This window comes from Oncorhynchus kisutch, linkage group LG9 (assembly GCF_002021735.2).
Source record: "Oncorhynchus kisutch isolate 150728-3 linkage group LG9, Okis_V2, whole genome shotgun sequence".
In the NCBI taxonomy this organism is placed as follows: Eukaryota; Metazoa; Chordata; class Actinopteri; order Salmoniformes; family Salmonidae; genus Oncorhynchus; species Oncorhynchus kisutch.
Genome location: NC_034182.2, coordinates 36,588,694 through 36,639,401, shown reverse-complemented (window position 1 = coordinate 36,639,401; position 50,708 = coordinate 36,588,694). Strand labels below are relative to the sequence as shown.

Here is a 50,708-nt window from a genome sequence, read left to right as displayed (position 1 = left end):
TTGCAATACAGTGGAGCCATCAGACAGACAAGACTAGACATAATGCAGGCTTATACCAGGCAGACACAGTGGGGGAGAACTAGCAGTGGAGCTGTGTGCTCCACACTTCACCAAGCCCACTATCCACCTAAACCTTCTCAGACCGCTCTATTGTTGACAGTGCCACTCCACTAGACAACCTGGATTTACCCTAGAAAGGTAGTGGCTTAGAGGAATGGAAGATACAGTGCCAAAGCACTTCAACCCCAGAGAAGAGTTCACTCTGTCACCGTTGCTTTCATTTGTTGAATACTTAGCATTTCTGTTCGGGGACCCCCTGGAGGAGGAGAGTTAGACAGAGTCCTGAGTTGAAGGGGATAAGTGGGCTGCCTCATCCTCTGAGTGAGAACGAGCTGCCATGCCAACCCCTCACTTCTCCCCTCTCTTTTCCCTCGTTCCCGCTGTTAAGAACGAGAGGAAAATTATCTGAAATGACTTGTCGGTGCAGGAGGCTTTGATCCAACAGAGCGCCTCCTCCTCCCTCACTGCGCTCTCTCTCTCTCTCTCTCTCTCTCTCTCTCTGTCTTTCTCTCTCTCTCTCTCTCTCTGTCTCTCTGTCTCTCCCTTCATCTCTCTCTCTCTCTCTCTCTCTCTCTCTCTCTCTCTCTTTCTCTGTCTCTCTCCTCTCTCTCTCTCTCCTCCCTCTCTCTCTGTCACACACTCTCTTTCTCTTCTCTCTCTCCCTTCATCTCTCTCCTCTCTCTCTCTCTTTCACACACTCTCTTCTCTTCTCTCTCTCTCTCTCTTTTCACACACTCTCTTTCTCTTCTTCTCTCTCCCTTCATCTCTCTCTCCCTTCATCTCTCTCTCTCTCTCTCTCTCTCTCTCTCTCTCTCTCTCTTCTCTCTCTCTCTCTCCCTCTCTCTCCCTCTCTTCCCCTCTCTCTCGCCCTCTCTCCCTCTCTCCCTCTATCTCTCTCTCTCTCTCTCTCTGTCTCTCTCTCTCTCCCTTCATCTCTCTCTCCCTCTCTCTCTCTCCCTCTCCTCTCTCTCTCTCTCTCTCTCTCTCCCTCTCCCTCTCTCCCTCTCTCCCTCTCTCTCTCTCTCTCTCTCTCTCTCTCTCTCTCTCTCAGGTAACTTGGGTTCCCAGCTGGTGGAGTATAAAGAAGAGATGTACATCACCTCTGACTGTGGGAAGACCTGGAGACAGGTAAGTCTCAGTCTCTCTCTATCCCCCTCTTTTCTCCACTCTTTCTGAAAGGAGAGATGGGATAATTTTTTGCAGTCATCATCTTACTAACTTTCCACTTCCTGTCTCTTTCATTATTTCCTGCAATTCTCCTTTCTGTTTTCAGGTGTTTGAGGAGGAGCATCACATCCTGTACCTGGACCATGGAGGGGTCATCGTTGCCATCAAAGACACCTCCATCCCTCTCAAAATACTCAAGTAAGCTCCTCTAACTGTCAACAAAATACTCAAGTAAACACCTGTAACCATCAACAAAATACTCAAGTAGGCTCATCAAACTGTAAACAAAATACTAAAGTAGGCACCTCTAACCATCAACAAAATACTCACGTAAGCACCTCTAACCATCAACAAAATACTCAAGTAGTCTCCTCTGTCAACAAAATACTCACGTAAGCACCTCTAACCATCAACAAAATACTCAAGTAGTCTCCTCTGTCAACAAAATACTCAAGTAGGCTCCCCTGTCAACAAAATACTCAAGTAGGCTCCTCTAACTGTTAACAAAATAGTCAGGTAGGCTCCTCTGTCAACAAAATAGTCAAGTAGCCTCCTCTGTCAACAAAATAGTCAAGTAGGCTCATCTGTCAACAAAATACTAAAGTTGGCTCCTCTAACTGTCAACAGTATAGTCAAGTAGGATTCTCTGTCAACAATATACTCAAGTAGGCTACTCTGTCAACAAACTACTCAAGTAGGCTCCTCTGTCAACAAACTACTCAAGTAGGCTCCTCTGTCAACAAACTACTCAAGTAGGCTCCTCTGTCAACAAACTACTCAAGTAGGCTCCTCTAACTGTCAACAAAATAATCCTTAACTCCAATACTCTTAATTTACAAAAATGGGAGCCACCAATGATATGACCTTCAAAACAGACACCTGAACAAGACTAGGTCTTTCCTGTGGGTCATATCTCTTCCTAGAGATTGTATCTCAACGAAGCCATGATCTTGATAAATGAAGGTTCAATTATAAAGATAGCATCATAAAGGTTATGTCCCCAGCTTTTTGACTTTATTCCCACTTCACTTCCTAAACCCTAAGCACTGCCTTTGGACTAGGCTGTAGTAGATATCTTCAGGCAAGAGTGAGAGAGCTTTTCATAAAGCTTTGGTGTTTAGGAGGCACCTGCCACAATCGGCGTCTGTGCTCTGTGTGACCAGCATTTAAGGGTAAACTATCTCCTCATGAGAGAGAGAGAGGGGGAGAGAGAGAGAGAGAGAGAGAGAGAGAGAGGGGAGAGAGAGAGAGAGAGGGGAGAGAGAGAGAGAGAGAGAGAGAGAGAGGTTTTCTTCTCCCCTTCTCAGAAGTGCACATACATGTATGTAGATCACAGAGATTCACTTTCATTTAGGGGCCCCCTGGAAAGCAAAAGGACCCAACTCAAGGCTGCCCCGTGCCAATATTCTGACTTCCCTTCACACACGCTTGTTATCTAATTCCTGGCTCTGGTTCACTCTAACACAAATAGCAGCGGGTTGCTTTGGGTTGCTCATGTATTATCCCACTGCTGCCATGTTGCTTTTAATAATGTATAAACATAACATTCTCAGAGGTGAGATGCCAAAATAAAACATGAAGGCTTATACATAATAATGTGTACATTCAGAAGTAAATCTGTACATATTCTAATGCAGCCACGTTTTGGTTATTCAGGGTACGTATGAAATATGGATTACATGCAGATTGGTGTTAGAGAATGCTGTGGTTCATTCATCACAAATACAAATACAAATACTCGTGTATTATTAAAAGATTAGATTGCAGCAAAGGACTCCACTGTGTCCTCACGGTAAAGTTCATCTTTGAACATGTTCTTAGAGTGTCATGGAGGAAGAAAGAACGAGGGAATGAGAAAAAGAAAGAGAGAGAGAGAGAGAGAGAGAGAGAGAGAGAGAGAGAGAGAGAGAGAGAGAGAGAGAGAGAGAAAGTGAGACAGACAACAACAAACCATTCCCTCTGGCTGATTCTCTCTGTGTACAGTAATGGAATGTCTGTCTCTCTCATACTCTGTGTATATTATCTAATCTGTCTCTCTAGTGTGTTTCTCTAGTTATTCTCAAGGCTTGTAAGCACATGATTAATTGCATAGCCTGCAGACATGGGTCTGCTTCTCAATCCCACGTTGATTCCTTTCCAATACACACCAATACTTATGCAACCCTGTTGAATCCGCGAGCCATAACCACAGGAGGTTCATTCGAGCTAGCGCTTAGCTTTGTGTACTTTATCCTCTAATTTTAAAGTCCTTGCTTTGGTAAACATTAGCGTGTGCGTCTGGTGGCGTGTTTGAAGACAAGCCCACGCCGAAACAGCCTGGTGACTTGTGGTCCAGTTCCAGGTCACAGTTCAGTCGTGGTTGAGGATAATCTGACCTCTCACTGCATGTATGACCGCATACAACATTCTAGACAGGAGCCTTACTCATATTACGAAGGGTCTTTTGAGCCTCTTTCCAAGATGGCCGTTCTATTAAAACCTATAGAGCCGTAAGTCATGTATGACCACAAACAACCCAGCAGGGCACCCTACCAAGATGGCCTTTCTATTAAAACCTATAGAGCCGTAAGTCATGTATGACCGCAAACAACCCAGCAGGGCACCCTACCAAGATGGAGACTCACTTTTTCCAAGATTCTTTAGAAAGAACTTAAGGTCAGTAGACATCTAGTTATGTAGTTAAATCTATAGTTATGATAGTTATCGATGCATAATTGTTTTGTGTGACGGCATTACATCCTGCTAGTCAGGAACCGTACTAATATATAATGAGAAACACACTAGAGAGACAGATTAGATAATATACACAGAGTATGAGAGAGACTGTATGAGAAATACTGTTCATTTCTACCTCATCCAAGATGGCCACTTGTTGAGAAGAGCCTATATACTTCCATAGAGTGGATGTGATTGTGTTGGTGTCTTTTCTCCTCAGGTTCAGTATTGATGAGGGACGCACCTGGACCATCCACAACTTCACAAGCACCTCAGTGTTCGTGGACGGACTTTTGAGTGAGCCGGGAGATGAGACGTTGGTCATGACGTGAGTGTGCCCTGGAATCTTCCATAATCGTAGATGGAGCTATATACAGTCATTTGGAAAGGGAATTATGAGATTTGCAGTCTGAGAATAGGCCCCATTTCAAGGACACCTCTTTTCCAAAGCTCTGCCATTGGTTTAATGCAACTCTCTCAACTAGTAACAAAGTAATTGATTGGTTTCTTAACACTATCACTTCAACATTGCGGTGTCTGATTGGCTTGAGCCTATTCTTCAAATGAAATGGCCAGGCGATGATTCACCCAGGAGATATTGAGAATTGATCCTGCAGTCTCAGTGACACCTCCTGCTGCTTAGCTCACATTCCTAGCCTGCTCACCCTGCCTAAGTCCTGGCTCCTCTGCTTGCAAATAAGGGGCTTAGGGAAGGAATATGGATCAGCTGACTCTCCAGGACTCATATTTTGCACCAGCAGGGTTTTCTCATCTCCAAAAGTCTCCATTAGGTGGAGTGGAGCGCCCAATCTTCCGGTTTTTATGACACGGTCGTTTCTTCCATGATTTTGAGGAAGATGATGGTACATGTGGAGAGAACGGTTCTTCTTTCACTTTTTCTCTGTTTTCTTCTGTTTTTAAAGATGTTCTGTTGCCCTCTTTTCTCTCTCTCTCTCTCTCTCTCTCTCTCTCTCTCTCTCTCTCTCTCTATCCATCCATCTATCCATCCATCAATCAATCTCTCTCTCTCTCTCTCTCTCTCTCTCCATCCATCCATCCATCAATCTCTCTCTCTCTCTCTCTCTCTCTCTCTCTCTCTCTCTCTCTCTCACTCTCTCTCTCTGGTGGTGGGAGGAGTAACAGAGATGGTGGTGGTGGAGGGGGGTGTAACAGAGATGCTGGAGGGGGGTGTAACAGAGATGGTGATGGTGGAGGGGGGTGTAAACAGAGATGCTGGTGGTGGAGGGGGGTGTAAACAGAGATGGTGATGGTGGAGGGGGGTGTAACATAGATGGTGGTGGTGGAGGGGGGTGTAAACAGAGATGGTGGAGGGGGGTGTAACAGAGATGGTGGAGGGGGGAGTAAACAGAGATGCTGGTGTTGGAGGGGGGTGTAACAGATATGGTGGAGGGGGGTGTAAACAGAGATGGTGGTGTTGGAGGGGGGTGTAACAGAGATGGTGGAGGTGGGTGTAACAGAGATGGTGGTGGTGGAGGGGGGTGTAACAGAGATGGTGATGGTGGTGGTGGAGGGGGTGTAACAGAGATGGTGATGGTGGTGGTGGAGGGGGGTGTAACAGAGATGGTGGTGGTGGTGGTGGAGGGGGTGTAACATAGATGGTGATGGTGGAGGGGGTGTAACAGAGATGGTGATGGTGGAGGGGGGTGTAACAGAGATGATGGTGGTGGAGGGGGGTGTAAACAGAGATGGTGGAGGGGGGTGTAACAGAGATGGTGATGGTGGAGGGGGGTGTAACAGAGATGGTGGAGGGGGGTGTAACATAGTGGTGTTGGAGGGTGGTGTAACAGAGATGGTGGAGGGGGTGTAAACAGAGATGGTGGAGGGGGGTGTAACAGAGATGGTGGAGGGGGGTGTAACAGAGATGGTGGTGGTGGAGGGGGGTGTAACAGAGATGGTGGAGGTGGAGGGGGGTGTAACAGAGATGGTGGAGGTGGAGGGGGGTGTAACAGAGATGGTGGTGGTGGAGGGGGGTGTAACAGAGATGGTGGTGGTGGAGGGGGGTGTAACAGAGATGGTGGAGGTGGAGGGGGGTGTAACAGAGATGGTGGTGGTGGAGGGGGTGTAACAGAGATGGTGGTGGTGGAGGGGGGTGTAACATAGATGGTGGTGGTGGAGGGGGGTGTAACAGAGATGGTGATGGTGGAGGTGGAGGGGGGTGTAGCAGAGATGGTGGTGGTGGTGGTGGAGGGGGGTGTAACAGAGATGGTGGAGGGGGTATAACAGAGATGGTGGAGGGGGGTGTAACAGAGATGGTGGTGGTGGAGGGGGGTGTAACAGAGATAGTGGAGGGGGGTGTAACATAGATGGTGGTGGTGGAGGGGGGTGTAACAGAGATGGTGATGGTGGAGGGGGGTGTAACAGAGATGGTGGAGGTGGAGGGGGGTGTAACAGAGATGGTGGTGGTGGTGGTGGAGGGGGGGTGTAACAGATGGGCTATGTACAGCTGCAGCAATCGGCTAGCTGCTCAGATAGCTGATGTTTAAAGATAGTGAGGGAAATGTAAGTCTCCAGCTTCAGTGATTTTTGCAATTCGTTCCAGGCATTGGCAGCAGAGAACTGGAAGGAAAGGCGGCCAAAAGAGGTGTTGGCTTTGGGGATGACCAGTGAGATATACCTGCTGGAGCACGTGCTACGGGTGGGTGTTATCGTGACCAGTGAGCTGAGATAAGGTGCAGGATTACCTAGCATAGACTTATAGATGACCTGGAGCCAGTGGGTCTGGCGACGAATATGTAGCGAGGGCCAGCCGACTAGAGCATACAGGTCGCAGTGGTGGGTGGTATAAGTTGATTTGGTAACAAAACGGATGGCACTGTGATAGACTACATCAAATTTGCTAAGTAGAGTATTGGAAGCTATTTTGTAGATGACATCGCCGAAGTCGAGGTTCGGTAGGATAGTCAGTTTTACTAGTGTAAGTTTGGCAGCTTGCGTGAAGGAGGCTAGAAAGCCGATTCTAGATTCGATTTTGGATTGGAGATGTTTGATATGAGTCTGGAAGAAGAGTTTACAGTCTAACCAGACACCCGGGTTACATTGTCGCATACATAACACAACTGATGCCATGTTTTCACATCAATTTGTTCCTTAAAGAACATGCGGACTTGGAATTGTTCCATTTTAAATAAACAAGTACATTTTTGTATTTCCTCCTTTTTTACTTAATGGTATATCGCCACCTAGTGGATATACATTGTACAACTCAATTTGATCTTCTATCATTCAATGCTTTTATGAATGCCTTTGAGTTTATAAAAACACATTAACGCCAAGCCAATCTTATGTGCAGAGCAGTCAATGGCTTTGGAGGCCCTCATAATTTCCTGGAGCATCTGTGTGTTTAATATGCAAAGTATGGACTATAGAAAGGTATCATTTCCAGGAGCCCTTAAGTGGATCGCTACTCATTAGTGCTGATGAAAAGAGTCAGGCTGGAGCGCTGTCATGTCACAATGCTACTTTCAGACTGCCTTGTTCCCTAAAGAGGGGGTTGGTTGAGACCGTGGACAGTGGATATGGTACAGGAGTCACGTCTCGAGTCTTTATGAAGAAATATCTACAGTTTTCTAAGACAGTAGACAGTAAACAGACATCAAAGTGATGATAATATGATCATATTAGATCTGTATTTCTCCTGTGTGTCTCTCCCTCCAGGGTGTTCGGTCACATCAGCTATCGGTCAGACTGGGAGCTGGTCAAGGTGGACTTCAGACAGTCATTCCCCAGACAATGTACAGAGGGAGACTACGACTCCTGGAAACTCACAGATCTGCAGGTACTCAACACACATACACTCACACACACACACACACACACACACACACACACACACACACACACACACACACACACACACACACACACACACACACACACACACACACACACACACACACACACATACACTCACACTCTCACACACACACATACACACACACACACACACACTCACACGCACACACACACGCACACGCACACACACACACACACACACACACACACACACACACACACACACACACACACACACACACACACACACACACACACACACACATACACACACACACTCACACGCACACACACACACACACACACACACACACTCCTGTCTTTGTAAAAATGTTGTGTGTATCCTGTACCTTTACAGTTAGAAAATTTATACTTTTGGCCCTCCTCAGGGAGAGAAGTGCATCATGGGTCAGGAGAGGAGTTTCAGGAAGAGGAAGGACACTGCGTTCTGTATCAAGGGGAGGAGCTACACCTCCGCCCTGACTACCAAGCCCTGCCAGTGCTCCGAGAAAGACTTCAACTGGTGAGACACCACACCAGAGCCAACACACTCTAGTGCAATAGACTATACTTAAGGTACAGACTTGAGATAAACAAATATGATATGCGTCACAGTCAGGGTTAGGCTTCGATTCCTTTTCTGTTTAGGAGATGAATTGAAAATCCAATAGAAGTATTTTCAATGAGGATCATCTTTCATTTCCAACTCTGTTCCTGAATGAGAATAACACTGTAATTCACTATAAACAATCAATCGATGCTGTATGTAGACTAGATAATTGATATTGATCCTGTTGGCGTGTGTGATGTTGGTGTCTATCGATCATTGAGCTCATGAACTGTATTTGACCTTTGCCCTTTCTCTGCAAACTGGAAGGAACTTACCCTTATCTACTGTTCTAGGACCAGTTTACCCTTATATACTGTTCTAGGACCAGTTTACCCCTATCTACTGTTCTAGGACCAGTTTACCCTTATCTACTGTTCTAGAACCAGTTTACCCTTATCTACTGTTCTAGGACCAGTTTACCCTTATCTACTGTTCTAGGACTAACTTACCCTTATCTACTGTTCTAGAACCAGTTTACCCCTATCTACTGTTCTCGGACCAGTTTACCCTTATCTACTGTTCTAGGACCAGTTTACCCTTATCTACTGTTCTAGAACCAGTTTACCCTTATCTACTGATCTAGGACTAACTTACCCTTATCTACTGTTCTAGAACCAGTTTACCCCTATCTACTGTTCTAGAACCAGTTTACCCTTATCTACTGTTCTAGAACCAGTTTACCCTTATCTACTGTTCTAGAACCAGTTTACCATCCTCCAATCCTAACCTCAACCATCAGGGGGAGCAACACTAACTAGCCTTAGGTCAGTGTCTGGGGGTAACGTTCTCCTCTTCCTCTGTGTGTTCAGTGACTATGGGTTTGAACGTGCCCAGAGCCTCAAAACAGAGGGAGATAGATGCTTCGCTGACTTCTGGCACGACCCAGACTCACCCCCTCACGACTGTCACCAGGGACACAACTTTGAGTCCAGTACTGGGTGAGGAATAGTAGTAGGACTTGCACACACACACACACACACACACACACACACACACACACACACAAACACACAATCTTGTGCAGCTAACCTTGTGGGGACATACAATTCAGTCCCATTCAAATTCCTATTTTCCCTAACCCCTAACCCAAAACCTAACCCTAACACATACACATTGCTTTCACCACTCTCCCTACCGTATCTCAATAAAGGAAAGTCCATAATGATTGTTTTAGTACACCCGTCTCTACCTCCCTATACGACACCACAAGTCTCCCTGTTTTCTGGCGTTGGTACGGCTGTGTTGCAGGTACAGGAAGGTTGTGTCCAACTTGTGTGAAGGGGGAGTGAACAAGCAGCAGAGCGCCAAGCAGCACACCTGTCCTCTGCTGCCGCCCAGAGGCCTCCAGCTGGGCATCAAAGGACAGATGCTGGCTGTGGCGCCTGGTGATGACATCACCTTCATTGTCCACCAGGAGCAGGTACTGTTTACTTATGTCAGAATTGAGAGCAAATCCTGGGGGTGGGGTAGTTGTGTGTGGCTGTGTGGAGTAAATGTATGTGTTTTTGTGACTTTGTCTGTGTGATTGTAACAATAGCCAGTTAGTAATAGCCATAGCCAGGTGAGTCTCTGAACCACCTCTACGCAGACGACACCATTCTGTATACTTCTGGCCCTTGTTTGGACACTGTGTTAACAACTCTCCAGACGAGCTTCAATGCCATACAACTCTCCTTCCGTGGCCTCCAACTGCTCTTAAATACAAGTCAAACGAAATGCATGCTCTTCAACCGATCGCTGCCTGCAGCTGCACGCCCGTCCAGCATCACTACTCTGGACGGCTCTGACTTAGAATATGTGGTCAACTACAAATACCTAGGTGTCTGGTTAGACTGTAAACTCTCCTTCCAGATTCACGTCAAATCCAAAGTTAAATGTAGAATTGGCTTCCTATTTCGCAACAAAGCATCCTTCACTCATGCTGCCAAACATAAACTGACCATCCTACCTATCCTGGACTTCGGGCCATGTCATTTACAAAATAGCCTCCAATACCCTACTCAATAAATTGGATGCAGTCTATCACAGTGCCATCCGTTTTGTCACCAAAGCCCCATATACTACCCACCACTGCGACCTGTATGCTCTCGTTGGCTGGCCCTCGCTTCATACTCGTCGCCAAACCCACTGGCTCCAGGTCATCTACAAGACCGTGCTAGGTAAAGTCCCCCCTTATCTCAGCTCGCTGGTCACCCTAGCAGCACCCACCTGTAGCACACGCTCCAGCAGGTATATCTCTCTGGTCACCCCCAAAACCAATTCATCCTTTGGCCGCCTCTCCTTCCAGTTCTCTGCTGCCAATGACTGGAACGAACTACAAAAATCTCTGAAACTGGAAACACTTATCTCCCTCAGTAGCTTTAAGCACCAGCTGTAAGAGCAGCTCACAGATTACTGCACCTGTACATAGCCCACCTATAATTTAGCCCAAACAACTACCTCTTCCCCTACTGTATTTATTTATTTTGCTCCTTTGCACCCCATTATTTCTATCTCTACTTTGCACATTCTTCCACTGCAAATCTACCATTCCAGTGTTTTACTTGCTATATTGTATTTACTTCGCCACCATGGCCTTTTTTTGCCTTACCTCCCTTATCTCACCTCACTTGCTCACATTGTATATAGACTTATTTTTCTAATGTATTATTGACTGTATGTTTGTTTTACTCCATGTGTAACTCTGTGTTGTTGTATGTGTCGAACTGCTCTGCTTTATCTTGGCCAGGTCGCAGTTGTAAATGAGAACTTGTTCTCAACTTGCCTACCTGGTTAAATAAAGGTGAAATAAAATAAATAAATAAATAAAAATGAGATTTCCCCCCTGTTTTCCGAATGCAAGTTTATGATGACTCACACGCGACTCCTTATAACTGCAACTAGATGAAATAGAGCATTAGTTTATCCCAGTTCTCAGTTCAGTGACGTTCTCTTCCTGTACCTCCTCCCTCACCCAGGGTGACACCAGCAGCACTAAGTACCAGGTGGATCTGGGGGACGGGATGAGGGCCATCTACCAGAACCTGACGGTGACAGACGAACCCATCCAGCACCGCTACGAACAGCAGGGAGTCTACCGCGTCACCGTCAAGGCTGAGAACGTTGCCGGACACGACCAGGCCACCATATATATCCAGGTCACAGCCCCTCTACAGGAAGTTCACCTAGAAGTAGTTCCCATCGCCGGGATTAACCAGGAAGTCAACCTGACAGCTGTGGTACTTCCCTTTGAGGCCAACCTGACTGTCTTCTACTGGTGGATAGGAGACAACCTGCAGGTAATGTATACTGACACACACCTCACACACACACACACACACACACACACACACACACACACACACACACACACACACACACACACACACACACACACACACACACACACACACACACACACACACACACACACACAACCTACAGGTAATGTATACTGACACACACCTCACACACACACCTCACACACACACACACACACACACACACACACACACACACACACACACACACACACACACACACACACACACACACACACACACACACACACACACACACACACACACACACACACACACACACACACACAACCTACAGGTAATGTATACTAACACACACCTTACACACACACAACCTACAGGTAATGTATACTAACACACACCTTACACACACATAACCTAAAGGTAATGTATACTAACACACACCTTACACACACAGACAACCTACAGGTAATCTATACTAACACACACCTTACACACACACAACCTACAGGTAATGTATACTAACACACACCTTACACACACATAACCTACATGTAATGTATACTAACACACACCTTACACACACAGACAACCTAAAGGTAATGTATACCAACACACACCTTACACACACAACCTACAGGTAATGTATTCTAACACACACCACACCACACCACACACGTTCACCGCACTGGTGAACGAATCAATGTATTTTAATGTGTCCCATTCAGCCCAAGATGTCCCTGGGGAACAGTCTGATAACGAGGTTCCCTGAGGAAGGAGAGGTGTCTGTCACCGTCCAGGCCTCTAACGGACGCTCCATGGTGCAGGACACCAAGAACGTCCACGTCTACGGTAAGAGAGAGGAAACATTACAGTGCTAATTATTTATGATATATACCAGAATTTTTGTATCTTTCAAGGATTTGATATAGATTTTTGCAGGTGTCTGTAATTATCTCTGGCCATAGGTGTAGCCTTATCACATGTAAAATATGTCACATAAATAATTACAATTTCAAATAAAAAATGTAATGACAAAGCTGTGAAACCTTAAATATAAACCATCAACTTAGTGAATACCAATGGTGTTTAATATGAGGGTTTCAGAATGAAATATCCTTTATATATATATATATATATATATATATACTTTTATTTTACTATGTCAATATGTATTTGTTGTCAATATTTTGCCATCAAACTGGTGGCAGTTGTGGAAAAAACTCATTAGCTGGATGAGTTGCAGAATTGCAGAATTGTTGATGAGATGCTACTTTCATTAATTAGGCTATTTTCTCTACTAGAAACTCATGGACAATGTGGACACAGATATAAATGAATACATTTTTTACAAGTTATTCAAGTATAAATGACCGAAGTTACGATAGATTACCATAGATTACTGATGATTCCGGTAACTTTGGTAAAGTACCAGTAGCTTTGCAAACCTAGACGTACATCAACTATTTATGACGTTATATGTATATTTGGTTGAAGCTCAATGTTAAATTCAATATGCCAATAATAAAAATCTATGAAAATTCACAAACCAACATGAAATGAGGTACACAGTACACTCCCGCCTCTCGTCATGATCCGTCTGGCCGTTGCCGAGAACTACTATACTGTATTTTAGATGGCTCATAAAAGCATTGTTGAGTGGCAATGGACAGGGTGTGATTGCAGCCTACAATTCACCCTCCAATTGTGTGACACTTTTGAAATTCTGCATTTCCCCTGATTGTCTATGGGTCAAAAGAAAAAAGGGAAATAAAAGTATTATCTGAGTTTTTTAGGAGCGAAGGACACTGTCTACCGTTGTCCTATCCAGGCTGTTTGATATCCTAAGCAACCTCCATACACATTGTGTGAATCACGATAGACCAACATACTGTAGCTACTGTAGTAGGTCAAAGCTGTGAACAGGGAAACCTCGGTAGAGCATCGGGGGAGTGTGTGGTGCTCGAGTGAATTTATTTTATTCTTCAGACCTACTTATTTTTTTTGTTTTTAATAGCTCTAGTTCCTGGGTTCTCCATGATGTCATGTGCTGCTGTGTCACTGGGTAACGATGTCCATAGAGGAGTTTGATTTATTCATGAGAGATTGCTAACTGAGCAGAAATGTACTGTATTATCTTACCCCCAAGGGAACTGACGATACAGAATAAACATACTGCAGAAGCAGGCGTTGTAGGATAATGAGAAACTGTTGACTTATTCTAAAGACTCCAAACAGTAGAAATGAATATGGTGTCATTAATATGGAGGCTTCCATTATTGTCCATTCTGAATGCTGTAACCCTTTGGTGTTGACTTCCTGTGTGTTCTATTTGATCCCAGACCATTTCCAGGTCATCCCCCTTGCCTTCAGCAGTAACCTGGACCGCCTCAACCCCAACATTCCAGAGTGGAGGGAGGACGTGGGTCAGGTGGTCACCAAGATATTGGCAAAGGTGGGTCTACTGTACTCACCTCATACATGACCTGATGCTGTAACGTAACACAAGCACTCTATTCTTCAGGAAACATCATGATAGTATCTGCATTGGCCTCAATATGTTCAATGATTCGATTTGATAGACATGATGAAATGGGAGAAAAAAACACATTTGGAGATGGGGTAGGGTCTATCTGAACTTGTTAGTTTGAACATGAACCAGGTCGTAACAGGGTACACAAGTCCCATAAGGGGTCGTTTTTGACCATGACCTTTAACCCCCAGATCACAGGTATCCCCCAGGTGTCCCTGGTAACCATGGTGAAGCGGGGCCTGCCCACCACAGCTGACCTGTACGTTCTCCCACCAGAGAGCCAGCGTGATAAGAGGAGCGTGTTTGTGGATAAGGTAATCCGTTCATATCCGGATTGGGGTCAATTTCATTTCAAATCCAGTCAATTCAAAACTAAAACCAAACTCCAATTCCAAATGTTCCTCATTGAAAAGCGTTGAAGAGAACTGCAATTGGAATCTCAGTGTTCTTCCTGAATTGACTGGAATTGAAATGGAATCGAGCCCAATCCTGATTCATAAATAGTATTCACTTTTTATATCCGTGTCCATATTGTCCCTGAGTGTCTAGTCGATAAACCATATGAGTCAAGAGAAAATAGCCTAATTCATGAAAACATTTTTTATTTCCAATTACCTCGGCAACTCGTTCAACTGTTGACTTTTTTTTCCACATCTGCCACAGTTGACAGCAAGTACATATTGGTAGAGTTTAAATAAATGTCACTCGCTGCAGTAATTTACCTCTGTGTAAAGGTTGTGTTTCTTCCACAGCGTATCCCTGCCATCAAGCAGGCCTTCAACGACAACAACGTTAGCTTCATCGTAAGAGGAGGTCTACAGGTGTTGGTGACGCTAGCTGACCCGAACGCAGGTAACCAAAGCATCCTGTATTACCGTTCTAATTCCTGTAATCATGCCATTGTGATGTTGTAAATATGATTTCATGATAGATCATTTCTCCATTTCATTATTTGGTTTCATGTTACACTCTGAATGGATAATTGAGTTTTTATCAATCTATTTCAAATTACTAGTAGCTAATGAGTCGTCCACGAGAGCGACGGAGATCAGTGCGTGTTAGTCACTCCACACAACCTTTTTCTCACTTTTACTTCCTGCTTTCTCAAAAGGAGCCTACCTTTCCTCCAATCTGATTGGTTGAGGTTCCTGTTACCTGCTCTCTGCTTTCAGTGTTATTTCCCTAAGTTTTTACCTACTAAATTGCTAAAATGTTAGATATTTTTTCACAAAATCTGCAGAGGTAAACAATATGTTTCAATGATGTCAAATCTATCCCCTTTCCTTTTGAACTTGATCTTTTCTTGGACAGTTTGGTTACGGATCTCTTCTCCTGACCGTGTGTTGTCTGTTGAACACTGTGTGGGGTTTATTGAAGCGGAGTGGAATGGAGTGTTAGCATTTCTGTTGGTGTTTATTGAAGCGGAGTGGAATGGAGTGTTAGCATTTCTGTTGGGGTTTATTGAAGCGGAGTGGAATGGAGTGTTAGCATTTCTGTTGGTGTTTATTGAAGCGGAGTGGAATGGAGTGTTAGCATTTCTGTTGGTGTTTATTGAAGCGGAGTTGAATGGAGTGTTAGCATTTCTGTTGGGGTTTATTGAAGCGGAGTGGAATGGAGTGTTAGCATTTCTGCTGGGGTTTATTGAAGCGGAGGGGAATGGAGTGTTAGCATTTCTGCTGGGGTTTATTGAAGCGGAGTGGAATGGAGTGTTAGCATTTCTGTTGGTGTTTATTGAAGCGGAGTGGAATGGAGTGTTAGCATTTCTGTTGGTGTTTATTGAAGCGGAGTGGAATGGAGTGTTAGCATTTCTGCTGGGGTTTATTGTGACATGGCAGCTATAATCTTGTTTGTGTCTCAGGGGCCCAAATCCACAGGAGGTGTGTGTGTGTTACCTACCCTGTGTTCATTTCCCATCTGATGTGCGTTGGCTATGCTTGTGTGTGTGTGTGTGTGTGTGTGTGTGTGTGTGTGTGTGTGTGTGTGTGTGTGTGTGTGTGTGTGTGTGTGTGTGTGTGTGTGTGTGTGTGTGTGTGTGTGTCATATCATAATGTTTGTGTGTTGTCTGTCTCCCCTGCAGGTTCTCAGGGTGGAGTGGCAGGTCCTGGAGTCTGGGCTCTGTCTGTCATCTTCCTCATCAGCCTCCTCGCTACTGGATCCTTCATCCTCTACAAGTTCAAGAGGTGGGTCTTATAGACTTAGCCTGCATGGCTGCTAGTCTGTTGCTGCTCTCTTGCCAACTACTTATGGAATTATCATGTAAAACATGATTTTACTTGACAATGACAATAGAGTAGACTAAAGCACAAACAGATCTGGGACCAGGCTATTTTAGACTTACATATCTGAGATATGCACTGGGCACTTTACTGGCCAGTCCTCCTCTGAAGCGTTGCATGATTACAGATGAAAAAATAATCATGACTACAGATGAAAACATAACCATGACTACAGATGAAAACATAATCATGACTACAGATGAAAACATAACCATGACTACAGATGAAAACATAACCATGACTACAGATGAAAACATAACCATGACTACAGATGAAAACATAACCATGACTACAGATGAAAACATAACCATGACTACAGATGAAAACATAACCATGACCACAGATGAAAACATAATCATGACTACAGATGAAAACATAATCATGACTACAGATGAAAACATAACCATGACTACAGATGAAAACATAACCATGACCACAGATGAAAACATAACCATGACTACAGATGAAAACATAACCATGACTACAGATGAAAACATAACCATGACTACAGATGAAAACATAACCATGACTACAGATGAAAACATAACCATGACTACAGATGAAAACATAACCATGACTACAGATGAAAACATAACCATGACCACAGATGAAAACATAACCATGACTACAGATGAAAACATAACCATGACTACAGATGAAAACTTAACTGCATGTATCAAGATACAGTAGGTGAATACATACAGTTGAAGTCGGAAGTTTACATACACTTAGGTTGGAGTCATTAAAACTCATTTTTCAACCACTCCACAAATTTCTTGTTAACAAACTATAGTTTTGGCAAGTTGATTAGGGCATCTACTTTCTGCATGACACAAGTAATTTTTCCAACAATTGTTTACAGACAGATTATTTCACTAACAGTGGGGCAAAAAAGTATTTAGTCAGCCACCAATTGTGCAAGTTCTCCCACATAAAAAGATGAGAGAGCCCTGTAATTATTATCATAGGTACACTTCAACTATGACAGACAAAATGAGAAAAAAAATCCAGAAAATCACATTGTAGGATTTTTTATGAATTTATTTGCAAAATATGGTGGAAAATAAGTATTTGGTCACCTACAAACAAGCCAGATTTCTGGCTCTCACAGACCTGTAACTTCTTCTTTAAGAGGCTCCTCTGTTCTCCACTCGTTACCTGTATTAATGGCACCTGTTTGAACTTGTTATCAGTATAAAAGACATCTGTCCACAACCTCAAACAGTCACACTCCAAACTCCACTATGGCCAAGACCAAAGAGCTGTCAAAGGACACCAGAAACAAAATTGTAGACCTGCACCAGGCTGGGAATACTGAATCTGCAATAGGTAAGCAGCTTGGTTTGAAGAAATCAACTGTGGGAGCAATTGTAATGTAAGACAGTACATGTCCAGGCCCGTCTGAAGTTTGCTAGAGAGCATTTGGATGATCCAGAAGAAGATTGGGAGAATGTCATATGATCAGATGAAACCAAAATATAACTTTTTGGTAAAAACTCCAACTCGTCGTGTTTGGAGGACAAAGAATGCTGAGTTGCATCCAAAGAACACCATACCTACTGTGAAGCATGGGGGTGGAAACATCATGCTTTGGGGCTGTTTTTCTGCAAAGGGACCAGGATGACTGATCCGTGTAGAGGAAAGAATTAATGGGGCCATGTATCGTGAGATTTTGAGTGAAAATCTCCTTCCATCAGCAAGGGCATTGAAGATGAAACGTGGCTGGGTCTTTCAGCATGACAATGATCCCAAACACACCGCCCGGGCAACGAAGGAGTGGCTTCGTAAGAAGCATTTCAAGGTCCTGGAGTGGCCTAGCCAGTCTCCAGATCTCAACCTCATAGAAAATCTTTGGAGGAAGTTGAGGTCTTGGCTGATTTCTTTTGATTTTCCCATGATGTCAAGCAAAGAGGCATGGAATTCGAAGGTAGGCCTTGAAATACATCCACGGGTACAACTCCAAATGACTCAAATGATGTCAATTAGCCTATCAGAAGCTTCTAAAGCCATGACATCATTTTCAGGAATTTTCCAAGCTGTTTAAAGGCACAGTCAACTTAGTGTTTGTAAACTTTTGACCCACTGGAATTGTGATACAGTGAAATAATCTGTCTGTAAACAATTGTTGGAAAAATTACTTGTGTCATGCACAAAGTAGATGTCCTAACCGACTTGCCTAAACTATAGTTTTTTAACTTGACATTTGTGGAGTGGGTGAAAAACGAGTTTTAATGACTCCAACCTAAGTGTGTGTAAACTTCCGACTTCAACTGTATATATACTGTCTATAGAATACATAAATGCATGTACTTGATGAATCTAGATTCGACATGAATATGTTGTGCATGATTTGTGTTTTGTTCACCAGTTACACCAATAGCACATACTTTGCATCCGATGCACAAAGTCCACAATCTGTCACTCATTAACATGAACTACAACTCCAGCCAAACCTCTTATCAAAACTACAAATCCCACAGTCCTTGGCTTAGGACTGAGGATGCCTATCCTCCGCTGTTTTTCAGAAAGCTGCCCGGCCGGAACGTGTACGCCCAGATGCACAATGAGAAGGAGCAGGAGATGACCAGCCCTGTCAATCACAGTGAGGACACGCAGCACATCATCCAGGGGGAGGAGTTTATCGACGACGACCTGGACTCACAGACTCTAGGTAACGCAGAAGGTAGCCCCGCCTTCTGTTCCCTGATCAGGATTAGGACTAACCCCCACTACTACTAACAGAACAGCCTGCTACCACTCACAAGCCCAGGCAGATAACAGAACAGCCTGCTACCACTCACAAGCCCAGTCAGTTAACAGAATAGCCTGCTACCACTCACAAGCCCAGTCAGTTAACAGAACAGCCTGCTACCACTCACAAGCCCAGGCAGATAACAGAACAGCCTGCTACCACTCACAAGCCCAGGCAGATAACAGAACAGCCTGCTACCACTCACAAGCCCAGGCAGATAACAGAACAGTTAACAGAACAGCCTGCTACCACTCACAAGCCCAGGCAGATAACAGAACAGCCTGCTACCACTCACAAGCCCAGGCAGATAACAGAACAGCCTGCTACCACTCACAAGCCCAGGCAGATAACAGGACAGCCTGCTACCACTCACAAGCCCAGGCAGATAACAGGACAGCCTGCTACCACTCACAAGCCCAGGCAGATAACAGAACAGCCTGCTACCACTCACAAGCCCAGCCAGTTGCCAGGACAGCCTGCTACCACTCACAAGCCCAGGCAGATAACAGGACAGCCTGCTACCACTCACAAGCCCAGGCAGATAACAGGACAGCCTGCTACCACTCACAAGCCCAGGCAGATAACAGGACAGCCTGCTACCACTCACAAGCCCAGGCAGATAACAGGACAGCCTGCTACCACTCACAAGCCCAGTCAGTTAACAGAACAGCCTGCTACCACTCACAAGCCCAGTCAGTTAACAGAACAGCCTGCTACCACTCACAAGCCCAGCCAGTTAACAGAACAGCCTGCTACCACTCACAAGCCCAGCCAGTTAACAGAACAGCCTGCTACCACTCACAAGCCCAGGCAGATAACAGAACAGCCTGCTACCACTCACAAGCCCAGTCAGTTAACAGAATAGCCTGCTACCACTCACAAGCCCAGTCAGTTAACAGAACAGCCTGCTACCACTCACAAGCCCAGGCAGATAACAGAACAGCCTGCTACCACTCACAAGCCCAGGCAGATAACAGAACAGCCTGCTACCACTCACAAGCCCAGGCAGATAACAGAACAGTTAACAGAACAGCCTGCTACCACTCACAAGCCCAGGCAGATAACAGAACAGCCTGCTACCACTCACAAGCCCAGGCAGATAACAGAACAGCCTGCTACCACTCACAAGCCCAGGCAGATAACAGGACAGCCTGCTACCACTCACAAGCCCAGGCAGATAACAGGACAGCCTGCTACCACTCACAAGCCCAGGCAAATAACAGGACAGCCTGCTACCACTCACAAGCCCAGGCAGATAACAGGACAGCCTGCTACCACTCACAAGCCCAGGCAGATAACAGAACAGCCTGCTACCACTCACAAGCCCAGGCAGATAACAGGACAGCCTGCTACCACTCACAAGCCCAGGCAGATAACAGAACAGCCTGCTACCACTCACAAGCCCAGGCAGATAACAGAACAGTTAACAGAACAGCCTGCTACCACTCACAAGCCCAGGCAGATAACAGAACAGCCTGCTACCACTCACAAGCCCAGGCAGATAACAGGACAGCCTGCTACCACTCACAAGCCCAGGCAGATAACAGAACAGCCTGCTACCACTCACAAGCCCAGGCAGATAACAGGACAGCCTGCTACCACTCACAAGCCCAGGCAGATAACAGAACAGCCTGCTACCACTCACAAGCCCAGGCAGATAACAGAACAGTTAACAGAACAGCCTGCTACCACTCACAAGCCCAGGCAGATAACAGAACAGCCTGCTACCACTCACAAGCCCAGCCAGTTAACAGAACAGCCTGCTACCACTCACAAGCCCAGTCAGTTAACAGAACAGCCTGCTACCACTCACAAGCCCAGGCAGATAACAGAACAGCCTGCTACCACTCACAAGCCCAGTCAGTTAACAGAACAGCCTGCTACCACTCACAAGCCCAGGCAGATAACAGAACAGTTAACAGAACAGTTAACAGAACAGTTAACAGGACAGTTAACAGAACAGCCTGCTACCACTCACAAGCCCAGGCAGATAACAGGACAGTTAACAGAACAGTTAACAGAACAGTTAACAGGACAGTTAACAGAACAGTTAACAGAACAGTTAACAGAACAGTTAACAGAACAGTTAACAGAACAGTTAACAGGACAGTTAACAGAACAGTTAACAGGACAGTTAACAGAACAGTTAACAGAACAGTTAACAGAACAGTTAACAGAACAGTTAACAGAACAGTTAACAGGACAGTTAACAGAACAGTTAACAGAACAGTTAACAGAACAGTTAACAGAACAGTTAACAGAACAGTTAACAGAACAGTTAACAGAACAGATAACAGAACAGATAACAGAACAGTTAACAGAACAGTTAACAGAACAGATAACAGAACAGTTAACAGAACAGTTAACAGAACAGTTAACAGAACAGCCTGCTACCACAGTTAACAGAACAGTTAACAGAACAGTTAACAGAACAGTTAACAGGACAGTTAACAGAACAGTTAACAGAACAGTTAACAGAACAGTTAACAGAACAGTTAACAGAACAGTTAACAGAACAGATAACAGAACAGATAACAGAACAGTTAACAGAACAGTTAACAGAACAGTTAACAGAACAGTTAACAGAACAGTTAACAGAACAGCCTGCTACCACAGTTAACAGAACAGTTAACAGAACAGTTAACAGAACAGCCTGCTACCACTCACAAGCCCAGGCAGATAACAGAACAGCCTGCTACCACTCACAAGCCCAGCCAGTTAACAGAACAGCCTGCTACCACTCACAAGCCCAGTCAGTTAACAGAACAGCCTGCTACCACTCACAAGCCCAGGCAGATAACAGAACAGCCTGCTACCACTCACAAGCCCAGTCAGTTAACAGAACAGCCTGCTACCACTCACAAGCCCAGGCAGATAACAGAACAGTTAACAGAACAGTTAACAGAACAGTTAACAGGACAGTTAACAGAACAGCCTGCTACCACTCACAAGCCCAGGCAGATAACAGGACAGTTAACAGAACAGTTAACAGAACAGTTAACAGGACAGTTAACAGAACAGTTAACAGAACAGTTAACAGAACAGTTAACAGAACAGTTAACAGAACAGATAACAGAACAGATAACAGAACAGTTAACAGAACAGTTAACAGAACAGTTAACAGAACAGTTAACAGAACAGTTAACAGAACAGCCTGCTACCACAGTTAACAGAACAGTTAACAGAACAGTTAACAGAACAGATAACAGAACAGTTAACAGAACAGTTAACAGAACAGTTAACAGAACAGTTAACAGAACAGTTAACAGAACAGATAACAGAACAGATAACAGAACAGATAACAGAACAGTTAACAGAACAGTTAACAGAACAGATAACAGAACAGATAACAGAACAGATAACAGAACAGATAACAGAACAGTTAACAGAACAGTTAACAGAACAGTTAACAGAACAGCCTGCTACCACAGTTAACAGAACAGTTAACAGAACAGTTAACAGAACAGTTAACAGAACAGTTAACAGAACAGTTAACAGAACAGTTAACAGGACAGTTAACAGAACAGTTAACAGAACAGTTAACAGAACAGTTAACAGAACAGATAACAGAACAGTTAACAGAACAGTTAACAGAACAGTTAACAGAACAGTTAACAGAACAGTAACAGAACAGATAACAGAACAGATAACAGAACAGATAACAGAACAGATAACAGAACAGTTAACAGAACAGTTAACAGAACAGTTAACAGAACAGCCTGCTACCACAGTTAACAGAACAGTTAACAGAACAGTTAACAGAACAGTTAACAGAACAGTTAACAGAACAGTTAACAGAACAGTTAACAGAACAGTTAACAGAACAGTTAACAATGCAAGGTATTCCCTATTTGCTGTTATATTGTTCATAAAAGCTACTAAACTCATAATGATATTGTGAATTAAAGGTAAAACATTTTAAGCATTCTAATACCTATATCAATCGGAAATATTAATTAAAATCAGAGCTATGGGTTGGTTGAAAGAGAACCAACCAGTCATCTAGTCAAAGTATTAATTAAAATCAGAGCTATGGGTTGGTTGAAAGAGAACCAACCAGTCATCTAGTCAAAGTATTAATTAAAATCTGAGCTATGGGTTGGTTGAAAGAGAACCAACCAGTCATCTAGTCAAAGTATTAATTAAAATCAGAGCTATGGGTTGGTTGAAAGAGAACCAACCAGTCATCTAGTCAAAGTATTAATTAAAATCAGAGCTATGGGTTGGTTGAAAGAGAACCAACCAGTCATCTAGTCAAAGTATTAATTAAAATCAGAGCTATGGGTTGGTTGAAAGAGAACCAACCAGTCATCTAGTCAAAGTATGAATTAAAATCAGAGCTATGGGTTGGTTGAAAGAGAACCAACCAGTCATCTAGTCAAAGTATTAATTAAAATCAGAGCTATGGGTTGGTTGAAAGAGAACCAACCAGTCATCTAGTCAAAGTATTAATTAAAATCAGAGCTATGGGTTGGTTGAAAGAGAACCAACCAGTCATCTAGTCAAAGTATTAATTAAAATCAGAGCTATGGGTTGGTTGAAAGAGAACCAACCAGTCATCTAGTCAAAGTATTAATTAAAATCAGAGCTATGGGTTGGTTGAAAGAGAACCAACCAGTCATCTAGTCAAAGAGAAAAGAACGATCAAGGAAATGCTTTAATGTTGCAAGATAAAGAAGCAGGTGGTATTTTCTCTTTTAAAACCAACCGACCCTTGACTCTGGTCTCACTACTTCCTCTCTCTCCTTGTTGCTAGGTAACCACTCGGGCGTGGTGCTGAGCATCAACTCCAGAGAGCTGCACAGCTACCTGACCAGCTGATGGCTGAACACAGACACGCTAATCAGCTAGCCATGCTAACGAGCACAGGGAACTCTAATCTGCCTTCCTCCTCTGTCGCTCTGTCTGACCAACCAATCCACCGCTCCCCGTACAGAGGAAGAGAGAAAGCACCACAGTACTACAGTCTAGCATTAGTCCCTCTCTGTCCTCTCCTCTCTGATTCCTCTCCACGGCCCCTTGCTCCCTTGTTTCCGTCTCTCGCTCAGAGGGACACATATCCTCCGTTCTGCTCGTCTCTCTATCCCGTCCTCCACTGCGTTACTGTAACATCGGGGGTGTGGGCCAACTCTGCTTTTTACCCAGTGTCCTTTGCACCCAGTGTCCTTTGCACCAGTGTCCTTTGCACCAGCGTCCTTTGCACCTAGTGTCCTTGTGTCCTTGTACCCAGTGTCATGACTGCTCTGTGTATTCTCATTGGCTAAACCCCTCGGAGAATGATTGGACGCCACCCAGTGAGGAAAGAGAAATCCGGTGAAATCACAGAGAACGCCCCGCCTACTGGCCTGCTATTTAGAATGCTCAGGACTGTAAGACTCGTCTTTCCCTGACCCTCATCAGGTAGTTTCCAGATACGCTATACAGTGCATTTTCACAATGTTGTTACGTTCCAGCCTTATTCTAAAATGGATTGAATAGTTTTTCCCCCTCATCAATCTACACACAATACCCCATAATGACATCACAATACCCCATAATGACATCACAATACCCCATAATGACATCACAATACCCCATAATGACAAAGTAAAAACAGGTTGTATTTTTTTTTGCAACATAGATATTCAGACCTTTTACTCAGTACTTTGTTGAAGCACCTCTGGCAGTGATTACAGCCTCGAGTCTTCTTGGGTATGACGCTACAAGCTTGGAACACCTGCATTTGAGGAGTTTCTCCCATTCTTTTCTGCAGATCCTCTCAAGCTCTGTCAGGTTGGATGGGGAACGTCGCTGCACAGCTATTTTCAGGTCTCTCCAGAGATGTTCGATTGGGTTCAAATCCGAGCTCTGACTGGGCCACTCAAGGACATTCAAAGACTTGTCCCGAAGCCACTCCTGTGTTGTCTTGGCTGTGTGCTTAGGGTCATTTTCCTGTTGGAAGGTGAACCTTCACCCCAGTCTGAGGACCTGAGTGCTCTGGAGCAGGTTTTCATCAAGGAGCTCTCTGTACTTTCCATTGATTTTTCCCTCGAACCTGACTAGTCTCCCCATCCCCGCAGCATGATGCTGCCACCACCATGCTTCACTTTAAAGATGATACCAGGTTTCCTCCAGATGTGACACTTGGCATTCAGGCCAAAGAGTTCAATGTTTGATTCATCAAACCAGAGAATCTTGTTTCTCATGGTCTGAGTCCTTAAGGTGCCTATAGTGGCTTTACCATAAAGGCCTGATTAGTGGAGTGCTGCAGAGATGGTTGTCCTTCTGGAAGGTTCTCCCATCTCCGTAGAGGAACTCTGGAGCTCTGTCAGAGTGACCATCGGGTTCTTGGTCACCTCCCTGACCAAGGTCATTCTGCCCCAGTTTGGCCAGGCGGACAGCTCTAGGAAGAGTCTTGGTGGTTCCGAACTTCTTCCATTTAAGAATGAGGCCACTGTGTTGTTGGGGACCTTCAATGTGGCAGAAATGTTTGGTACTCTTCCCCAGATCAGTGCCTCGACACAATCCTGTCCCTTTACGGACAATTCCTTCCACCTCATGGCTTTGTTTTTGCTCTGACCTTCACTGTCAACTGTGGGATCTTATATAGACAGGCCTTTCCAAATCATGTCTAATCAAATGAATTTACCACAGGTGGACTTGAATCAAGTTGTAGAAACATCTCCAGGATGATCAATGGAAACAGGATGCACCTGAGCTCAATTTAGAGTCTCATAGCAAAGAGTCTGAATACTTATGGAAATAAGGTATTTTAGTTTTTTTATTTGAATACATTTACAAACATTTCTAAAATACTGTTTTCATTTTGTCTTTATGGGGTATTGTGTGTAGATTGACGAGGGAAAAAATGCATTTAATCAATTTTAGAATAAGGTAACAAAATGTGGAAAAAGTCAAAGGGTCTGAATACTTTCCAAATGCACTGTATATACAAGAGTATGTGGACAGCCCATCAAATTAGTAGATTTGGCTATTTCAGCCACACCCGTTGCTGACAGGTGTATAAAATTGAGCACACAGCCATGCAATCGCCATAGACAAACATTGGCAGTAGAATTGCATTACCGAAGAGCTCAGTTACTTTCAATGTTGGATGCCATCTTTCCAACAAGTCAGTTCGTCAAATTTCTGCCCTGCTAGAGCTTCCCCCACGAAGTGGTAGACCCCGCAACCTCACAGAACGGGACCGCCTAATGCATTTCTGTGCTTCAAACTTTGTGGTAACAGTTTGAGGAAGGCCCTTTCCTGTTTCAGCATGACAATGTCCCCGTGCACAAAGTGAAGTCCATACAGAAATGGTTTGTCGAGATCGGTGTGGAAGAACTTGACTGGCCTGCACAGAGGCCTGACCTCAACCCTATCGAACACCTTTGGGATGAATTGGAACGCCAACTGCGAGCCAAGCCTAAACTCCCAACATCAGTGCACGACCTCACTAATGCTCTTGTGGCTGAATGGAAGCAAGTCCCTGCAGCAATGTTCCAACATCTAGTGGAAAGCCTTCCCAGAAGAGTGGAGGCTGTTATAGCAGCAAAGGGGGGACCAACTCCATATTAATGCCCATGATTTTTGAATGAGATCTTCGATGAGCATATGTCCACATACTTTTGGTAACGTAGTGTATCCTAGTTCACCAGTAGTAGGAGGATTGTGGTGTGCTGTCCACAGTATCACCAAAACAGAACCACGCAATGACCAGGCCATAGCCTTGAGAAGTACAGTTTGGTAAAATAGTTCTGGATGGGCATAGTTTAGCAGTGGAGAAAAGAGAGGTGGAGTTGTTAACACCTCCATTACTACCAAATAAAGAGAAGCAATGTTTTTAAAAGAAGCAATTTATAATTGGCTCTTTCTCTCTCTCTCACACTTCAAATGCAATAACACTCTTATTCGGGAAAGAATGAGATAGAGCGCCCACTTTAAATCTGCAGGGAAGTTATATGAAGGATAGGACGTGGAACGGAAGCAGTCCGAACTGAGACAGGTTTGCCTTTGTGAGAAGAATGCAACTACCCATTTAGGCACTAGGGGGTGGTGTTGCTCTGTTTATAAATCCCAGATACAGGTACTTGCCGTTGAGCTAAAATGAAGCGTGTGGGAAAATCCTCTTTCATTCACCATTATTGACATGCAATCCTTGTTAATGTTTCCTTTTCATCATACAACAGTGTATAAGAATGCTCTTTAGTAATTCATATTTTAATCTTTTTTTTATTTTTTAAAGATGAAGTCTTTGTATAATAAAAAAATAATGTTTTATGGTACTTGATGAGCAGGTTAAAAGAGTGACACGTAGAATGGTGTGTGGTTGTGTGATAGTTCAGCACATTTACAGCATGTCCCCCGGTTAGAAAGCAATTGTTTGCCCCACGGTGCCTAAAAACAAGTGGACTCCTCTGCTCATTTAACATGAACTACAACTCCAGCCAAACCTCTCATCAAAATCCCACATTTCCTGTGCATTTCCTCTTTTTTAATTTACTAATAACAGTTTGACCCCAACCCCAAGATAGCCCCCGGGTCAGAGGTCAACGTGAGTTCATTTCCCCAGAGACAAAGTCGCCGTCATGGAGATGGTGTGGCTGTCATTATTGAGCCTATGTTAGGCAGAGTTACTGGTGGTATTTCTCCCCATATAATTTGTCTTGTGTACATAGATTTGTATATACGAACAACCTCTCACTGTATATAGTCCTTCACGTGAGTGTGAGTATTTTACACTGATACCAAAACATACACAGTTGTTTTTTTGGTCTCCTCCACTGAATCCTCTCATAACAGTACAATGACGCAGAGAGTTTCTCAATACCATTGCTTGCTTCTCATGTATCAGCGATATTTCAGTGTATAGCTTTAAGTATCATAGACTTTTACGTAGGCTACTTTTAGTTGTATCCATTGTTTCACTGGAAAGGATCACTCATTATCAAATCTACAACATTGGTAAGTAGCTTTCCTTCCCTTCTCAAATATCCCAAGATGTTTAATTTGCACTAAGGATGTAGTCATCTTGAAGAGTACAGTCTAGAGTGAAGTCGACCATCTTCACACATTGGGCCATACAGACTTGCTAGGGATGTCTTGAATGAGACAGTACTAGTCTACAGACCAATGCTCAGAGTCAATCTCTAGCCTTCCAGTGAGTCAGTTCCATTCATGATGATGGTAGGCCTATCTGATACATCCAGACACACACTGGCCTGCCTGTCTGTTCTTCATGTTGTTTTGTACATATATCTGCTTATATTTGGCTTGTTCTTAGTTTTCTAGAGATGTCTCGTCTGTTATTATGGTCAAGAGAATCCAATATATTTGTGAAGGAGATTCACTGTTGATGACTACGACCATGTGAAGTTGACCTCACAGTTTTATTCATGGTTTTTTGGTTTGTTTGAATTTTGGTTAAAAAAAAGAAAAATGTTATGTAGTCCTCAACAGAAAGCGTAGCGCACTTAACATGCATTCTGGGAATAAATCACTCCCCTAAATCTACATGTTGGTTGTCATCATTGTATCTGCTCAATAAATTTTTCACTTTCTTCAATGGCTTGATGATTAGTTGACGAGTTGAATCAGCTGTGTTAGCTCTGGAATAGATCAAGTACATGGAATGGCTGGGGGTGGGGCTGAGAAAGAGGAGAGGTTGGATAAATGCTTTTTTAAAACCTACCCAGCTCACAGTAAATATGTACTTAGTAATGGCACACATGGGAATTTAACTAACAATGCTCCTGTTCCCAATACCTTGCTCCTTCCAACTGAGTGATTGGTATGTTCAAATCCAAGTGAATGGTTTTCATCAAGTGAATGACTAACATGTCATCACCAATTAGCAGATTTGATTGGCTAAGAACTAATCGTTTCGAGCCAACATCTCTTCTACTTTAATGAACGTTTGCAGAACTCTCGATGTCAAACATACAAAGAGAAGCATTTTTTTAGGTGTGAAGGAGTTGGTGGCTTTGGTGTAAGGATGTCAGCCCTGAAGCGCAGGGTGCAGGGTCATGGCCAGGCAAGGAACTTGAGTGTGGTAGGTTTCCTCAATTGTCGATGTCAAATATACAGTGCATTTTGGAAAGCATTCAGACCACTTCCGTTTTTCAACATTTTGTTAAGTTACAGCCTCGAAAATTGATTAAATACATGTTTTTCCTCATCAATCTACACACAACACCCCATAACGACAAAGCCAAAACAGGTATTTATACATTTTTGCAAAAAAACAAGGCAGAAATACCAAATTTACATAAGTATTCAGAGACTTTGTTTATGAGACTCAAAATTTAGCTCAGTTGCATCCTGTTTCCATTGATTATCCTTGAGATGTTTCTACAACATGGAGTCCACCTGTGGTAAATTCCATTGATTGGACATGATTTGGAAAGGCACACACCTGTCTATATAAGGTCCCACAGGTGACAGTGCATGTCAGGGCAAAGACCAAGCCATGAGGTCGAAGGAATTATCCGTAGAGGTCTGAGACAGGATTGTGTCGAGGCACAGATCTGGGGAAGGGTACCAAAAAATGTCTGCAGCATTGAAGGTCCCCAAGAACACAGTGGCCTCCATCATTCTTAAATGGAAGAAGTTTGGAACCACAGAGAATATTCCTAGAGCTGGCCGCCCGGCCAAACTGAGCAATTGGGTGAGAAGGACCTTGGTCAGGGAGGTAACCAACAACCTGATGGTCACTCTGACAGAGTTCCTCTGTGGAGATGGGAGTACCTTCCAGAAGGACAACCATCTCTGGAGCACTCCACCAATCAGGCCTTTATGGTAGAATGGCCAGACGGAAGCCACTCCTCTGTTAAAGGCACATGACAGCGTGCTTGGAGTTTGCCAAAGGGCACCTAAAACTCTCATACCATGAGAAACAAGATGATGTGGTCTGATGAAACCAAGATTGAACTCTTTGGCCTGAATGACAAGCTTCACATCTGGAGGAAACCTGGCACCATCCCTACAGTGAAGCAGGGTGGTGGTGGCAGCATCATGCTGTGGGGTTGTTTTTCAGCAATATGGACTGGGAGACTAGTCAGGATCGAGGGAAAGATGAATGGAGCAAAGAACCGAGAGAAACTTGAATAGAACCTGCTCCAGAGCCCTCAGACTGGGGCGAAGGTTCACCTTCCAAAAGGACAACGACCCTAAGCACACAGCCAAGACAACACAGGAGTGACTTCGGGACAAGTCTCTGAATGTCCTTGAGTGGCCCAGCCAGAGCCTAGACTTGAACCCGATCAAACATCTCTGTAAAGACCTGAAAATAGCTTTGCAGCGACGCTCTCCATACAACCTGACAGAGCTTGAGAGGATCTGCAGAGAAGAATGGGAGAAACTTCTCAAATACAGGTATGCCAAGCTTGTAGCGTCATACCCAAGAAGACTTGAGGTTGTAATCCCTGCCAAAGGTGCTTCAACAAAGTACTGAGTAAAGGGTCTGAATACTTATGTAAATGTGAGGCATTGTGTGAAGATTGCTGAGCAGAAAAAAACAACTATTTACTACATTTTAGAGTAAGGCTGTAACGTAACAAAATGAGGAGCCAAAATCAAGGAGTCTGAATACTTTCCCAATGACCTGTATATTACTAGATGTGTTGAACGTGTGAAGGATGTGGTGGTACAGGTGTAATGATCTCACCTGTTAACCACAGAGTTGTGGGAAGGTGATAGCTGGTGGGGGTAATGTTTGGGGGTACACCTGCCTGTGAACACCAGTGGTTATGGAATATCAGGCACTTAGTTTAATATAGGCATGTTCTATTAAAAACTAAGCACCTAATTTTGCCCCATTACCACAGTTCAGAAATTGCACGGGGGGAACCCCAGGTTTTACCCACCCCTACTTCTCAGGCCCTTCTGCCTGCACCCGCCAGCCAATCATCCCTTCACGTCTTCCTTGGTTCAATCCCACAACCTTTACGGGGTGAGATTCTTACGCCACAGACTCCTTCAACACAATACGCACTTCTCTTTGTTTATTTGACGTTGATAGTTGCAGAAATGTACACTAAAACGCAAGAGATGAGGCTCAAACCGATAACCGCTTGATAGCAAGGCAGGTATCAAACCCCAAAGCCACCAACTCCTTCACGGTTGAAACACCTATCTTTGACATCGACAATTGAAGAAACTAAAGAGCAAGAGATGAAGAGCTAACCCACGACCTCTTGGCTACATTGCAGGGATTTAACCGCAGCGGCATGAACCTTTTCTCATTTGGGAAAATATCTGTCCTCTGACCGCTCTCCTACGTGGCCTGGAAACCGATAAGTGGTCGAGGAGTGTGTCAATTCGTTCCTTGATTGCCCAGTTTTAGCGAGGAAGCACAAGTGTGTCCTACCAGAGTTCATTTGCAGAAGAGTTTTGAAATCTGCCAACGCCACCTTTGAATCAGCTGTTGTTCATTTAAAAACAACACGCTACTTACCTGTTAATTTATAACATCTTGCACAACTAGCTAAATGTGTTATCACTTTCTACATTTATTTTAAAGTTCAACCCTGTAAATGTCATTTGCCTGATGACGCGCGATTGCACAAGGAGAGTCATTTCAAATAAGCACATTTTCATCCACTTTCCATCTCCTCGATTACCTTTAACTTTTTTCAAAAGGAGGCCAGAGATGATGCAGAAGTTGAACAAATTCAATTGATACAAGGCCGTTGCCCGTTCTGCACACATTTGTGCAGGTGCAATGATCGGTAAGCTGCTCTGACAGCTGATGCGTAATTGATAACGTGGTTGTCATCTTCCATTGCTTCAGACCCATCCAGATGAATCCGATCAAATGAGACAATCCCCAGCAGATCTAAAAAACAAGCTACAGCATTATTGGGTTTATTCCTGCATTGATGGGACTAGCATGTTGTTGTTTCATCAGCTAGCAGTTAGCACGTTTTGATTGACTGTTTTCTTATATAACGTGAGAACCACAAGTATTGGGACAGTGAACATTTGTGTTGTTTTGGCGCTGTACTCCAAATTCACTTGGAATTTGGTCCCGTATTCCTAACGCAATTAATGTGGACCCTACCATGATTACTTATAATCCTGAATGAATCGTGAATAACGAGTGAGAAAGTTAAGAGGCATAAATATCATACCCCCAAAAATGCTAGATTAATGCGGTAGCATCCACATTAATGTAGAAGTGTTTAAAAGCGTATATTCTTATTTACAATAAAAGTGACAATACATTATCTACCATTCAAAATAATCTGAAACACAACCAAAACAGTTTATAGAGTCACACGTTTGATGTAGTCATTGTGTGCTGGAAATATGGGACCAAATACTACATTTTTTGCTACTTTAATACACATAAGTAAATTTGTTCCCTAAAATGGGCGGACTACGTACAACAAGTGCTGTCATTTCTAACCGGTTCCCCCGATATGGATGAAAATACCCTCAAATTAAAGCTGAGTCTGCACTTTAACATCTGTCATTGTATCACTTCAAATCCAAAGTGCTGGAGTACAGAGCCAGAACAACAATAAATGGCACTGTCCCAATACATACAGAGCCAAAACAACAATAAATGGCACTATCCCAATACATACAGAGCCAGAACAACAATAAATGGCACTATCCCAATACATACAGAGCCAAAACAACAATAAATGGCACTGTCCCAATACATACAGAGCCAGAACAACAATAAATGGCACTGTCCCAATACATACAGAGCCAAAACAACAATAAATGGCACTATCCCAATACATACAGAGCCAAAACAACAATAAATGGCACTGTCCCAATACATACAGAGCCAGCACAACAATAAATGGCACTGTCCCAATACATACAGAGCCAGAACAACAATAAATGGCACTGTCCCAATACATACAGAGCCAGAACAACAATAAATGGCACTATCCCAATACATACTGAGCCAGAACAACAATAAATGGCACTGTCCCAATACATACAGAGCCAAAACAACAATAAATGGCACTGTCCCAATACATACAGAGCCAGAACAACAATAAATGGCACTGTCCCAATACATACAGAGCCAGAACAACAATAAATGGCACTGTCCCAATACACACAGAGCCAGAACAACAATAAATGGCACTATCCCAATACATACAGAGCCAGAACAACAATAAATGGCACTATCCCAATACATACAGAGCCAGAACAACAATAAATGGCACTGTCCCAATACATACAGAGCCAGAACAACAATAAATGGCACTGTCCCAATACATACAGAGCCAGAACAACAATAAATGGCACTATCCCAATACATACAGAGCCAGAACAACAATAAATGGCACTATCCCAATACATACAGAGCCAGAACAACAATAAATGGCACTATCCCAATACTTACAGAGCCAGAACAACAATAAATGGCACTGTCCCAATACATACAGAGCCAGAACAACAATAAATGGCACTATCCCAATACATACAGAGCCAGAACAACAATAAATGGCACTATCCCAATACATACAGAGCCAGAACAACAATAAATGGCACTATCCCAATACTTACAGAGCCAGAACAACAATAAATGGCACTATCCCAATACATACAGAGCCAGAACAACAATAAATGGCACTGTCCCAATACATACAGAGCCAGAACAACAATAAATGGCACTGTCCCAATACATACAGAGCCAGAACAACAATAAATGGCACTGTCCCAATACATACAGAGCCAGAACAACAATAAATGGCACTGTCCCAATACATACAGAGCCAGAACAACAATAAATGGCACTGTCCCAATACATACAGAGCCAGAACAACAATAAATGGCACTGTCCCAATACATACAGAGCCAGAACAACAATAAATGGCACTGTCCCAATACATACAGAGCCAGAACAACAATAAATGGCACTGTCCCAATACATACAGAGCCAGAACAACAATAAATGGCACTGTCCCAATACATACAGAGCCAGAACAACAATAAATGGCACTGTCCCAATACATTTCTTTCAATGCTTTGTTTTTTGAGAACATACAGATGAATAACATTTTCATGGAGTTCTGAGCTTCATTTTCAATAAACACGAGGCCTGAGAAAGGGAACATTTGTAAAGAGGTTTATTACTTTTTATATACAGCCGTTTGTCACCGAGTTGGCGACTGTCAATAGATGTACAATGGAGTAGAAAAGTCTAAGGTGCAAAACAAACAATGTTGTTGTTTCTCCCCTACTCCCTTTACCCAAAACACCCAACCCCTCCCCTCTCTCCCCCTTCCTCCCCCCCTCCACTCTTGTTTCTCCCCTACTCCCTTTACCCAAAACACCCAACCCCTCCCCTCTCTCCCCCTTCCTCCCCCCCTCCTCCTCCTCCCAAAAAGCGTTGTATAGGTACAATGGGTTCACATGTTCTGAGTGACATCATCTCTCTCTCTGCCCATTTCAGATTTGAAGTTGTTTAAACAGAAAAGAGAGGGATCCAAAAATGGACCAGATGCGTAACTCTTTCTCCTCTCCCTGTAAACCTTTCTCCTCATCTCTCCCTCATCTTGTGGTGAAGAGCTCTAACTCGCAGCCTAGTTGGACTTTGGCCGGGATCCAATCCGATCGCAGGTTATGGCCATTGAGGCTTTTTAAGGCAATGTTCCCATTCACAATAAACGCTGTATATGTCGACTCAATTGCCTTTAAAACGCCACGATGCATTTAACCCGCGATGGGATTGAACCCCAACCTCAATCTGAATGAATAGAGAGGCAAAGAGGGATACAAACATGTACACTGATAACTTGAAAACAGCTGTTGGCGGCCATTTTTGTTACGCACAGCCTCATATTCCAACTAGGCCAATAAATGCACCATAAACCAGACGTTTTAAAGGTAAACGTGCCTTTGAGTAAAAATAGTAAAAACTATAGTAGTAGTACATCAACATGCTACGTCTCACCCCTATAAAGCACCGTGGTTAGATTACACTGAGCAGTGTGGATATGGGAATATTTTGCAGTGTACTGTAGATGTGGTAAAATCATTACCAAAAACACCATTAGAAATACATTACATAAAAGTGTCTGTGGTGTGTGTGTGTGTGTGTCTGTGTGTGTGGTGTGTGTGAGTGTTGTGTGTGTGTGTCATGTGTGTGTGTGTGTGTGTGTGATGTGTATGAGCTGAAACGTGTTGCTAGAGCAGCTGGAAGTTCAAGAATCCACAACCAGATTACAGTCTCTGGTTGAAGCAGAGAACACACAGTATTTCTGACCATACAGGCCTCTATTTCTAACACTGTATTAATGATGGGGTTGGAATGTGCCTCAAGACATTTTAAAACACACACACACAAACTAATGCATACATACACACATAAACTAACACACACACACACACACACAGAGTGAGACCAGACCACAGTGTTACAGTGCACCAGTGGCATGATTAAAAGAGCTGGCCCGAGGCTCCTGGATGTAGAAGTGTAAATACAAGAGGCTACATTACTTGAGGTTGAGGACTTTTCCAACGCCAGACTCACCAGAACACCGCCACGCCTTAGTCTGACCCGCACATTCCAAAGGCCCACTCCCAGGCATCAACCACTAAGGACTAGGAGTACTGTAGGTGTATTGCTGGTTTGATGATTTGAAAATCATCTGGATTGCCTAACACTGATACTAACGGCTGGATCCAGATGCTGTGGACATTAGTGGCACAGTGCAGTTCCTGTTCTAAAGAGAGGGCGCTATACAATACAACAAGCATTAAATATTATCAACATAAATAATCACAAGGATGCTAGTAGTTACCTAAGAAACATTTACAAATAAATATGCACTTGATTTTGGAACCCCCACGAGTTGTAGAAACCTGATTGTTTTATGTGATGGAGAAACAGGCAACGAGAGACTGTATGAAAGTGGATGACTGCAAAACAAAAACGAACAAAAAATCACAAGATTGGGCGATACAAAAGCACACAACAGAGTAGTTGAAATATAACATGGTATTACACAATGGTACGCTAGAAAAAGACTGCTAGTTCTTTATGTCCAGGAAATAAAGTAGACCAAAAAAAATCTGCATTGTCTTGATCGTCTCTCTGTTTGGCTATGCTTGTAGTGCACTCCTCTTCAACCTTCTTCCCCATACGAACTGATTTAAATAAATATATAAACCCATTCAAATAAAATAAAAAGCTAATAAGATAGGACTGTTGTGAACAGAGTTGTTGCTCATGTGCCAGTCTTCATCTCCCATTCCTGCAACAAAGGGAGCACTGAGTGAGTTGAGATATACATGCAAATACACACAAATACAGTGCAGTCATTAGACTGGGATGGGATGTGTGTGTGTGTGTGGTAATACAGGATGGGATGTGTGTGTGTGTGTGTGTGTGGTAATACAGGTGAATGAGTGCAGAGGATGTTTTGAGTGTGTGTCAGATGTGTGGTAATACAGGTGAATGAGTGCAGATGATGTTTTGAGTGTGTGTGTGTGTGTTTGGTAATACAGGTGAATGAGTGCAGAGGATGTTTTGAGTGTGTGTGTGTGTGTGTGTCAGATGTGTGGTAATACAGGTGAATGAGTGCAGATGATGTTTTGAGTGTGTGTGTGTGTGTGGTAATACAGGTGAATGAGTGCAGAGGATGTGTTGTGTGTGTGTGTTTGGTAATACAGGTGAATGAGTGCAGAGGATGTTTTGAGTGTGTGTGTGTGTGGTAATACAGGTGAATGAGTGCAGAGGATGTTTTGAGTGTGTGTGTGTGTGTGGTAATACAGGTGAATGAGTGCAGAGGATGTGTTGTGTGTGTGTGTTTGGTAATACAGGTGAATGAGTGCAGAGGATGTTTTGAGTGTGTGTGTGTGTGTGGTAATACAGGTGAATGAGTGCAGAGGATGTTTTGAGTGTGTGTGTGTGTTTGGTAATATAGGTGAATGAGTGCAGAGGATGTTTTGAGTGTGTGTGTGTGTGTGTGTGGTAATACAGGTGAATGAGTGCAGAGGATGTTTTGAGTGTGTGTGTGTATGTGTGGTAATACAGGTGAATGAGTGCAGAGGATGTTTTGAGTGTGTGTGTGTGTTTGGTAATACAGGTGAATGAGTGCAGAGGATGTTTTGTGTGTGTGTGTGTGGTAATACAGGTGAATGAGTGCAGAGGATGTTTTGTGTGTGTGATTTTTTTAACCTTTATTTAACCAGGCAAGTCAGTTATGAACAAATTCTTATTTTCAATGACAGCCTAGGAACAGTGGGTTAACTGCCTGTTCAGGGGCAGAACGACAGAGTTGTACCTTGTCAGCTTGGGGATATGAAATTGCAACCTCTCGGATACTAGTCCAACGCTCTAACCACTAGGCTACGCTGCCGCCCCGTGTGTGTGTGTGTGAGTGTAAACGCAGGTGTGTGTGTGTCAGAAGAGGCTGGTGGGAGGAGCTATAGGAGAATTGGCTCATTGTAAGGGCTGGAATGGAATGGAATCAAATGTGGTTTCCATATGTTTGATACCGTTCCATTCATTCTAATCCGTTCCAGAAATTACAATGAGCCCCTCCTCTAATAGCTCCTCCCACCAGCCTCCACTGGTGTGTGTTCTCCGTAACTCTGTCCCACCTTAGCCTTCTTGAGGACATGGCCGCGTACGGCCGAGGGTTTCTGATTGGTCGTTCTGCGGAGGAGGGAGGCACTGTTGACGGGCAGAGTAGAACAGCTCTCTGTGTCGCTGGTGTCACAGCTGGAGATGGGAGAGTTCTCTAGGGTACGCCTCAGCAACACTGGGGACTGGACACACAGATACACACCATTCAGAGTCAGCAGCAACATTTGCAACAGCCTGTTTCTCATGAGTATGTTGGGCGTCTTGACACAGTGAAGAGACTATAAATGACTGTTATCAAGCTGGACACATTGAAGAGACTATAAATGACTGTTATCAAGCTGGACACATTGAAGAGACTATAAATGACTGTTATCAAGCTGGACACAGTGAAGAGACTATAAATGACTGTTATCAAGCTGGACACATTGAAGAGACTATAAATGACTGTTATCAAGCTGGACAGAGTGAAGAGACTATAAATGACTGTTATCAAGCTGGACACAGTGAAGAGACTATAAATGACTTATCAAGCTGGACACAGTGAAGAGACTATAAATGACTGTTATCAAGCTGGACACAGTGAAGAGACTATAAATGACTGTTATCAAGCTAGACAGAGTGAAGAGACTATAAATGACTGTTATCAAGCTGGACAGAGTGAAGAGACTATAAATGACTGTTATCAAGCTGGACACAGTGTAGAGACTATAAATGACTATTATCAAGCTGGACAGAGTGAAGAGACTATAAATGACTGTTATCAAGCTGGACAGAGTGAAGAGACTATAAATGACTGTTATCAAGCTGGACAGAGTGAAGAGACTATAAATGACTGTTATCAAGCTGGACACAGTGAAGAGACTATAAATGACTGTTATCAAGCTGGACACAGTGAAGAGACTATAAATGACTGTTATCAAGCTGGACACAGTGAAGAGACTATAAATGACTGTTATCAAGCTGGACACAGTGAAGAGACTATAAATGACTGTTATCAAGCTGGACACAGTGAAGAGACTATAAATGACTGTTATCAAGCTGGACACAGTGAAGAGACTATAAATGACTGTTATCAAGCTGGACACAGTGAAGAGACTATAAATGACTGTTATCAAGCTGGACAGAGTGAAGAGACTATAAATGACTGTTATCAAGCTGGACACAGTGAAGAGACTATAAATGACTGTTATCAAGCTGGACAGAGTGAAGAGACTATAAATGACTGTTATCAAGCTGGACACAGTGAAGAGACTATAAATGACTGTTATCAAGCTGGACACAGTGAAGAGACTATAAATGACTGTTATCAAGCTGGACACAGTGAAGAGACTATAAATGTAGGTCAATTATCTTTTCTGCACAGGTTTGATTTAGTTTGAGTCATTTCAAGGCTAATTTACATAGGAAAAAAATGCTTTTGTCTGTTTACTTTTCAAGAGAAGGAAGCCATTGTACAGTACTGAGACTCAGCCATGGGTCATAGACATGGTAGAGACAGCCAGAACAGTACTTAATGGTTCCTCTCTAGGTTTCTTCCTAGGTATCTGCCTTCCAGGGAGTTTTTTCTAGCCACTGTGCTTCTGCCTCTGCATTGCTTGCTCTTTGGTGTTTTAGTCTGGGCTTCTGTAAGGCACTGATGTAAAAAGTGATTCATAAAATAAACGTGACCGTGGTCTGACCTGTGGGCTGGAGGTGCCAGACTTGGGCTCGATGGTGAGTCCCAGAGTGACTCCTCCGTTCAGGGCCTTCTTCAGACTCTCCTTGACCTCTGTCATCTCCAGCTCCAGGCTCACCCGCTCGTCCTCCTTCAGCTTGCACTCGTCCTCCACCTTTTTCAGCCGCTCCGCCAGGGACCCAGCGCAGCGCTTAGCTGCGTGAAGGAGGAAAGGTAGAGGAAGGAGGTTTTAGAATGGGTCACAGCACTACCATATACTCTCAGTATCTGTCCTACCTTGATTTGTAGTTTATTGAGAAGTCAGTCAGGAAAAGAACATCTGACTCCCATCTCTCCCCCTCCAAACCCTTCTTCCATCCTGCACCCCTCAATCTTAAACCTAACCCTCCCATCCATAACTCCACTAAACACCACTCACTACTAACCCTCCCATCCATAACTCCACTAAACACCATTCACTACTAACCCTCCCATCCATAACTCCACTAAACACCACTCACTACTAACCCTCCCATCCATAACTCCACTAAACACCACTCACTACTAACCCTCCCATCCATAACTCCACTAAACACCACTCACTACTAACCCTCCCATCATCTCCATCTTACACTACTTTCACTCCCACCTCTCCCTCTTCTCTCTACCTTGGTAGAAGAAGTGTGTGTGTGTGTGTGTGTCATACCGGTGCTGGCCTCCATGGCGGTGCGCAGGTCTTTCCTGTCCTTCTTCAGCTGGGTCAGACGGTTCCTGATGTCCTGCTTTCTGTTGATTAGCTCCTCCTCTTTAGCCTGCAGCATCTTGGCGTCCGCCTCCACACGGTTCTTACCGTACTTATACTGCTCTGCACCTACAGGACAGAGAGGAGAGACGAGTTATATACACACACTACATGACCAAAAGGACGTGGACACCTGCTTGTTGAACATCTCATTCCAAAATCATGGGCATTAATATGGAGTTTGTCCCCCCGTTGTGGCTAGAACAGCCTCCACTCTTCTGGGAAGGCTTTCCACTGGATGTTGGAACATTGCTGCAGGGACTTGCTTCCATTCAACCACAAGAGCATTAGTGAGGTCGGCAACTGATGTTGGGAGTTTAGGCTTGGCTCGCAGTTGGCGTTCCAATTCATCCCAAAGGTGTCCGGTGAGGTTGAGGTCAGGGCTCTGTGCAAGTCAGTCAAGTTCTTCCACACTGATTTTGACAAACCATTTCTGTATGGACCTTGATTTGTGCACAAGGGGGCATTGTCATGCTGAAACAGGAAAGGGCCTTTTCCCCAAAACTGTTGCCAGAAAGTTGGATGCACAGAAATGCACTAGGCGGTCCCGTTCTTTGAGTTTGTGTGGCCTACCACTTCACGGCTGAGCCATTGTTGCTCATCTAGAATATAATTTTATGCTGTAGCATTAAGATTTCCCTTCACTGGCACTAAGGGGCCCAAACCATGAAAAACAGCCCCAAACCATTATTCCTCCTCCACCAAACTTTACAGTTGGCACTATGCATTGGGGCAGGTAGCATTCTCCTGGCATCCACCATACCCAAATTCATCCGTCGGACTGCCAGATGGTGAAGCGTTATGCAGAGATTTACACCACTCCAGCCGACATTTGGCATGGTGCATGGTGATCTTAGGATTGTGTGCGGCTGCTTAGCCATGGAAACCCATTTCATGAAGCTCCTGACGAACAGTTATTGTGCAGACATTGCTTCCAGAGGCAGTTTGGGCAATGGAAATGGGCAATGGAGGGGGAGGAGAGAAGGGGTGAAGGAGGGATTAGGGGGAGGGAGAAGGAGGGATTAGGGGGAGGGAGAAGGAGGGATTAAGGGGAGAATAGAATCATAAAGGAGGTGAGGAATGGAAGGAAATAACGGGATGAGAGGAATGGGAGAACAGGGGATGACAGGAATGATGAAGAGAGAACAGGGGATGACAGGAATGGGAGAACAAGGGATGAGAGGAATGATGAAGAGAGAACAGGGGATGAGAGGAATGATGAAGAGAGAACAGGGGATGAGAGGAATGGGAGAACAAGGGATGAGAGGAATGATGAAGAGAGAACAGGGGATGAGAGGAATGGGAAGGGAGAACAGGGGATGAGAGGAATGGGAGAACAAGGGATGAGAGGAATGATAAAGAGAGAACAGGGGATGAGAGGGGAGAATAGGAGGAGGGAGAGGAGAAAGAACCAACCAATGCTCATCAGAGTTCATAAACTGACCAGAAACCCAGTGAACCCAAACCTCAGCCCAGAAATACCTGTTAATCACCCAGAAGAGGGTAGGGTCCAACCCTGCTGGAAAATAATAACCTGAATAAGAAGCCTTAAGCCACAGAGGCCACTGGAGCCTCTCCACACCACCAATGACGACTGTGTGTGTGTGTGTGTGTGTGCGCTCCTCACTAGAGCATTAGCCTTTACGAAGGACTCTATACTCATTCAAACCACCACTTGCCATCTTCAACCATCGATACACCGATATGGGCCTATTTTAGCTTGAGATGAAACAAGGATTGTGTAACAGACACTGAATCCAAAATGTCTTGAGAAAGCGGGTTCAAAACGGTCGTAGATCAAGCATTACTGAATAGACACAGCCCTCCATCATACAGATTAGCCCCACCAGTGACCACTCTGTCCCCTGGCCAAATATGTGCCAGTTCATGCAGCTATTTGAATGAATGTTAGTTTGTTCTGGATATGAAGTGACAGTCATCCACAAGGTTGGGTTTTTACAACGGATGCTTTCTAAGAAACTGTATTAGCTCCACACAAAATATGTCCGCTCCTGCTGCTTCACCAACTGTCAGTTGGGAATTCTGGCATTTTCCGGGTTATTGTGGTGTTTCAGTTTTCCTAGACAGCGATCAGCGGTGTGTTTGACTGAGGAGTGGGGAGCCAGACTTAGTGTCTACTAAGACCAGGCTACCGCTGTATATCACAGCCAGTGGCTGGTATAACGATGACTGGAAGTGACAGGCTAGCACTAGATGAATTAACATGCCAGTAATGGGTGTCATGATTTGCAGACTGTAATGTACTCATGGGAATGTGTCTCTATCGCGCACACACACACACAGACACACACAGACACACACACACACACACACAGACACACACAGACACACACACAGACACACACAGACACACACTTACTGGAGTTGTTGCGTTTCACAGATGCTGTTCCATTGGTTGTTCCATTGGTCTTCTTGGCCTGGTTCTTGTCCACCTTCTGTTTAGACGCTGTCCCATTGGTCACTGGGACCTTTTTCCCCTTCAGCTGATTGGTTGAGAAGGAGGAAGAGAGAGCATCTATTCATAATCTGGTTGAAATGCACAGGCTTAAAACTGCTAAGTATAATTTGCACATATAATGAAAACCATGAGGTGAACAGACAGTTACAATGGCTACAAAAACCACTTCAATAAAAATCCACAATGTCCACCAAACTCCCCAGGTGGAGATGATCAACGTCTCTGTGCACAGCTGTACAAACACATTTTAAGTTAAACATAACACAGTAACCTCAGCGTTGGGCTAAACCAGTCCTACTGTACTGCATTACCCCTGCAGTGTGTGTGTGTGACTGTGTGTCTGATGACAATGAAAGGTTCATCTGAGGACGGACACACACACACACACACAAGCTCTGCTGGGAAACAGCAACTCGACAACACCATGTGATGCCTAATGTGTGTAACAGTGCTGGGTGCCACGTTCAGTACATGTCAGGTTCATGTAGACCAGGGGCATCAACCTCATAGCATGGAGGGCCTAGTGTCTGCTGCTTTCACCTTTTTCCTTTCAATTAAGACCTAGACAACCAGGTGAGGAGAGCTCCTTACTAATCAATGACCTTAATTAAATCAATCAAGTACAAGGGAGGAGCCGAAAACCAGCAGACACTCTGCCCTCCGTGGAATGAGTTGGACACGTGATGTAACGTCTTTACAAATATAACATTATGACATAAAATGGAGGTGATGGTCAGTGTAAAGGCAAGGAGTAGTGTGAACATACTGAGGACACACACACACACATACACACACACACACACACACACACACAACCCTCTAAAAGCAGGGTGGTCCGCAGTGCTCTGAGAGATACGCAGCCTAAGACACTGCAGCTATTTGACCCCCCCCTACTTCTCTCAGTTAATATCAAGGCCTCTAGCTAAGGTTTGCTAAAGAGTGCATGGTCAATGTCTCAGACCCTAACTCCCATACACTCAAACCTGGACATTTTATGAGGGGCTCAATATGCTTGTAACACCATTCCTCTGCATAGCCATGTTTTTAATCACATTACTAAGAGACACACTACAGTAGGACTAAGCCAGCAGGGACTTTGAGGATAATGTCTGGAAACCTAGATTCTGGGTGGCCAGTATCTACACTGTTATATTAAAACAAAGCATGTCTCTGCAGGAATAACACATGTAACAAGAATTGAGACTCAAATTGCATTATTTAATCCTTCTCCAATCCCCTCCTCTCTACATACAGTATCTATGTCCAATCCCCTCCTCTCTACATACAGTGTCTCTGTCCAATCCCCTCCTCTCTACATACAGTATCTATGTCCAATCCCCTCCTCTCTACATACAGTATCTCTGTCCAATCCCCTCCTCTCTACATACAGTATCTCTGTCCAATCCCCTCCTCTCTACATACAGTATCTCTGTCCAATCCCATCCTCTCTACATACAGTATCTGTCCAATCCCCTCCTTCTCTACATACAGTGTCTCTGTCCAATCCCCTCCTCTCTACATACAGTGTCTCTGTCCAATCCCCTCCTCTCTACATACAGTATCTCTGTCCAATCCCCTCCTCTCTACATACAGTATCTCTGTCCAATCCCATCCTCTCTACATACAGTATCTGTCCAATCCCCTCCTTCTCTACATACAGTGTCTCTGTCCAATCCCCTCCTCTCTACATACAGTGTCTCTGTCCAATCCCCTCCTCTCTACATACAGTGTCTCTGTCCAATCCCCTCCTCTAGACATACAGTGTCTCTGTCCAATCCCCTCCTCTCTACATACAGTATCCTTCTCCAATCCCCTCCTCTCTACATACAGTGTCTCTGTCCAATCCCCTCCTCTCTACATACAGTGTCTCTGTCCAATCCCCTCCTCTCTACATACAGTGTCTCTGTCCAATCCCCTCCTCTCTACATACAGTGTCTCTGTCCAATCCCCTCCTCTCTACATACAGTGTCTCTGTCCAATCCCCTCCTCTCTACATACAGTATCTCTGTCCAATCCCCTCCTTCTCTACATACAGTATCTGTCCAATCCCCTCCTCTCTACATACAGTATCTGTCCAATCCCCTCCTCTCTACATACAGTGTCTCTGTCCAATCCCTTCCTCTCTACATACAGTATCTGTCCAATCCCCTCCTCTCTACATACAGTATCTGTCCAATCCCCTCCTTCTCTACATACAGTATCTCTGTCCAATCCCCTCCTTCTCTACATACAGTATCTCTGTCCAATCCCCTCCTCTCTACATACAGTATCTCTGTCCAATCCCCTCCTTCTCTACATACAGTATCTGTCCAATCCCCTCCTCTCTACATACAGTATCTGTCCAATCCCCTCCTTCTCTACATACAGTATCTGTCCAATCCCCTCCTCTCTACATACAGTGTCTCTGTCCAATCCCCTCCTCTCTACATACAGTGTCTCTGTCCAATCCCCTCCTCTCTACATACAGTATCTCTGTCCAATCCCCTCCTCTCTACATACAGTGTCTCTGTCCAATCCCCTCCTTCTCTACATACAGTATCTCTGTCCAATCCCCTCCTCTCTACATACAGTGTCTCTGTCCAATCCCCTCCTCTCTACATACAGTATCTCTGTCCAATCCCCTCCTCTCTACATACAGTATCTCTGTCCAATCCCATCCTCTCTACATACAGTATCTGTCCAATCCCATCCTCTCTACATACAGTGTCTCTGTCCAATCCCATCCTCTCTACATACAGTATCTATGTCCAATCCCATCCTCTCTACATACAGTATCTCTGTCCAATCCCCTCCTCTCTACATACAGTATCTCTGTCCAATCCCCTCCTCTCTACATACAGTATCTCTGTCCAATCCCCTCCTCTCTACATACAGTATCTCTGTCCAATCCCCTCCTCTCTACATACAGTATCTCTGTCCAATCCCCTCCTCTCTACATACAGTATCCTTCTCCAATCCCCTCCTCTCTACATACAGTATCTCTGTCCAATCCCCTCCTTCTCTACATACAGTATCTGTCCAATCCCCTCCTTCTCTACATACAGTATCTGTCCAATCCCCTCCTCTCTACATACAGTATCTGTCCAATCCCCTCCTTCTCTACATACAGTATCTGTCCAATCCCCTCCTCTCTACATACAGTATCTCTGTCCAATCCCCTCCTTCTCTACATACAGTATCTGTCCAATCCCCTCCTCTCTACATACAGTATTTCTGTCCAATCCCCTCCTCTAGACATACAGTATCTCTGTCCAATCCCCTCCTCTCTACATACAGTATCTCTGTCCAATCCCCTCCTCTCTACATACAGTATCTCTGTCCAATCCCCTCCCCTCTACATACAGTATCTCTGTCCAATCCCCTCCTCTAGACATACAGTATCCCTGTCACTTCTCCCTTAGCAAATAATTGCTGTCTGTTTTAATTCATATTTAGTTAAAGGGAGAGTTCACGGCAAAATCACAAAGTTATTCGATGGAATTTAGATGGTGTCATTGGCATTTGGGTCTATACAAGAAATGTCACAAGGGTCCCAACATCTTTTAGGTATGAAAATGTTTGATAAATGTTGACTTTGAAGTGAACTATCCATTTGATATGAAAGAGAAGAGTTCAGTGTTAGGGTAGCATAAATGTTAGGAAAGCAGTGCGTTAGTCACCTGAGCAACGGCTTTAGTGTTAGTGTTAGCCGAGGAAGAGGAGGAAGAGGAGAGGAGTTTGGATTTGACAGGGCCAGGGGTTTTGTAGTGGCTGGAGGAAGAGGAGGAGGATGATGCCAGGCGACTGGGCTTGGGGGAGTAGCGGGCAGCCAGCTTGGGCGAAGGCATGTTCTCATACAGGTCGGGGTCAGTGTTCTCATACAACACCTCCTCTCTCAGACGTCGCCCTCCGGTGGCAGGGCTGGAGTATAGCGCCTCAGGGTCCTTACGATAGAGGAAGGAATGCAAAGAGCAGAGGAGAGAAGGGGAGAGGAGAGAAGAGGAGAGGAGAGGAGGAGAGGAGGGGAGAGGAGAGAAGGGGAGAGGAGATAATGGGAGAGGAGATAATGGGAGAGGAGATAAGGGGAGAGGAGAGGAGATAAGGGGAGAGCAGAGAAGGGGAGGGGAGAGGAGAGGAGAGAAGGGGAGAGGAGAGGAGAGAAGGGGAGAGAAGAGGAGAGAAAGGGAGAGGAGAGAAGGGGAGAGGAGAGGAGAGAAGAGGAGAGGAGAGGAGAGAAGAGAAGGGGAGAGGAAAGAAGGGGAGAGGAGAGAAGGGGAGAGAAGAGGAGGGGAGAGAAGGGGAGAGAAGAGGAGAGAAGGGGAGAGGAGAGAAGAGGAGAGGAGAGAAAGGGAGAGGAGAGAAGGGGAGAGGAGAGAAGGGGAGAGGAGAGGAGAGAAGGGGAGAGAAGGGGAGAGAAGAGGAGAGGAGAGAAGGGGAGAGGAGAGAAGGGGAGAGGAGAGAAGGGGAGAGGAGAGGAGAGAAGAGGAGAGGAGAGAAGGGGAGAGAAGGGGAGAGAAGAGGAGAGGAGAGAAGGGGAGAGGAGAGAAGGGGAGAGGAGAGAAGGGGAGAGAAGAGGAGAGAAGGGCAGAGGAGAGAAGGGCAGAGGAGAGAAGGGCAGAGGAGAGAAGGGCAGAGGAGAGAAGGGCAGAGGAGAGAAGGGCAGAGGAGAGAAGGGGAGAGGAGAGAAGGGCAGAGGAGAGAAGGGCAGAGGAGAGAAGGGCAGAGGAGAGAAGGGCAGAGGAGAGAAGGGCAGAGGAGAGAAGGGCAGAGGAGAGAAGGGCAGAGGAGAGAAGGGCAGAGGAGAGAAAAGGAAATATAAAGAGAAAGAAAATGATAAGAGAGAAGGGGAGATGAAAATGTGAAACAGAGTGAACAAAGGAGCCAGCAAATGAGACGATAAAAGGGGGGAGGAGAAGAAAAAAAGAGGACACCAAAGGGTTGATGTTGTTGTTACAGACCAGCGAGTTGGAGCAGGGGAACGTACTTGAAAGTTGCACAATAATTGAATCAGAGGGATGAGCATGGGAAAGAGGGAGCGAGAGAGGATGAGAAACAGAAAGATGTCCCTGATGCAAGCCATCACAATGCAGCATCCAGACAGGAGATGGAGAGATACTGCTCCCATTTGTTTTATATATAGATATTTTGTTTGTTTTCTGTGTGTGTGTGTGTGTGTGTGTGTGTGTGTGTGCTTACCGTTCCATTGATGGGCACATCATCATAGTGCAGTGCCATTCCAGAGGGACATGCGTAACTGTTGGCAGGGTTGTCCAGATAAGGGTTGGGAGATACAGCACGTTTACTAGTGAAGCTGAGGAGGACACTGTGAGTTACTATACACGTGACAACACAAGGACAAATGACACCTTCTCCTCATAATCCTAGTCATCTATAGAAATGTAGAGCCCTATCGGGAATAAGAAGATAATTTGCCTTTAAGGACCCTTATAGCTGTTGTCTCATAGTGTCCCCATCATACAAATAACAGTCCAATCATGTTGTAGTCCAGTTGATATTGAAACTCTTCATCCAGCCCTTTGCTAAGTGTGTTGTGTTTTGTTTGTGTGGGCAGGACTGGACTGCACACAGTGCTCTGGTGAAAACAATGCTGGTAAGAGAGTGACTCACATCCTCTGAGGGAAACATTGATCCAGAGACATGCATTCCTAACTGAACAGGGGCTGAGGGGTTTTTCAAAACCTCATAGTGGACACATACCATCATGCACCCACCCAATCTGTCATACAACGCTTGCCTTTTTGGTGGTTTCAAAACACCGTGCACACACGGCCACCATACCCACCAACACCCCATCTTTAAGAAAATATAGATATTTCCTTTTTCCTTTTTTACACCAGATATAAACATACGAATAACAACTTAAGAGACAAACACAAACAACGACTACATCTCATCAGCCCAGAACTGCATGCTCACAGCCCATCTGGAAAACAAAATGACCCCTGTGTGTGTGTGTGTGTGTGTGTGTGTGTGTGTCTCTCACCAGAAGGACTGCTTGGCCAGCTGGATAACGTTTGCGGTAGTCTCTACATCTATGTAATCATAGTGTAAGGCTGCAGGGTCTGTGATAGAGCCTGTTTCAGCTAGCAGCATCCCCAGCCACCGACCCATGACCTCTGAGGAGGACGCCTGGAGAGAACAGGAGGGTTTAGAGAGATCCAGCACAATTTTATATCCAAGTCAAACTATCACATAACCACAAAGCTACTCACTAGCTAGTTAGTGCATTTGATAGTGTGGGAAGTTGCCCCTTGGGCACTGATTTAAGGTCAGATCTGATGATTTGAACGTGAAGGTTCAGATTTGGAGTGGTGGGTAAGCTGATCCCAGATCTGAATCTATGACCAACTTCCACCCATTGACCACCAACCTACCTCCAGTACAGCCACCTCCTGTCCGTTGCGGAGCAGGCGGAAGGCGAAGGGGTGTTTGGAGTCCAGTCCGGGGCTGACCTCGCAGCCTCTGAGGGGAAGGCTGGCCGTGTGGGTCTTCAGATCAGTACGGTCCTTATGAAGCAGCAGCTGGTTGTCCTTCAGACGACACCAACGCTCACGCCAGCGGTTATTGGACAGCACGTTCAGGTAGCCTGTCAATCAGACAAGACGGACCAGTTAGGATAAAGGGGTGGGGTAAAATGACCAATGGTGAAACGGCAGACCAGGAAATGGGTCAATAGATGCAGTTCTGTTTGTTGTAAGTCAAGACATGTCCCCGTACATTCTACATAGAAACAACAACAATGTATTAGAACACATTTTAACAGAGCACCTATACGACCAATCCACCCTTGATATAATTTGTCCTCTACACCCCAGATGTGACCTCTAACCCCTAACAGGTGTCTTACCACAGGTGGGTATGTCCTCCTCGGCTGAAGAGGTCTGTTCGTCAGTGGACGGCTTCTTCTTGCCTAAGCCAATGATCTTAGTGATCTTCTTCCCCGCCCCTTTACTCAGCGTGCCTCCCTTCTGACTCTTCTGAGAGTCCTTCTTCCCTTTACCTGAGGGAGAGAGAGAGACAGTTGGCGAGGGACACAGAGAGAGAGAGGAGGGGAGAGAGAGAGTGGGAGAGAGAAAAAGAGAGAGAGAGAGAGAGAGGAGGGGGGAGAGAGAGAGAGGGGAGGGGGGAGAGAGAGAGAGAGAGAGAGAGAGAGAGAGAGGAGGGGGAGAGACAGAGAGACAGAGAGAGGGGAGAGACAGAGAGAGAGAGAGGGAGGAGAGAGAGAGAGGGGGGGGGGGAGACTGAGAGAGAGAGAGAGGAGAGAGAGAGAGAGAGAGAGAGAGAGAGAGAGAGAGAGAGAGAGAGAGAGGTATAGAGTGAGAGGGGGAGACAGAGAGAAAAGACAGACATACAATGCCAGAGATCTAGACCATCACAGTACTGTAATCTTTAACAATTTAACTATGATCACAGTACCTGATAAGACTGTAATAGATAGCAGATCATTTGAATATTTTGGTCAGAAATTAGGCCTACTAACCAAAGTGACCCATGGACACAATGACAGTGAACATTATCCTGGAAATACTGTGGTCTAAACCAGGCCTTAAAGGCTGTCTCTGTGTGTCTGAAGATACAATCTGCTGGTCCCTGTTGTTTCGATTTGAGAGGAGAGAGACACAGGAGAGAGGACAGAGGAGAGAGACAGAGGAGAGAGACAGAGGAGAGAGACAAAGGAGAAAGACACAGGAGAGAGACACCGGAGAGAGACAGAGGAGACACAGGAGAGAGACAGAGGAGAGAGAGAGGAGAGAGACAGAGGAGACACAGGAGAGAGACAGAGGAGAGAGACAGAGGAGAGAGAGACAGGAGAGAGACAGAGGAGAAAGACACCGGAGAGAGACAGAGGAGACACAGGAGAGAGACAGAGGAGAGAGACACAGGAGAGAGACAGAGGAGAGAGAGAGGAGACACAGGAGAGAGACAGTGGAGACACAGGAGAGAGACCGAGGAGACACAGGAGAGAGACACAGGAGAGAGACAGAGGAGAGAGAGAGGAGACACAGGAGAGAGACAGAGGAGAGAGACACAGGAGAGAGACAGAGG

At 44.6% G+C, this 50,708-nt stretch overlaps 2 protein-coding genes across 4 annotated transcripts in view; one reads left to right on the top strand and one right to left on the bottom strand.

The window, feature by feature from the left end:
* The first annotated feature begins 1,099 nt into the window (after positions 1-1,099).
* LOC109896516 (VPS10 domain-containing receptor SorCS2-like) lies at positions 1,100-24,730 on the top strand. 3 transcript variants are annotated; one of them, XM_031832557.1, is made up of 15 exons: positions 1,100-1,188; positions 1,334-1,425; positions 4,163-4,270; positions 7,618-7,738; positions 8,145-8,278; positions 9,175-9,303; positions 9,614-9,785; positions 11,323-11,643; positions 12,354-12,477; positions 13,968-14,080; positions 14,350-14,472; positions 14,911-15,010; positions 16,236-16,338; positions 18,960-19,117; positions 23,943-24,730. In XM_031832557.1, exons 1-15 carry the CDS (start codon positions 1,150-1,152, stop codon positions 24,005-24,007), a joined length of 1,902 nt encoding a protein of 633 aa, XP_031688417.1. In that variant the 5' UTR covers positions 1,100-1,149; the 3' UTR covers positions 24,008-24,730. The 3 variants fall into 3 exon arrangements, with proteins under 3 accessions (XP_031688417.1, XP_031688416.1, XP_031688415.1); XM_031832556.1 differs by having other exon boundaries at positions 18,915-19,105; XM_031832555.1 differs by having other exon boundaries at positions 18,915-19,117.
* Positions 24,731-34,243: 9,513 nt separating this feature from the next.
* Positions 34,244-50,708, bottom strand: part of LOC109896514 (actin filament-associated protein 1-like) — a 131,019-nt gene continuing 114,554 nt past the window's right edge. Inside the window, 10 exon segments of the mRNA XM_031832554.1 lie at positions 34,244-36,390; positions 37,742-37,909; positions 39,407-39,597; positions 40,088-40,252; positions 42,564-42,687; positions 46,322-46,585; positions 47,838-47,952; positions 48,646-48,791; positions 49,037-49,248; positions 49,510-49,662. Of these exon segments, the coding sequence (XP_031688414.1) occupies positions 36,364-36,390; positions 37,742-37,909; positions 39,407-39,597; positions 40,088-40,252; positions 42,564-42,687; positions 46,322-46,585; positions 47,838-47,952; positions 48,646-48,791; positions 49,037-49,248; positions 49,510-49,662 (1,565 nt within the window). The 3' untranslated portion in view covers positions 34,244-36,363.

Bases quoted from the DNA above. Each gene is read 5' to 3' on its own strand.
- LOC109896516 (XM_031832555.1), top strand. From the start codon at position 1,150: ATGTACATCACCTCTGACTGTGGGAAGACCTGGAGACAG. The intron at 1,189-1,333 runs GTAAGTCTCAGT...TTCTGTTTTCAG, and splicing joins GTGGGAAGACCTGGAGACAG to GTGTTTGAGGAGGAGCATCA. The intron at 8,279-9,174 runs GTGAGACACCAC...CTGTGTGTTCAG, and splicing joins TCCGAGAAAGACTTCAACTG to TGACTATGGGTTTGAACGTG.